This window comes from Macrotis lagotis, chromosome X (assembly GCF_037893015.1).
Source record: "Macrotis lagotis isolate mMagLag1 chromosome X, bilby.v1.9.chrom.fasta, whole genome shotgun sequence".
Taxonomy (NCBI): domain Eukaryota; kingdom Metazoa; phylum Chordata; class Mammalia; order Peramelemorphia; family Peramelidae; genus Macrotis; species Macrotis lagotis.
In genome coordinates this window covers 682,496,312-682,567,595 of record NC_133666.1, presented here as the reverse complement: position 1 = coordinate 682,567,595, position 71,284 = coordinate 682,496,312, and the positions used below count along the sequence as shown (strand labels likewise).

At 46.0% G+C, this 71,284-nt stretch overlaps 2 protein-coding genes across 5 annotated transcripts in view; both read right to left on the bottom strand.

The window, feature by feature from the left end:
* The window catches only part of MLEC (malectin), an 11,552-nt gene extending 3,171 nt beyond the window's left edge, over positions 1-8,381 (bottom strand). The window contains exons 1-4 of one of the 2 annotated variants that reach the window (XM_074206026.1): positions 7,765-8,381; positions 2,247-2,425; positions 1,075-1,251; positions 926-983 (exon numbers count right to left, since the gene is read on the bottom strand). In XM_074206026.1, coding sequence (XP_074062127.1) covers positions 926-983; positions 1,075-1,251; positions 2,247-2,425; positions 7,765-8,287 — 937 coding nt within the window. In that variant the 5' untranslated portion in view covers positions 8,288-8,381. The remainder of the gene's footprint in view (positions 1-925; positions 984-1,074; positions 1,252-2,246; positions 2,426-7,764) is intronic. The other variant, XM_074206027.1, reaches the window with a different exon arrangement.
* A 35,446-nt stretch (positions 8,382-43,827) lies between these two features.
* CABP1 (calcium binding protein 1) lies at positions 43,828-70,831 on the bottom strand. Of its 3 annotated transcripts, XM_074206023.1 has the most exons (7): positions 59,779-60,369; positions 53,665-53,841; positions 47,946-47,976; positions 47,333-47,476; positions 46,265-46,374; positions 45,651-45,798; positions 43,828-44,267 (listed from the first exon to the last, which is right to left on the bottom strand). In XM_074206023.1, the coding sequence occupies exons 1-7, from the start codon at positions 59,821-59,823 to the stop codon at positions 44,242-44,244; spliced, it is 681 nt and encodes a 226-aa protein (XP_074062124.1). In that variant the 5' UTR covers positions 59,824-60,369; the 3' UTR covers positions 43,828-44,241. The 3 variants fall into 3 exon arrangements, with proteins under 3 accessions (XP_074062124.1, XP_074062123.1, XP_074062125.1); XM_074206022.1 differs by lacking the exons at positions 53,665-53,841; positions 59,779-60,369 and adding an exon at positions 70,364-70,831; XM_074206024.1 differs by lacking the exon at positions 53,665-53,841.
* Positions 70,832-71,284: the final 453 nt, after the last annotated feature.

Genomic DNA, 71,284 nt, shown 5'->3' with positions numbered 1-71,284 from the left:
ATTGGTGTATCAAAGTGCAATGGGGTAAGGGGGCAGGGGGAGAATGACTGGCTGGTGCCAGCCCCTGAGACACAAGCTCCTCTGTGAAAGCAGCCTGGGAACCTGGCAGCTGTGATAACCTCCAAGCCCCAAGGGGGGGAAAATAGACCCATGGCCAGGTGCCAAGGACACTGGGAAGGTTTAAAAGGTGCCAGGACCTTCCTTCCCAGCTCAGCAAAGTCAGGTCAACAATTTCTATTTAACAGAAGGTTCTGGTAGATGCGGGTTGGTTAGAAGTTGTTTGAGAGGCCTCCAGAAAAGGCTGATAAATGGGGAAGCACCATGGCGCATGATACCCAGGGGGCAAGATCACGTGACTCCCAGGCAGAGCCCTTTTATGTGCTGGTACCTCGCAGATCAGCAAAGGAAGAAGGTTGGGTATGAGATAGTCAGGAAGGAAGCACTAGAGTTTCCCCAAGAGGAGATTTTCTGGGATCTGACAATGAGCTTAACGCATAGTAAGGGAAGGAAATAACTTTGCCTTCCACTTAGAAGGCCAAACCACTCAAAGGAGAGAAAAGTAAGAGGCCCAGCCCATCCTTTACCACCAACATAATGCACGGGGGCTGGACTGAGACTTTGGGTTTGGTACCATCGAGGAAGGCAGCATGATCTCATGGAATCTGCCACCAATGGCCTGAGTGACTGTGACCACCAGACTCTACATTCTCCCAAAGGGAGCTTGCTCTCCTTAGCTACAAATGGAGGGGCCTGTCCTCAACTCCAAAGTCTCTTCCAATTACAAGGATGGTCCCACTAAGTAGTTATGGTCCTGGTTCTCTGAATTTTGCTTGTGCCAATAACTGGGCTGAGGCTCACCTCTAGCAATCACCAAATGCCAGGACCCTTGCCCACTAGGCCACTAAATAATAAAAATGTTACTCACCATCTATGGTCCCAGCCATGATATATAGTGCACAGACTTTGGGATTGTCATAGTACCCCTACAAGATGGAAAAAAGCCAGTCAAACCCAGCCAGGAAGAAGATAATCCCCCCCCCCCCACTCCATCAGACTATGGAAGGAAGGGGTTACCTTGACAAACTCGATGTGAAGCTTCCCAGTGAAGGTGGACACCTCCCCCTGGACACTCAGCTTTCCCTTTTTGATGCTAATGGGGATGATTTCATCATGAGCTGTGCTGTGACCAACCCGGTCAAAGATGTCCAGGTCCTTCACGACCACGTGACCGTTTAGGCGTACATCAAACACCTTTAGAGTCGGAAAGAGAAAGTAAGTAAGCCCCGGCAGCTTCCCAACATGGACAAGGCCCAATCTTGGGGTTTGGGAAAGGAAACCAAAATACCCTCAAGGACCTGATGCTCTACCAGGGAGAGCCAATGCAAATGCAGATGTCAGAATGAGATAAACAGAGAAGGGGAGCACTCTAGCTGGAAGATCAGGAAGGTCTTCCCGTAAGAGGGAACATCCACACTGAGTTTTAAGGAGGCTCTAGATTCTCAAAGGCAGAAGTTATTGGAGACAAGATCATTTCAGGCATGGGGGACAGTCTGAACAAAGACAAGTAGGGAGGCAAGGGACAGAGGACAGACAGGCACCGGGTGTGTGTGGGGGAGGGGAAGATACACTATATAAAGGTCAGCAGCACCTGCATGGGAACCAAAGGGTAGAAATCCCAGTTCAGGGAAGTCATAGTTTGGAGAGGGCTTCAGTCATAAAATGTGATCATTAGTAAAGAGATTTAAAAAAAAAAAGCTTCCAGATGGCTCCAGCCCATGTGTTAGGGAAATTCAAGGAACCCCCATCAATATGGCATCCCTCCCCCTCCTCACTGCCTATTGGCACAGTCAAGAAGTCCCACCAGCATCCTGGAACAGGCCATTTAAAAGTCCTCACAATATCAGTATCACAGGGAGACAGAGACGAAGAAAACATGAGGCTTAAAAAGATGACCCAAAGGAAGTAAATGACATTTTGCTCTGCCCAGCAGGCCGGCCAAAGTGTTAGCAATCTTGGTCACTCATTCTTCATGGAAGGTCTTACAAGGAAGTAGCCACTCCCTTGTGAAGGGCAACCATCACAGGGCCCAGAGCCATCTCAGGAAGGTGGGGATGAGACTGAACTGCTTCTACCCCATTCATCCGCTTCCCCCTTTCCCCAGGGAATGCTTGCCTTTTCGGCCCGAGGCCCCATGACCCAACAAGGCCAAGTGTGAGGGATGACTCAGAAGCTTGGCTCCATCTCACCTTCTGCTGGGATTGTGCAAAATAGACCTCAGCGAACTTCAGCACCAGCACATAGTCTCCCTCTTCTTTGATGGGCACCTCGTAGCCAAAGGTCTCCTCATTGTAGCGCTCCGTCTGATAGAGGATCTGGTCTTCAGGGTTGGCCCGAAGGATGGGCAGTTTCATCCCATAGTCTGAGGCTAAAGAAGAAAGCATAGTACCACATTAGACCAGGGCCAAACCTAAAAGAGGTTTAGAGAACCACCAGACCAGAATGGGGCTAAGTATCAAAGGAGCCTCATGGTGATGGTGGGAGGGATGGTCACCCCAGTAGCACTGGGTTCAAGCTGAAAAGAAAGCAACTGCTACCTGTTCTCAGTCTGCCAGGAAAACATAACATTCTGGAAATCTGAAACCATCTATCTCACCAAGCCCTACAGCTACACCGGAGTTTGGGAAAAATGCATATATTAAATGAAGGTCCACCAAAGCACCTCATGCCATCGCTTCGGGCTAACAAACAGCAGTTTCTGAACAAACACAATTCATTATTAAAAGAGGGCACTATCCTGCCTGCAGCTGCCCATCTCCCTGGGAGGGCCAGCTTCAGAGAAACCTTGCAAAACAAGGGAGACAGCAGGGAATTCTATAGCAGACAGACAAAAGATGACTGAACTGAGAGAATGTTCTTTAGCATCCAAAAAAGTTCAGTCTAAAACAAACGGGTTGGGAGAGTCAGTCACAATTGCTACAGATACAGATAACACACTTGTCTTTCTCGGTGGGTTTCTTCATTTCCATTAAAAGGCTCCAAAGTGAGTTAGGGTCTTAAGAAATGGTAGACACCCACACCCCCTCCCCCTGATCTACTTTAGATACTTCAATTGATAAACCCCAGACCAGAACAACACTTCCCTTACCCCTCACGGCCTGGAATTCCCAAGGGCAAACAGAGAGGGGCAGTTAGGCAATACACAGAAAAAAAAAACAACACAAATGGTTTCACCAACCAAAAAAGGGGGGAATCACCATGCCAGGGCTCCAGGAGGTGATCTGCCCCATTTCAAAGATGGCGCCTGCCCATCTCATATTTAGCATGGGAGACTCCTCTATATCCACGCATCACAAGCTAGACAACAAGATGTCAACTTTCTTCCAAGATCCCCTTTCCCTACAGGAGGCTTCCTGCTATCTCCTAGAACCCTTCCAAAAGCTCAGTCCAAGGGCCACCGCCTTTCCTGGTGTCTCTGGCTGTTAGAGCACCTAAGTCACTGCTAATTTACTGGTTGGTAAAGATGGACTATTCCCCTACCCCCCACCCCAGGAACATGTCAGCCACAACGTGGCCTAGCCCAAGCCACAGTGGAGGGTGAGTCCTCCCTAGCTGCAGCAGGGCAAGGCATCTAAGAGACGTCTGCTTCTGGGCACCTTCATACTCTGCAGCCCCATAAAAGACCCAAACTCCTAAGGTAGTACGGACTTGTGTGATTTGATGCCTCCACCCCACTTAGTGTACAGAGTTCAGTCTGCCTTCAAAAGCCTCAACAGGAAATACAAGAACAGAATTCAGACCCTCCGAGTTACAGGGCTCCTTGGGACTTTCCTTCCACACCCCTGGGGAGTTAGAAAACCCAAGTGGGGGAATGGCAGCTCTTGAGATGCGGGCATGTCCCTCCTAACGGTTCCTGCCAGTCAGCCCACCCAAAGTCCCAGCCACAGGAAGCTTGGAGCCCTCAGGCAGTTCAGTAAATAGTACCTACTTCACCCCCCCCCCCCAGTTCTCTTCAAACAAAACCAAACCCACCTCCAACAGAAAGCAGAGCTAACTCTCAGATCTTAAGAGTCTGATGGCTAGCCAGCTTCTCTCCAAAGATCAGAGGGGGCCCTGATGCACCAAACTGAAGAAACCAAGGCTCTGCCAGCTATCTTCCAATGTGGCTGCAGCTGCCTCCCTTTAACAGCCCCTCCAAGCTCGGCTGTAGCCAGCTTTCATTTATTAACATGTACAGAACAGGATTGGTCTGCGGAGATCTTTTTCATATTAAGAGTGGAAAAAGAAATGTAATCTGTGGCAAAGCTGCCCAGTGAACAAAGTCAGACTGAGACGCACCCACCCACCCCCACCCCCACCCCCAGTGCTAGAATTGCCTTGTACAACAGTCCCGCCCCCCCCCAAATAACCCAAGTGACTTTCTCAGGAACTGGCCACATGCAAAGCTTAATTTGTAAAACCCCAGAAAAATAGATACAGCGGCATAAGGCACTCCCCACACACACACTTAAGTGCAGTGAGTGGTGTGGTCAGCATCCTGCTGATCTACGCAGAATAGTCTCAACAGCTAAAGGAAAGGGAGGGGGCCAGAAGGAGTCGACTTACCGACACTTCCAGAGTCCCTAGACAAGAGTGAGTGGTCCCTAGGCTTCCTTTTCATTTTAGGGAAAAGTCCCTACAGAAAGGGGGTGCTACATATACCCTCTAGGAATGTACTGTCAAGCCCCAACAGACCAAAAGATGGCGAGGATCAGAGGTGGGACCTTAAAAGCCGGCTATGGTTTCATTTGAGTCAGAAACTGAGATTCCGGTGGGAGGCCTGGCTTGTCCAGCCTCACCCAGCTCATAAGTGGCAGAACTGGACTTCAGATCTGAATTCTCTACCCTGTTTGGTATCCTGGAAACCTTTCTGGGGCTCTCTCTTGTCCACCTCATTTTTCAATGGGCTTCCCTCAGACTCCCCACACTCCTCCTCTCCCTCCATTGAAGGAAGCTTCTGAAGTGCATAAGTTGGAGAACAGGCCTGCCAACCAAAGTTATTTGCTGGGGAATCCCCTCTCACTAGCCCATCTCAATGAGGACAAGCACAAAACACCCGGAACTGAGGTCAAAGTCATCCTGATTTTGCTTCGGGTTGAACCATGGGAAAAAGCTCAGTGGCAAATCTGCTCAGGATGTCAATCCCTCCCTGCAGTGATCCCTCCCTGGATAGTCAGATCAGGGCTTTCCCATCTTTGTGCCACCCTTCTGGGGACTACCCCCATTTTATCCTGTCTTATAGGTTCTTTGCATTAGACCATGAGCTGAATTAAGGGCAGGGTCTCTTTTTGCTTTCTTTGCATCTCCAGTGCTCAGCAGAGGGTCTGGCATGTAGGACCCATTTAGAGACTGTGAGCTGACCAACCCAAGGGGCCAGGGATCTTAGACAGGTCTCGACTGCCAAGTTGCTGTCATCTCCATGGGCATCTGGCACATGTCATCCAAGTTCAAGTTAAAAGGTCACCAGGCAAAGAGAAACATGTTTTCGTCTCTTGGATTGGAGGTGTGGAAGAGGGGAATTCTTGGTAAACTTCACTTTGTAAACTCTCAGAATTTGAATAGTCCAGATATGAACAAAAGGTTCTTTTATAAACTTGGCTAGTCACACACAAACTAGCACTGGGAAAGAGCTAACCATCTACCTGCTGTTATCATGGAGAGCCCAGGACCATTGACTAGCTATGCTCATTAACAAGGTGACCCACTACTGAAGAAGATGCAGGTCTCAGTGATCAAAAGGCATTAATTGTATCAAATATAATGGATGAAACTGAGGTTTGGAGAGGGGAAGGACCTCGTCTGGGGTCATGTTTAGAGCAGTCGCTCTACAAAGACCAAGGTCTTTGACCCTCACCTCAGTCCAAGTAACCAACACTTTCTTAAATCTGGCTTACAGTCAAAGTCTCTGGGCTACAATTTCAAGGGAGACGGCAGAAACCCAGTCAGGTGGGGGTATATGAAGGAGGGGCTGCTAGCAGGAGAGGAAGAGCATTTTTGGCAGGACAACTCCCAGAGCAATGGGGTTTGGAGCCTAGGTAGTCACAGTCACAACCACTTCTGCTTAGAGCATGTTGGGAATGTAAATCCTCCTAGGAGGAACTAGGAGCGCAACGAAACCATCATTAAAGATGTCCACTTGCAAGATCCAACGGTAAATGTAGAAGGATACCTTGGATTTTACTGGGACAGTAGAAAATCAAGAAAGTTCTATTAGTTCCTTGGAACCCTTGGAAGCTGCTTTGGTCTGCTATAGAAAGAAACTCCACCGGGGAGTGCCCCAGCTTGAGGGTCAGAGACCCAGTTTTGAATTCTGAAAATTACTGGCTATGGAAAAGGGAGAGGGGGGGGGGGGGGCATGCCAAATCCCAGTCTCTAATTCTTCATCTCTAAAATGGGGACAATGATAGACACACAATTTAATTTAGCATTGTTGGGGAGAAAGAGATCCTAGCAAAACTTAAGGTGCTGTACAAAGAGGAACTGTTTTCTTCAAGGAGGGTCAGAAACCATACCAAAAAAGAAATAAGTAACAAAGCTTTTTACTCAACAACTTCCACCAAAATTTGAAAAGTGAGAGCTGTATAAGGCAATGGTCTCTAAACCTGAGGTTCAAATCTGACCAATTCCTAGTCCTGCAATCCTGGGCAAATCACCCCACCTCGTTTGCCTCAGTGTCCCCATCTATAAAATGAGAAATGGCAAACTGCTTCAAGTATCTCTTCCAAGGGAAAAAAAACCCCAAAGGGGCTCACCAAGAATTAGACATGACTAAATAACCAGAACATTTTTACAGATGAGGAAACAAGTCATTTCTGAAGCACCTACTATGTGTCTGTGTTAAGGGCTGGGAAAACAAAGTCGGGCATACCTAGTGCCCGCTTCTCCAGAAGCCTATGGTCTAGAGGGAGACAAAAGCCAGGTCACCTGCCCGCGGCCCATTCTTTCTGCTTCGCTCACTTGTTCTCTCCACACCTGGAACTTTCCCTCTACTTCCAAGGGCTGCCAACACATTTGGGAGGGGGAGGGGACTTGGGGAGCCAACAATCGCCCAGCTTCCCAGACCTCAATGAAGAAAGGGACTGGGCATCCTCCTGGGCCTGGACCCACCTCAACTCCAAACCCAGTGGTCAAGGAAAGGATTAAAAATAACGGGGGGAGGGTGTGGATGCTTTCTCCAAAGTCCCGGGGTGAAGATCCTGACCCCCCTGAAGGCTCTACAGCTTCTGGGGGCTGGGACAGTAGCCAGAGGGGGTGGCCCCTCGCCGGGGTGGCCATTCAGTCCCCTCTGAGGGCATCCACAAGCACCAGCTTCCTCCGGGAGCCTTCCACCAAGAGCCCATGGCCGGTGCCCCACTTCCGCTTCCAAGGGCAGTCCTGGCCCCCAAAGCCGAGGGCCGAGCTGGACTGCTCCTCGGGACGGGGTGCCAGGCGGCGCGGCAGCTCCCTGCGGCCGGGCGGGCCACGGGGGCAGGGTGCCCTCGGCGGCTGGCTGCCCTCGGCTCACCACCTGCTCTGGGCCGCTCCCACCCTGGGCACAAAGTCTACCAACGGCTCCGGGCCCCGGGGCCAGGGCCCGGCCGGCCCCCGGGGCGCCCCCAGCCCCCTCGCTCCAACCTCCTCAGCCCCGCGGGGAGCCCGGGAACCCCCCGCCCCACCCCGTCCGGGGAAAGGGCGGCCGCGGGGGAAACTGAGGCCGGGGGCGGGGCGCACGTGGCGGGGCGGCCTCACCTCGGCCCACCCGGCCCTCCAGGGGGTCCTTGCGGAAGTGGATCCCGTGCACGTCCACATGCGCCTCGCCGCCCGCGTTGATGGCCCAGATGACGCTGTCGGGCAGCCCGAGCCCCGCGGCGGCGGCGGCCCCGGGGACGAGGCCCAGCAGCAGCAGCGGCAGCAGGGGCAGCGCGGGCAGCGCCGTCGTCAGCAGCGGCAGCAGCAGCGGCGGCGGCGGCGGCGGCGGCGGGGGCAGCGCGGCCCCGGCCCCGGCCCCGGCCCCGGCGCCCAGCAGCATCGCGGGCAGCCCGGCCCGGCCCGGCCCCGCTCCGCCCGCCGCCAGGGGCTCCTCAGCAGCGCCCGGCTCCGCCCGCCGCCAGGGCCGCGGCCGCCGGGGACATGTCGCGCTGGCCCGCTCCCTCGCTGGCTCCCCCGCTCGCCGTCGCCGCCTCCGTCTCGGTCTCGGCTCCCACCTCCACCTCGGGCACGACCGAACCCGGCCCCGGCCGACGCCGGCGGCCAATGGGCGCCCGACGCTCATTAATTACCCGCGGCCCCCGCCGGGCGCGCCCGCCCCATTGGCCCGGGCGCGGGGAGGGGGCGTGGCCGGCCCTGGGCGCCGGCCCAACCGCGAGGCGCGAGGGGGCAGGCGCGGGGCGGGAGTTCGGTTGGAGCGGTGGGGGGGAGGGATGCGGAAGTGGCGGCCGGGGCGCTCTCGAGGCGAGCCCGCCGCCCAATGGAAAGGAGGGGAGGGCGGGCCGAGCGGTCGGGGGGGGGGGAGCACGCGGACACGTCGCCGGCACTTCCGGCTGCCGTCCCTCCCCCCCCCCGGCCTCCCCGCCTCCAGCGGGACGTGACCGCGGCCCGGCCGGCGCGGGAGTCTCCCGGCGTTCCGCCCCTCGGAGAGGCCGCCCTGACTGGCCAGGACCCCGGCTGGGGAGGGAGGGCGGGGGGAGCCAGGCTTCCCTTCCCCGCCCCCCCCGCCCCCCGCTCGGCGCGTCGCGGGAGCCATTAGGCGCAGGTGGCGGGAATGAATGAAAGGGGGCGGGCACGCGGGCGCTCGGAGCTTCCGGTCCCCGCGAGGGCGGGAGCGTCGATTGGTACGGGCTGACAGCCGCCCAATCGGAGGGGTCCAGCGCGGCGGAAACGCGTGGCCGGGCGGGGGCGGGAGAGCGCGCGAGGCTCCGCCGCCGCGTTGCCCTGGCAACAGGTCCCGCCTCCTCGGGCGGCTCCCCCCCTTTTCCTCCCCAGGGGAGGGGCGGAGTCAGCTCCCCCCCCCCCCCAGGAGGCCCAGGGGGCCCGGGGTTCCGGCTCCCACCCGAGCCTCGCGGGCGCCTTCCTGAGCGGACCCGCCCCGGGGCGGCCGCGTGCCCGGCGGGGCCAAGGTCAGGGCAAGGCCAGGAACCCGCGTGAGGCGCCAACTGTGTACCGGGCCGCGCCCCGAGGCGCCAACTGTGTACCGAGGCGCCAACTGTGTACCGGGCCGCGCCCCGAGGCGCCAACTGTGTACCCGGCCGTGCCCCGAGGCGCCAACTGTGTACCGGGCCGTGCCCCGAGGCGCCAACTGTGTACCCGGCCGTGCCCCAAGGCGCCAACTGTGTACCGGGCCGTGCACCGAGGCGCCAACTGTGTACCAGGCTCCACCCCAAGGCGCCAACTGTGTACCGGGCTCCACCCCAAGGCGCCAGCTGTGTACCGGGCCGTGCCCCGAGGCACCAACTGTGTACCCGGCCATGCCCCGAGGCGCCAACTGTGTACCGGGCCGGGCACCGAGGCGCCAACTGTGTACCCGGCCGTGCCCCGAGGCGCCAACTGTGTACCGGGCCGTGCACTGAGGCGCCAACTGTGTACCGAGACGCCAGCTGTGTACCGGGCTCCACCCCAAGGTGCCAACTGTGTACCGGGCCGTGCACCCAGGCGCCAACTGTGTACCGGGCTCCACCCCAAGGTGCCAACTGTGTACCGGGCCGTGCACCCAGGCGCCAACCGTGTACCGGGCCGTGCACCAAGGCGCCAACCGTGTACCCGGCCGTGCCCCGAGGTGCCAACCATGTACCCGGCCGTGCCCCGAGGCGCCAACCGTGTACCGGGCTGTGCACCGAGGCGCCAACCGTGTACCCGGCCGTGCCCCGAGGCGCCAACTGTGTACCAGGCCGTGCACCCAGGCGCCAACTGTGTACCGGGCTCCACCCCAAGGCGCCAACTGTGTACCGGGCCGTGCACCGAGGCGCCAACCGTGTACCGGGCTGTGCACCGAGGCGCCAACCGTGTACCCGGCCGTGCCCCGAGGCGCCAACCGTGTACCCGGCTGTGCCCCGAGGCGCCAACCGTGTACCGGGCTGTGCACCGAGGCGCCAACCGTGTACCCGGCCGTGCCCCGAGGTGCCAACTGTGTACCGGGCTCCACGCCGTGGGGCCAGAGAAGGCGCCAAGGCCGGCGTGGAGAAAACACGCAGACCCATGCATGGCCCGGAGTAGCCCCCTACCGATGACCTCTGTTCTAAGACCCCCCACTTCTGACCTTCCATGTTCTAATGCCCCCTCACCTCTGACCTCTGCTCTCAAGCCCCCCTCACCTCTGACCTCTTCTAAAGCCCCCCCACTTCTGACCTCTCTTCTAAAGCCCCCTTTCACCTCTGACCTCTGCTCCAAAGCCCCCTCACTTGACACTCCCTGTTCTAAGCCCCCGCCTCTGCCAGCCTCTTCCAGGTTACTTCCTAGCTCAGCCATCCGCATTCTGAGCCCCCTCCCCGCCCTGACCTTCCTCTCACTCCTCTGCTGCTGCCAAACACTGCCAGCCTCCGAGGATGCACCCGATGGGCAGCAGCCACTATGGAATGGGGGCATCCAGGTGGCCCAGTGGGCAGAGGACTGGGCCTGGCTGACCCCCGGCCAAGGCCTCCGTTTCCTCATCTATAAAAGGAGCCAGCAAACCACTCTAGGATCTTTGCTAAGAAAACCCCAAATTGGGTCAGAAAGAGTCAGACACAACTCAAAAACATCCACCCTTCTGGATTGTGTGTTTGGTTTGCAAAGCACTTTGCACTTATCTCATCTGCTCTCACCACAATCCAAAGAGGAAGGAACTATTATTATCCATGTTTTACAAGACAAGGAAACTGGTTAAGTGACTTGCCTAGGGTCCTGAAGCTATTGATCCCATGAAGCAAAAATAGAGCTCAAGTTTTCCTGACCCTGAGTTCCATGATTTATCTCAAGCCTCCTTACCAGAAAGACTGTCCCTAAGGGATACAGTGTGTTCACAGATCAGGAAACACAGGAATATCCAAAATAAGTGCAGTGATTTTTTTTTTGAAGGGGAGGTCACTAGTCCGGGAGGGAGTAGGAAAGGCATCCAGCAGGAGTTGGCATTTGAACTAAGTCTTCAGACAGGCTTCCTAACCTTGTCAGTGTTCTGGGGCTCCCCACCACCACCACCTCTGGCAGTCCAATGAAGTCCATGGACTGACTCCCTCTCAGATGATTTTTTTTTTAATTATTGGGGATTTATTTTTATTTTTTGCCATTCTTTGTATTATTCTAAGGCTGGTACACAGCAGGGGCTTAATATATGCTAGTTGTCTGACTGACAAACTATAGGATTACAAAGGGGGTCAATTTTATTGAAATAATGATCAAAAAATTTTTTAAATGAGCTTTGCTTTGAAGGGAGCTGGGAGAAGGCTTCAACCAGTCAGGGGTAGACAGAAGTTGGCCTTTGTAAAGACCGAGTCCAAGACATGGAGGCCTCCTCGGCTGCAGAGACCCAAACAGGCAGCCTGGGCTGGCTGTCATTGGCCAACAGGGCACTTCTGCAGTCTGGGTTCCAGTGTTCTAGAGGCCCTTCCCACTTTGCTGGAGGATGCACAACGAGCCCAGAACTAAAGGTTTAGAGCTGGCATTAAGAGATATGGAAGCTGAGGCCAAGAGAATTGAAGTGACCTGCCCAAGGTCACACAACAAGACAGTGATGACTGTCCTTCACTCTCAAAGAAGACCACAGCAGTCAGGGAGGTGATGCCAGGACAAGCACATGAACTGGATTTGAGTGAGGGGGCCTGTGCTAAGTCCCCAGCCTCACTTTCTCCTCCAGGGCCATCTGGGGCCAGGGGCCAAATATGGATCAGGACAACTGGAAATGGCTCTGGATGTGAGGCGATCAGATTAAAGCCACTTGCCCAAGTTCACACAGCTAATAAGAGTCAAGCGTCTCAGTTGAAATTTGAACTCGGGTCCTCCTGACTCCAGAGTTGGTGCTCTATCCACTGTGCCACCTAGCTGCTGGAAGTAGTTGGGACTTGAATCCAGTCCTCTAAGTCCAGATTCTGAATTCTTCATTGCTTCCTTCTGCCCTTATTTGATTCTAGTCATATACTTCAGCAGTATTCCATATGCTCTCCCTCTTCACCTCACTTCCCCACCCCTCTCCACTACTTATCCTTCACCCTCAAAATGCACTGGGATAACAACTTTTCACATGTTTGTGGTGCTTTAAGGTTTGTTTGAGGCTACCTATCTTAGTAGTGCAAATTAGATTCCCCAGTGAATAGAGCATCGGACTTGTAATCTGGAAGACCTAAATTCAAATCTGGCCTCAGACACTTACTAGCTTTGTGACCCTGGGAAGTCACTTTAATCTCTGTTTACCTTAATTCAATGGAGAAGGAAACGGCAAACCAGTCCAGTTATCTTTATCAAGAAAAGCTCAGCCTCTGACATGAAGAGTCAGACACAACTGAACAAACAACACTGGACTTGGTGGCTAATGAGCTTGGGGTTAGGAAAAAGAGTTTGAATTCCCCCCACCTCAATACTGTCTATACAGTTCCTACTAGGGTACATATGTCCACAAGCAACTCCTTAGGACTTATAAGCTAAATCATTGACCTGTTGTGGAAAGAAGGAAATCCCTAAGCTAAAGGTGTCACTGATCCCATTAAGTGATTTTAAAAGGTTAAAACTGTATTAAGACTTGTAGATCACCCTGGAGAGACACAGGGAGAAAGAGAGAGAAAGAGAGGAGAGGGACACAAAGAGGAAGGAGGGAAGGAAGGAGGAGAGACACAGATTCACACCCTGTATATCCCTCTATACATAGGCACTCTGTTTATATAGATATATCCTCTGTAACTACAGGAGACAGACACACAGAGAGAGATTTTCACCTATTAGGAGGACAGGAACTGATCTTGCTTTTATATTTGTGTTCCCACTACTTCCACTTAGTACATATCTTTAATTAGCCCTTCATTCATTCATATATGATTTTTGACTAGTCATCCCTTCTGAGACTCAGTTTCCTCTTGTAAATACTTTTGTAATACTCCCTTATAATTGAGAAGAAAGTGTTCTCTAAGCCTTAAAAGGTGACCAGAGAGGGAGCTATCATATTCATCTCCCTCCCTGGGGTGGGGGTATGGGAATAGTACCTCAAAGTGGGGGGCAGTTACCCCAGTGTGGAAAGGGATAACTCAGATGAGGGCTCTTTCCCTCTTCCAGCTGGCTTCCCTCCTTATCTCCCTCCCTTGTTTGCTTCTCCACCCCAGCCTTCTCGCCTGCCAGCTGCCTCAGGAACCTTTTTAGAGTCATAAACTACAGAATGTCAAAACTGGAAAAACCATCAGAGACTCAATCCTCAGAGCAGGAAGGGCCCTTAGAATAGAGAAGGTCAGCCAGGACTTTTTAATCCAAAAAGGAACTCAACCTCGCATTGAAACCCACCCCATCTCCCAAACTTCCTTGTTCCTACTGAGAGCACAGCCATCCTTGTTATCATCCAGGTACATAGCTTTAGAGTCACCCTTGGGGGCTCGGCCCTTCTTCACCTGTCCTGTGCACTCAGTCACCAAGTCTTCTCAACCTCATGTCCTTCACACACCTTAGTTCAGGTCCTCACCACCTCTTACCTGAATGCTTTCCAAACTGGTCTCCCTGCCTCCAGCCTCTTCCCCTCAATTTTCCACACAGCTGCTAAGTCATATTCCTAAAAAAATTCATATTTACATTCCTAAAAAAGGAAAGATAAACAAGTCTTTTGTTCACTCAGGGTATGTTGTTCACCCAGGGGTCTGTTGTACAGGTCTTAAGATCCTTCCTCCCACTTTGATCCCTTGGACTAGAGGTCAATAAATTGAGGCAAGGCTAGGAGATAAAAGCTTTAATTAGCACCAGTAATTACCAGGTGGAGACTAAGGCTTCAAGGAAGTTCCTACACAGAGTTTTATACTGTCTTAGTCCCTACGCAGAGTTTTACACTTAGTCCCTACACAGTTTTATACTTAGTCCCTACACAGAGTTTTATACTGTCTTAGTCCCTACACAGAGTTTTATACTGTCTTAGTCCCTACACAGAGTTTTGTTTTGTTTTGTTTTTTTTGCAAGGCAAATGGGGTTAAGTGGCTTGCCCAGGGCCACACAACTAGGTAATTATTAAGTGTCTGAGACCGGATTTGAACCCAGGTCCTCCTGACTCCAGGGCCGTTGCTTTATCCACTGTGCCACCTAGCTGCCCCTCTACACAGAGTTTTATGCTGGCTTAGGACATTTCTGCAGTCAGGGGGAGGCTGCTCAACCACTTTCTTGATTTGGAAGGACTTCAGGTGTCTTGGGGAAGCTTTGTTATAACCTTGGGCTTGCGGAGTTGCCAAAGATCAAGTCTGTTCCAGTGGGATGTTTTCCTGATGTAGTTATAGGATATACCGGCAGGAAATCTCTTAAGATAGTGGAGGTCTCCTTCTAGATAGAAATCAATGAGGCTCATCCTGTTTCTGCCAGCCTAAGTTCTAGCTCTATTTACACAACCCTTGGAGCTCTCTTTTGACTGCTAAGGTTATTTTTTCTGAGAAGAGAAGATGTTTTCCCCAAACTCACAGCCTATTTCCTCTACATGCTCTACCACGACACTCCTCTGTTCAAAAGTCTGCCTTGTCTCCCTATTACCCATAGGATAAAATACCAACTCCTCCCTTGGCATCTAAAGCCCTTTGCCATCTGACTCCACCTATTTTCCTGGATTTCTAGATTTCATATTACTCCCTTTTTTCCATACCAAATTTCAGGCAAAATGATCACTCGTGTCTTATCCTTCCCCTTCTTCCCCCATGCTTTCTGCCTCTTGGAATTTCTAGCTCTCTTCAGAGCTCAGTTCAGGAATCCTCACAAGGCCATTCCTAATTCTACATTTTTTCCCCATTTATTAGAGCTCTCCTTCAGCCACAAATCAATTTACAGTGTGTATAAGTAAGTATATGTATTTATAATATATACATGTTATATGCATATATATATAAATTTATACATACACATAGATATATAATTTTTACTTCTCTTTACATGTTATTCCCCATAATAAAAAAAAAGTAAACTCTTGAGGACAAACACTATTTCATTTTTGTTTTTAGATTCCTAGGGTCTGAACATTGCTTAACTCATATCAGCCTTGATTAGGAAGGAGAATATGCCATCCTGTTTATAACTAAATAGATAGATAGATAGATAGATAGATAGAGCATAATGAATAATCATTGGCCTGGATTGAATTTAGAAGAATCTTAAAAATCATATTTTACAAATGAAGAAACTGAGATTGAAAAGGAAAAGATATTACCCTGGATATAACTTTTATGTATTGTTTCACTTAGAATGGGAGAGCCTGGTTGGCAAGGATCATGTTCTTTACTTTCCTTGTATCCCTAGTGCTTAGCACAATATCTTGTATAGAGTAGGTGCTTAATAAATGCCCATTGGTTGACTTATACTTTGTTCAATTTTTTTTTTAGGTTTTTGCAAGGCAAACGGGGTTAAGTGGCTTGCCCAAGGCCACACAGCTAGGTAATTATTAAGTGTCTGAGGCCGGATTTGAACCCAGGTACTCCTGACTCCAGGGCCGGTGCTTTATCCACAACACCACCTAGCCACCCCTACTTTGTTCAATTTTGTTAGTCATGTCTGACTCTTCATGACTCCATCTGGGGTTTTCTTGGCAGAGATACTAGAGTGGTTTGCATTTCCTTCTCCAGTTCATTTTACAGATGAAGAAACTGAGTCAATTCAAGTGACTTACTAGTAAGTGTCTAGAAGACCTCAGGTCTTCCTGCCTCTAGGACTAGTGCTTTATCCCCTGAACCATCTAGTTGCCTCCAAGTTCAATTTAACAGTTATATATTGTGTCTGTTATATGTAGGGTCAGGAGGAAGCGAGGCCAGGAATACAGTGGCAATCACTCATTCGGTCAATAGGCATTTTTAGGGCTTACCGTGTTTTCACTGTGCTAGTACTAGAATCACAAAGAAAGGCAAAAATAGGACTCCTGACTTGATGTAGCTCCCATTCTGATAGAAGAGATAGTATGCAAATAACTCTGGACATTGCAGATGTAGACAAAGTCCAGCTCCAATGGAAGAGGGTGTTTACTCATCAGCAGTTCCCCACACCAATGAAGTCATAGGTATGGTTCCCCCCCCCCCCCAGTAAAAATGGACCCCCAGACCATGGCCTGGAAACATTTTCCCACAAAAAGGCAATCTGCTTTCTATTGAGGAAATACCACCCATGCACCCAACACTGAATAAAGGTAATCCTCAATATCTGTGGGAATTGGGGGATGGTTTCTTGAAGGAAACTGAGGCCAAAGAGATACGGGAGAGCATACTTGGCATGGGAAGCAGCCAACTGGGATAAGAACTGGACTAGGTCAACAAGGGCTCCAGATTCCCAATTCAGGACCTTTCTCACATAACCTGAGATCTTCATTGTGTTCCCTTCATTTCCTTTTGAATGAAGATATTGAATTAGGATTAGTCAACTCCAAGGCCTGGTATTTATTTTATCTCCATGTCCATACACAGATTTATATATCTCCATTCCAAATTTCTTATGGTCTATTTGCGCTTGACCTGTTTTAGAACCTTCTGAGCTCATATTAGTCTGATTGATCACAGTGGGACACACTATACCTTGACTCTGACATAGTGATATTGTTTTGGTGGTCTTTGAGCATGAAGGACAGTTTGCAGCACCATTGTTGGGCATGCTTCCTGGTGGCTATCCTAATCCTAGGGAAAAACTAATCAGGAAAAAAGAAAACAAAACAAAAGTTTGTCTCTTCAGGTCAGTGTCAGATAACCAGGAAACCAACTCTACCCATTGAGCCTTTGGCATAGAAGAGTGGGTGGGGATTGGGAATGAATGGTCCTTTGTGTTTTCAAGGGATGGAGATTGGCTGGAAGTCACAAGCTCTAAATGGGGAGGGGGGGTAGATGAGATCATTATTCCTTTACATCCCACAGATTTGTAGAACTACCTCGCCATCTCTTAGTACACACTTTTTTCCCTATTTTGTTGTTATTATGGCCTCCACAAAAAGTGCTGCTATAAATAATTTGGTAATCATGCTGAATAATCACATAGCTTGAGTTGGATCTGAGGACCCATGGAGTCCAAACCTTGGTTTACTAAAGAATGGGATCTTTCTGCCTCTGAATGCCACTGCTGCTTCCAATGAGATGACGACCTCACAGTCTGGGCTACACCCATGTATCTGCACTTGCTCCTTCCTCACTTGCCACAAAACTTTGTTAATAGGTACAATGGTAATGTCTTTTAATTCAAGCACAAATTGGATTTAAGTGAAACAGAATTGCACAAAGCCGTCAACCTCATTCTCTCTTCCAGATTTACCAAAGTCTAGTGGCAAGACAAAAGTCAAGTCAATTGGTGATGACCTAGGATGCAGTAGATGACCTCAGTCTAACAAAGTGCTCCCAATGCCTGCTCCAGGCACCTTCATGGCCATTGGAACAAATTGTTTTCATCTTCCCGTTTGCCAGGGGAAGTTTTCATATGTTTGGAGTAGACACCCCCAATACACCAGTAGGTTTGAGCATCATTGGTTGTCCTCATCCTGGTTTAACCCATCTGCTGAAACTTACATGTGACCCCTGTGCGTGGTCTGGCTCTTTGGAGCCACAGGTGAGAGATAGATCAGGTAGCCACCAAAGGTTGATGAGCAGCTCTGAAAAGGACTCAGCAGTCCTCCCCAATGAGGTCTAGTCCTCCCTAAACACTTGTACACCCCTCTTTTTATAGAGGAGATAAATGAGGCTCGAGGAGCTCTAGTGAGTTACTCAAGATCACACAGTGTCAAAGAATAGACCTGAACCCAGATTCTAGAGTCATCATTCTTTCTCTTCCAAATAAAGGACATTGATATAATGCTTTAAACAATAATAGTATTGATCATAAGAGTCAGTATTTATAGAACACTTTAAGGTTTGCTAAGTACTTTGCATGTCATTTTTCATTTGATCTTCCCCTTAAACCTGGGAAGTAGGTTCTGCTTTTATTTCCATTTTACAGATAAGGAAACTAAGTCTGAGAAAGGTTGAGTGACTTGTCTGGGGTCACACATCTAGTATCTCAGATCTTCTGGACTCCAAGTTCAATAATCTCTTTATTTTGCCTATATAACCTTTTGGAATCTTTGCAATAATGCTTATTGTACGAGCCTTAACCCATACTTTAGTAGATACCCCCATTTTGTAGGTGTAAAATTGAGGTTCAGAGGGGTTGTGACTTGTTCCTACTTATCCAACTAAGAAATATTAGAGCAGGATTTGAATCCAGGGCTAAGTCCAAGGCCAGTATTCTTCCCACTATATCATAGTGTCTATGGTTGCCACCAAAAAACAACAACCCAGCCCCGATCCCTTAGTCACTTTTTGAGGAAGGATGGAAAGGTTGTCAGAGCTTTAGACTTCAAAAAGATTGAGCTTGAAAAACTTCCAGAACAGAGATTGATCTGGAGGTCTATTGCTCCATAAACACACATCCTGTTCTCAGGTCCTCATTGTCTACTCATGACTTTTCTTTGGTCTCCACCCACCTCCAAAGTATGTCTACTCTTTAAGAATATGGGGGATACAGATTCCCCTGGGCCTTGTCATCTGTTCCCACCTTTCATTGAACTGGACTCTCTTTGGCTCCATGACCAACATGAGCAAGATAGCAGCTCCTCTTTGGTACAGGAGACCTTGGAACAGTGCCATATGCATACCCAGGGAACAGCTAAGAGATGGCAATTGATGATGACAAGTTTGGGTTGTAAATAGGAAGCCCTGTGGAGAATTACCTAGAGCCGCCTTTTCTAGCTGGTTTTTAGTGAAAACTGCTGAGCACCCAGGGGAGGGATGAACCAAACAGATTCAGGTTAAAACGTGTTAGATAAATCAGGATGGCATCTTAAGGAAGAATCTGAGGGGTAAGATAATTTCTTTTCCAGCTGAGTTGGAGGATGGAGGAAGGAAGGGGAAAGGAGAAAGGAGGAGAAGAAGGAGAAAGGAGAGAAGAGAATGAAGAAATGAAGTAGGAGGAGGAGGAGAAAAAGAAAAGGAAGAAGAGAAGGAAGAAAAAGGAGAAGGAAGAAGAGGAAGCAGACTGGACCTGATTCTACTGGTATAGGAGCAGTCTGCAACATGATGAACACTGGCCTCCAGGAAAGCTACACCCACTGGAATCAATTCTAAATGCTCATTAAATATCCTTTCAGAGAACTGAGGAGAAAGAGGATAATGTAACCTCTGCAAATGCTTTGATTACCAGTTCCAAATCCTGCCACTCACACTCCAACCATCACTCCCATCTTTTAACCAAAGGAATCTTAGACTACAACCTTGGATCTCTCCTGGACTCTCTAAGATAGTTTTTTGGACTGATCCCCATACTGTGTAACCCCAAGGTCTTTCACCCCGTTTGCCTATCATTAGACCTCTCAAACTATCTTGGTTAGAACCTGATACAGTAACCCAGATGTGGTCTGAATCAGGCTGTATCAAGGCTCTCTCATTCACTTATTTCAGTTTGGGGTTTTCTTGGTAAAGATAGTGGGGAGGTTTGCCATTTTCTTCTCCAGCTCATTTTGCAGATGAGAAAACTGAGGGAAACAGGGTTAAATGACTCGCCCAGTGTCACACAGCTAATGAGTATCTGAGGGCAGATTTAAATTAAGGAAGATGAGTCTTCCTGATTCTAAGTCCAGTCTCTGTCCATCATGCCATCTAGCTGCCCAAGCCCTTCTGGAACCAGCCTAAAATCACATTAGCCTGTCCCACTACAGACAGATAATGAATCTGCAAATTGCTAAAATACTTCAATGTTTGTCAAGCATCTGGTCTAAAGACTTCATATATCAGGGCTGTACTCAGTCTTGTCCTTATGAAGCTAATTTTTGGATTGCAACTGTAAGGTTTTTATCCCTGTTAAATACATGAGTAGGAATTAAAAATCTCTTTATTCCTATTGCTTTTTAAAACATCTTTGTTATGCTGAGTTGACAATCATCAAACTTATATAAAAAGAACAGAAAAAAGAAAATTATACAGAAAACCCCATTTGTTTGGTTTTTGGTTTTTGCAAGGCAATGAAGTTGCAACTTGCCTAAGGTCACACAGTTAGGCAATTATTACCTAAGGTCACATTTGAACTCAGGGCCTTTGGACTCTAGGGCTGGTGCTCTATCCACTGTGCCATCTAGCTGCCCCAAACTCTTGAGTTTTTTAAAGAATATAACAAATTCAACATGTTGGTTTCAAAGCCATCCTGCTTATGCCTCTTGTTCTCTTCAGGGCATCTTTTTAAAATGCTACAAGTACTTTTCTTTTTGTCTTTTATCTGCATATTAGAATGGATTAAGAGAGCTTTGGTGTACAGGTACCAGCTTGGTTCAGGCCCTATCTGAGCTATTGTGTTCATTTCCAACCAAGAGAATTAAAGAGAACATTGATAAGTTGGGGAGGGTACAAAGGTGGGCAAACAGGGGGCAAAAACTTTGAATTATTTGTGATTTATGAGACAGTGTAATATATTTACCAAATCTTCTACCATTACCCCCCAAAACCACCTCCTTTGTAATAAATAAGGATGGTTAAACAAAACAAACCCATACATTGGTCATATCCCAAAATCCTAATCTGCTCCTCTAGTCCCTTCCCTCTCTGGTAGTGTTATTGTCATTTGGTCCTTTTAAATCCTGTCCAACTCTTTGTGATTCCATTTGGGGATTTCTTGGCAGAGATCCTAGAGTGGATTGTCATTCCCTTCTTCAGTTCATTTTAAAGATGAAGAAACTGAGATCCAGGAATAGGAAGGAAGTGACTTTGGGGAGGAGGGGTTTGCAAGGCAATAGGGTTAAATGACTTGCCCAGGGTCACACAGCTAGGTAATTATTAAGTGACTGAGGCTGGATTTGAATTCAAATCTTCCTGATTCCAGAGCCAGTGCTTTATCCACTGTGCCACCTAGCTGTCCAGGAATTGATTTTTTTTTTAAGGCCATACAGTTAGTTTGCTGTTCAGTCATTTTTAGTTATGTCAGACTCTCACATTTGGAGTTTTCTTAGCAGAGATACTGGAGAAGTTTGCCATTTTCTTCTCCAGTTCATTTTATAGATGAGAAAACTGAGGCAAACTGGGGAAAGTCAGATCTGAACTCAAGGAGATAGTTTTGTCAGACCTAGTATTCTATCCACTGTGCCACCTAGCTGCCCTTACTTCTGGTAGTGTATATCTCTATTAAAATACATCTTATTAGATATGAGGAATATCTGGGTGTTTGGGTTCCACAAGAATGTGAAAGGAGGATTGTTAGTTTACATTACAAAGACTGGGGTCTACCTATATTGTTGCCTATGGGCAGGTAGGTACAAAGTTAAGATAAAAGATTTAGCCTCCATTTGATCAAAAACTGCCCCACCTGTTTTTAGGTTAACCTAGTCTTTTTTTGGGGGGGGGGGTTGTTAGGCAGTGGAGTTTAGTGACTTGCCCAAGGTCACACAGTCCAAAGTCACATTTGAACTCAGGTACTCCTGACTTCAGGGCCTGTGCTCCATTCACTGTGCCACCTAGCAACTCCAAGTTAACCTAGTCTTGACCTTCTCCTTTGCACATGCTCAAGGAGATAACTGTTCTTGTGCTTTAGTATAATGAGCAGGGTGGGGGAAATGCATGGGGACCAATGTATCAATTAGACTGTGACCCCAGCCAATGATTGGCATGAAGGGACAGGAACAAAGCCTTTCAAACTGCATGAAAGACCTCCCATTTCTGGGATTCCCCACCCCTCTCTCCCACCTTAAGAAAGGTGTGCCATTTTGTTAAGATATCTTAATAAAAAAAAACATTTTAATCACTCTGGATTATGTATTCACGAGCCATTTATAACATCCATGAAACCCCATCCCTTGAATGAAGCATTCTAGAATTTTGTCAAGAATCAGAGTCAAACTCATTGACCTTTAGTTTTGACTTCTTTTCTCCTTTAAAAAATGGCAATATCATGTGTCCTTCCATGTGATCCCTCTCCTGTCATTGTCCAGGATCTTTGAAAGACCAACAACCACACCTGTCCATTCATCTTTAATTCTAGGATGACATTAATCTAAATTTTTTGCTCTTTTATTTTTCTCCTACTTCTCTTTGGCACCAACTGCCTATGTTTGTTCTGCTTTCTTCAGACCAAAAGAAATAAAAAAGAAGTTGAGCAATCCTGCCTTCTCCCTGTTGTCCATTGTTATTGCTCTCTTCAAGAACAAAGGACAAAGGGCTGCTAGGTGGCTAGTGGGTAAAGCACCGGCCTTGGAGTCAGGAGTACCTGGGTTCAAATCCGGTCTCAGACACTTAATAATGACCTAGCTGTGTGGCCTTGGGCAAGCCACTTAACCCCATTTGCCTTGCAAAAACCTTAAAAATAAAAAAGAACAAAGGATAAATAGCAACACAACTGTTCTGTCCACCCTGAGCAATGGTCCTATCCTTTCTTTGATTTTCTTCTTTTCCCCAATATAACCAAATCACCCCTCTCTGTTGCCCTTAGGCTCATTGGCTCAGTTTATTCTGAGCTTTAGCTTTGAGGGTCATGCCCCATGATTTTGTTCATCTTCTCTTGTTGGCCCTGTGTCTTTTCAAAATCTCAGTTGATCTCTTTAGACAACATCCCCTTCCCCTATTAAAACAGAAACTCTTTAAAAGGGAATAGCTTGTTTTATAACTTCTTTATCCCAAACCCTTGTCATGGTTCCTGGCACATCCATCCAGTTGTCCCATTCTTTGTGACCCTGGGGACCACAGGATTGTCCATGGTATTTGTCTTGGATACTAGAGTGCTTTTCCATTTCCTTCCTCAGTGGATTAAGGCAAACCAAGGTTAAATGACTAATCCAGGGCCACACATCTAGTAAGTTTCTGAAGCTGGATTTGAACTCAGATCTTCCTGACTCCAGGTCCAGCTATCCATAGCAAGCATTTAGTAAATGTCTCCCTAATGGCATGCTGATAACTCACCACTTCCACTGATCCCGGTCTCCACATACCTCAGGTTGCTGGGCCAGGTGATGCTATTAGAATTATCTATTTGACAGGGTGGCAGGCAGGGCAGTGGGGCCAAGACTCAGCATGAACTGGGAAGTGGTAGAAAGTCCATCTTACATCAACTCTTAGAAGAACAACCCTGATCACTCTCTATTCCTTCTCTTCATTCTTTGGGGTGATTTCTCATGAATCTTCCAATGGTCATTCCTGAAGGTCTCCCATCCTTCTTGAGTTTAGCCCAAATCATTCTACTACCCTTTCTCACAATACTGACATTTGTTCTCCCAAATTAAGGGCACATTTCAGCCACTTTTCTCTGTCATTAATTATCTGTGCTGCAGGGTTCAACCTTCCATTGTTTCAGATATGTCTCTCCAAGTACATGGGAAGCTCCTAGAAGGTCTCAGCTATGCCTCCTACTTGTATCTTCCACAGTGTGAGCACACATGAAAGTTAGCAGGACATAACAGAATGAAGAGTGTTGACTTGAAATCTAAGAACATGGGAATTAATCCTTGCTCTGCCTGTAAACAGTTATATTTATTCCTTCTCCAGGTCTACAACAAAGTAAATGGAAGGACCAATAGCAAAAGCAACAACAATTAAAAAATGAGACTGAATTTCTGTAATTTTTACAGTCAATTTTTTAAATGAAATTTCATTTTATTTTTTTATAATTACATGCAAAGGTAGTTTTTCAACCTTTATCCATTTGTAAATGTATGAATTCTACATTTTTCTACTACCCTCCCTTCCTTCCCTCTACCCCATGGAGATAAACAGTCTAGTAAAAGTTATTCATGTACAATTGTGTTTAACACATTTTCATATTAGTTGTATTGAGAAAGAATTAGAACCAAAGGGGGGGGGGGGGGGTTGGTAGGTTGCACAGTGGATAGAGCACCAGCCCTAGAGTCAGGAATACCTGAGTTCAAATGTGGCCTCAGACTGTGTGACCTTGGGCAAGCCACTTAACCCCATTGCCTAGCAAAAAACCTAAAAAAAAAAGAATCAAAGGGAAAGGAAAAAAAACACAAGAAAGGAAGGAAAAACATAAAAGAAGTTTTAAAAAAGTGAACATTAGTATGCTTTGCTCTGTACCCAGAATCCATTGTTTTTCTCTGGATGTGGATAAAAGCCAAGTTTTAAACCAAAGGTCCCTCATCTTGGATTGTTAAGGATTTTCTCTTTAAGTCTGGCTTAGGATCTGCTTTAAATTACAGAATCTGAGACTAGAGAGGAATCTACATGATCATGTGGGCTAACCTCTACAAGAAGGAATGAGACACTTTGATTGGTGGCCATCTAGCCTTTGTTTGAAGAATTTTTTTTTAGGGTTTTTATTTTTTGCAGGGCAAATGGGGTTAAGTGGCTTGCCCAAGGCCACACAGCTAGGTCATTATTAAGTGTCTGAGGTTAGATTTGAACCCAGGTACTCCTGACTCCAGGGCTGGTGCTTTATCCACTACGCCACCTAGCTGCCCTGAAGATTCTAAGGAGAAGGAACACATCACCCCACACCACTCAGGAACTCCATTCCCCTTTGGGACAACTCTAAGGATTGTTAAATTTTTCCTGAAATCAAGTCTCGTTTGTGTCTTTGCAACTTTTACCCATGGCCCTGCACTTTTCCTCTGAATACAAACATAACAAACTCAAATCCCCATTTAATAGCCCTTTAGATATTTGAGGATTGCTATCAAATTTCCTCTGAGTTTTCTCTTTTCTAGACTAATAATGCCCAGTTACTTAAACCCATTCCCATATGATATGAGCAAGTCTTCCTCCATTCATGCCTATTTGTTATGCTTTATCATGGAATGGAAGGGACCCTGGGGCTCTCATTGGCCAGGCCAGCAGACCACAAGCCCTGTCCTATCCTTCAAGTACAGGTCTGGTGATGGATGGCACATCCTTTGCCGAAGAACCGGTCTTGCTGAGTTCGTTGTCTATTGCTGTGGCTACCATTTCTAACATAATATTGAATAGCAGGTTGGTTCTTGTCCTTCGTTATCAGAGAAGACCAAAATGACATCACTAAGTTTGAGACAAATGACAATGTATCTGACTGTGGCTGATCAGCCCAATATAAGCTTGGAATGCTCTACCACAGGTCAAGTACAAATCGTGCATGTGAACAACCGGGGTTTTTCCCTTTGAGCTGTTTCCATTCTGCCTTCCTCATAGAGTGCAGCCCCCTCACTGATGAGAGCACACCATGCTGGGCAGTTCTGCGCCAGGGTCTCCCATGTTGTACAATCAATTCCAAAGTTCTTTAATGAGACCTTCAAGGTGTCTCGGTATCATCTGACCCCCTTATGAGCACTTGCCCTGTGAATTCTCCATAAAAGAGTTTTTTGGGCAAGTAAAGGTTTGGCATTCTAACAATGTGTCCAGCCTATTGTAGTAATAGTGGTGGATATCCTTGCTTTACCCCTTGATCGTATAAGAAAGGCTACTAGATTATCCTCAAAATTTACTATGTTTGAAGAGGCCCCTTCACTAGAGTGATAACAAGGCATTGAGTGGTTCAGTCACAACCTGAAGACCCTCTACCAAGGTGGTCAGACATCAAAGATGACAAAGTAACTCATGCATCATGGGACATCATCAATCATACTGACTCTTGTCCCACCTCTGGACTTCAATGACTTTGGAAGAGAGAATGGCGCTGCTTTGTGCAATTCTGCCTCATTAAAGCCTAATTCACACACAAATCAAGATATCACCCTGTGATGTCCTCTGAAAATGAAGGATAAACGCAATACCAAGCTGTGGAACATTGAAATCTGCATCAGTGGAGGGAGTATCCAAATCAAGAAATCACTGACCCTTAAAATAGTGAATTAATAGTTTCTTGTCTCCCCAATTGGACCATCAATGAGCTCCTGGAAAGCATTGGCTATCTCATTCTTCTCTGTTTCTCTCAGTACCCAGCCCCATGTATTTGAACATTACAGTAAGCACCAAATGGGACTCATTCATTGTTATTTCCTCTAAAATCCATTTGTTCGCTAAACTTTATTTCTTCCAGTCATCCAGGTTCATCACCTCAGAATTGTTCTTGGCTGGCCTTTCCTTCCATCCCAAATCCAATGAATCAAATTAGTCTAAAGACCTCTACAATATTCCTTACTTCTGCCTCTCCTATACTCACAAGGCTATCATTCTAATTGAGCCTCTCGCAACTTTTTACCTGGATTATTAGAGTAGCCTCCTCATTGGTCTTCGTGACTCAAACTTTTCCCCATCTTCCATCTATTAGGCAGCTGCCAAATTGATATTCTTAAAACATAAATCTAACCATGGCAACCCCCAACTCAGAAATCATCCTAGGATGGAAAAGACTCCACAGACCTGCATTTAAAGATTTTTATCAGCTGACTTTCCCCACTTGTCTTTCCAGTATGATTAAATCCCTTCTCACATTCTTTATTCCAGTCAACCAAGTCTGCTATCTCTTTCCCCATGAACATCCTTCTATCTCCAGTTTCCTTGATTTTCTCCAGCAGCTTTATCATGTCTAGAATATTTTTCCTCATCACTCTGGCTTCCTACAAAGCACAGGATAGGAACCACCTCCTCTATGAGACTTTTTGAATCCTCTCAGTTGTAAGCCCCCTTTTTCTTTTGAAAGTATTTTACATAATATTATACATACATATATATCTCATATTTATTTAATTGGAGATAGTGTTGCAATCTGCTCCCAATGGAATATAAGTTGTTTTAGGAATTATTTCATTTTTATCTGTGTCCCTAGTCTTTGAATGTTATAGATGTTCAAGAAATGTGGATTAAGTTCAATGGGATTTGAATTGTAGAGTTGAAAGAGAAGTGACACAAAATAATAATATTAATATAATAATAATAATGATGATGATAGATTTTGTTGTTCAGTTGTATTCAACCCTTCATGACCTCATTTGGGTTTTCTTGGCAGAGAAGTGGTTTGCCACTTTCTCTCCAGCTCAAACAAATAGCAAATATCAAAACTGTGTCAGACAAGTTAAGTGACTTGTGCAGGATCAACTATCTAGGATGTGTCTGAGGCTGGATTTGAATACATAAAGATGAGCTTTAACAGACTTTAGGTCCAGTGTTCTATGCACTGCAGTACCCCCTAGCAGTCCATTCTCCTGAGTTCAAATTTGACCTCAGCCACTACTAGCTGTGTGACCTTGGGCAATCATCATAATAATAACAATAGCTAGTATTTACACGGCAGTTTAAGATTTGCAAAGCACTTTACAAACCTCACAAGTCTTTGAGACAGGTGCTATGAGGAAACTGAGACTGAGAGAGGTTAAGTGACTTTCCCAGGATGAGACAGGATTTGAACTCAAGTCTTCCTGACTCCAAGTCCAACACCCCATAGACTGCATCCCTAGTTATTAGGTTATATGAGGAAAATAAAACGTAAAGCATGGTACCCTCAACCCAAAGGGATGGATTTAGAGTAAGAGGTTTGGGTTTTGAATCTCTGCATTGCATCTTACTCTCGGTGAAACCTTGAGCAAATTGACTAAAATCTCTGAGTCTTAGTTTCTTCTTCTATAAAATAAGTTTAGTTAAGGTGAAGAATTCGTCTTTTTGTGTCATGACCCCTTAGCAGTCTGGTAGAGTCGACAAAGCCCTTGTCAGAGGCATATTTTTCACCGAATAAAACAAAATCTTTAGCTTAGGGATAATGAGGTGTCACAACTGGTTCTGCATTCAGATCCAGCCTCAGACACTTACTACCTGTCTGACAATGGGCAGATCACTTAACCCCAAGTGCCTCCAGAACAAATAAGAAATACTTGGGTTAGAAATGATTATATTGAAATATGTTTATTAAAATACGCATATACTTTCAGAACATGTCTTCAGACCCCTAGTTAAAACCCCCTAGACTTGAAGACCTCTAAGATCCCTTCTGGTTCTAAGTTCTCAATTTCTAGGTGGGACAGTAGACAGAGCACCAGGTCTGGAATCAGAAAGCCTCCTTATCCTGCGTTCAAATTTGACCTCAGCCGCTACTAGCTGTGTGACCTTGGGCAAGTTATTTTGCCCTGTTTGCCTCAGTTTTCTCATCTGTAAATAAACTTGAGAAGGAAAGGGCCAATCACTCCAGTATCTCTGCCAAGAGATACTGCCATGGCCCTAATGGGGTCATGCAAAATCAGAAGCAACTGAACTGGAAGCCCAAAATTCACTGGATTTTGTCTGAGTTGGCAGTGTTCTGATCAGTCACTAGAGGGCAGCCTTCTCGTGCCTTCAGCTCCCTAACAATAGCAGCACTTGGGCTTCAAAATCTATAGTATGAGAAAATGACATCTATGTTATTTTTTACATAGGCCATTTCCAGTAGAGAGAGTTTTTGTTGTTCAGTCGGTTCTAGTCATGTCCAATTCTCCGTGAACTCCTTTGGGGTTTTCTAGGGGAAGATACTGGAGGGTTGGCCATTTTCCTTTCCAGCTCATTTTACTAATGAGGAAACTGAGGCAAACAGTATGCACACACACATACATACCTACCTACATACAAGCACAAAATATAAGTAGTGTATCACACACACACACACACACACACACACACACACACACAGCCATTTTCACAATTTGATCCCCACAGCAACCCTATAAGGTAGGTGTTAGTATTTTATGATCCTCAAAGAATTTTAGAGTTTTTGCTCAAGACCACCCAAGTAGTAGAATCCGAATTTGAACCCAGGTTCTGATTCTAAATCATATACATGCCTGTATGCCACTGTGATTACAAAGCCCCTGCCCACAGAGTCCTCCACCCTGACAAGCACATGTGGGATTGTCAGAAGGCAGAGAGATGTAATCAAGAGAAGAAATGGTGAGACCTGCCCCAGCGGGGTGAGGTGATATAGCAGATGGAGCCCTGTTAGAAGCTAGCTCCCCTATCTAGGCCAAAGAATTTCACCTCTCGAAAACTCGGGTGGTTGGTCAGTCATTGGATCGATAAGCATTTCTTAGGCAATAAGTCTCAGGCACCATGCTTGCCACTGGACGGTGATATTGCTAGACGACCCCTCCCAGGGTTCTTATGGAGTGAAGTGAGATCCTAAATGTGAAGATGACATAGATGCAGCTATGAATTAGATGAGAAATATGTTTTAATATCTTTGTAAAATAGAATTGGAGGGGCGGCTAGGTGGCGTAGTGGATAAAGCACTGGCCTTGGAGTCAGGAGTACCTGGGTTCAAATCCAGTCTCAGACACTTAATAATTACCTAGCTGTGTGGCCTTGGGCAAGTCACTTAGCCCCATTTGCCTTGCAAAAACCTAAAAAAAAAAATAGAATTTGGAAGGAGAAAGAAAATCACCATGTGTGCCCTTGTGTCCTCCCCTCAATATTTTGATACAGATGAGAACAGGTTAAGTTTCATTTTTTTCAATTCTTTTTTAAAAATTTTAGGGGCTGCTAGGTGGCACAATAGATAGAGCATTGGCCCTGGAGTCAGGAGGTCCTGAGTTCAAATCTGGCTTCAGACACTTAATAATTACCTAGTTGTGTGACCTTGGGCAAGCCATTTAACCCCATTTGCCTTGCAAAAACCTAAAAAAAATTATTTATTTTAGGCAATGGGATTAAGTGACTTGTCCAAGGCCACACAGCCAGGCAATTATTAAGTGTCTGAACCAGATTTGAACTCAGGTCCTCCTGACTCCAGGGCCGGTGCTCTATCCACTGCACCATCTAGCTGCTCCAAGTTTCACTTTTTTCAACAAATGTTTATTTAATTAGTCACCATATACATACATATATATATATATACACCTATGCATATTCATACGCATATATACATAGATAGTATATAAATATTTATATATTCACACACAAATATATATATACTCTTTAGTGGGAAGAGCATTGCTTCTGTAGATAGAGAACATAAGAGTTTAGATCCTGCTTTTGACACTTGCTTCCTGTGGTGTGGTCTTAAATAAGTAACCAAACCTTCCTGTACTTCAGTTAACTCATCTTGTAAAATGAGAGCCAGCGGAGCAATTAGGTGGTGCAGTAGATAGAGCACCGGCCCTGGAATCAGGAGGACCTGAGTTCAATTCTGGCCTCAGATATGTAATAATGACCTAGCTGTGTGACCTTGGGCAAGTCACTTAACCTCACTGCCTTGCAAAAAATAAACAAAAAAATGAGAGGCAGCTAGGTGGCTTAGTAGATAGTACACTAGACCTAGAGGCAAGAAGACCTAAGTTCAAATCCAGATTCAATCACTTAGACTTCTGATCCTATGAGCTTCCTAGAGAAAACCAAATCTCCGCTAGGTTCTGGGAAGGAAACAAGGATGAGCAAGATGTTTGTTTGCCTCTCAAGGGCTTACTCGATATACCAGAGGCAGCTTCAGTTCAACACAACCAAAGTGGAACTCATTATGTTTCTCCTTAAACCCACTCTTTCTCCAAACTTTCTTACTTTTTTAAGGGCACTAACATCTTTCCAGTCACCCAGGTTTACATTATGAGTCATTCCTGACTCTTCTCTCTCCCTCATTCTCTCACGCCTCCTTGCCATCCAATCAGATGCCAAATCCTGACAGTTCTATCTTTGCACCATAACTATTTTTATCAGTCCACTTGCAGGGTCACTCCTCCCTTCTTACCCCGACCATTTCCACAGCTTCTTAATTGAACTCCTCCTAGCTTCTGGTCTTTCCCCCTCTCCAATCCATCCTCCAAACCAATGGATTCATTATCTCATCTAAGTGCATTTTCCCTCCCATGCTGCAGACCTTAACCTTTCTTTCCCAGTCTGTCCATTATCTGAAAACCTTTGACCATGCCTTTCTCCTTCCATAAATTTCCATAGATGGACCATCCAATATGTTGGGTACCTTCCCTGCTTTCCCAGCATTGAGAAGATACCAATGGAACCTACTGCCATGTAACCAATGCATTGTGAAGATACCAATGGAACCCACTGCCATGTAACCAATGCATTGTGAAGATACCAATGGAACCCACTGCCATGTAACCAATGCATTGTGAAGATACCAATGGAACCCACTGCCATGTAACCAATGCATCTTTATCAATTTGCTTGAATTACAGACATCCTTTATACATTTTTTTCTCTGTAATTCCTTGTTTCAACTACTTTTCTTGTCCTTGCCTCCCATGTAGTGCTTCAAATGCTTTTAGGGTGATCCTCCAACTCTTTGAGGATAACAGAGACCTCTACAACTTGAAGCCATGTAATATCACTGATATTAAAACACTGATAAGAAAAGTGATGGATATTTGTTTCAAGGAAAGATTTGGGAACATGAAAAGAAAAGCAGCCCAACTTACTGTTCTCCTCTAGTTTAATTCTAGGTCCAACTCATTTGGACTAGATGGCCTCTGCAGTCCCTTCCAGCTCTACATCTTTGATTTCTCTCTCTCTCTCTCTCTCTCTCTCTCTCTCTCTCTCTCTCTCTCTCTCTCTCTTCTCTCTCTCTCTCTCTCTCTCTCTCTCTCTCTCTCTCTCTCTCCTCTCTCAGTGTCTCTCTCTCTCACAAAGCAATAGGGCTAATTGACTTGCCCAAGGTCACACAGCAAGGTAATCATTAAGACTCTGACATCAGATTTGAACTCAGATCCTTCTGACTCCAGGATCAGTGCTATCCATTATGCTACCTAGCTTCTCCCATCTTTCATCTCTTTTAAGAAACTTTTGTCATGTCCTGGAGTTTGACATAATTCACACCATACTATCTATACTCAGGAGCCTCCAATCTCACAGGATCATAGATTTAGAGCTGCAAGGGCCCATGATGGTCATCATTTTAGTGAGCATTAGTTCTCCTCTATGTCAGAGGCAAACACCTTCTACAAGTATACAGCTCCCCAACTAATGCACCTTTGAGCCATAATGAACCAAAGGTTGTTAAATAGAATTATCTCTATCAAAGTTTTCCAATGAATCCTGAATCATTTTTACATTTGAATGGGAAACACTTCGGTAGGGGAAGAAATTTGAGGTATCATTTGATTCTACTCAATCATATTTTTGTTTAAGTTAACAAACAGAAAGCATAATGGAATCTTGCATTGTCTATCCCTTTCAGGTTGTTGTATGAAGGTGAAGGTGTGGGCTACTGTGGAATGTAGCCTGCCAATTCAGCCAGTTGGTCAGTCAAAAAACATGTGTAAGCACCTATAGTTGCCAAACATCATATATATACTAAACACTAGAGATACTAAATAGAAGTCAAAAGGCCTTTCCTACCTTCATAGCTAATATAAACCTTTATAACACACTTATAATTTAATAAGGGAGAAATTACGTAAGAGGAAGCCAAAAAAGAGGATGGAGCTTGAATAGCAATTTGGTGGGCAATAATGAGATGGTTTCTCGGCGGGGGGGGGGGTGTTAGAGGATCTGTCCATTGTCCACCCTCCAGTCTCTACAATCAGAGGGTGAGGGAGGCCCCAAGTTCAAGGGGGATGAGGAAATATAAAAAATATCCTTGATATTTGTGCTGATTATTCTTCTAAAAATTTATGATGTTCAAAAATGGGAACATGGGCCTACAGTTATTCATGTTTCCTCAATCACTTTTATCTGGAATGTAAGGTCTAAGATTTCTTCCAGACCCTTGGTATCTTCCTTTCCTTAAGATACTTTAGAATGGAGCTCTGAGCCCTCAAGATTGTATTGCCTCCAGCATGGAATTTATTTGTGTATACTTGGCTTAATATAGAAACATTTGCTGTGTTTATTTCCTAGTTCCATTTTTGTTTTCTCCAGACCAAGGGTTATTAACCCTCTCTGTGTCATTGACCCCTTGAGCACTCTGGTCAAGCCGAGGGACCTTTTTTCCAAATAACGCATTAAATGCAAAAATTAAAAAATACATAGAGATTATGAAGGAAACTAATTACAATAATGTTGTCACTTTTCCACAAGTTCATGTGCCCCTAAAATTTACTGCTCAGAGTCTGTTGGACCCTGTTAAGAATCTATATTCTATATTCATTCAGTCAATCTGTAAAAAGAAAGAGAATTTATTTTAAACCCTATGTATATCTTTTTGATCTTTCATCTGTTTGTTGTCCTTCCCGTTTCATCTCTTAAATGCTGTTGGAACTACTTTGCTTAGTTGGATCTTTCACCAAGCTCTCCTAAATTTGTTTTTCCTTTCACTGCTTCTTGCTGAGTTTTTAGAAGATTTTGCATAAAATTTTCTACCATCTTTCTCCATATGTTTCTACAAACGAGTCTATAATCTAAATCAGTGTTGTCTTTGACTGTAATCTCTCTACTCAGCAAAGAGATCAAGTTCTTTTTAAAAATTTTTATGTAAGGCAATGGGTTAAGTGACTTGCCCAAGGTCTCATGGCTAGGTAATTATTAAGAGTCTGAGGTCAAATTTGAACTCAGGTCCTCTTGACTCCAAGGCCGGTAATCTATCCAATGCATCACCTAGCTGCCCCCAGATCGGTAATTTTTGACTAAGATTCAGATGCCTACCTTCTGTTCACCTCTTTATGGTAATTTATGTATATCAGTTAAACTTCAGAATAAAATTGTAATAGTCAGTGGGCTTTTCTTCATCCATTTCCCATTTGGGGTTATCAATAGAACGTGGGTGTGCCCCCCAGACTCTGTCCTTGGTTACCATTTCTCTTCTCTCTGAACTTTTTCTTGGTGAACTTATGAGCTCCTGTGTTTTTTTTTCCCTAAGCAGATGACTACCAGGCTTATTTATCTAGCTTTAGTCTCTCTTGAACTCTAGTTTCACATCACCAGTTGCACAAGGGACATTTCAAAGCAGAGGTGGTATAGGCATCTCAAATTCAACATTTCCAAAATAGAACTCACTAGCTTCCCCCCCAAACTCACCCCTTTTCCCAACTTCCTTATTATTGTTGAGATGTTCCTCGCATTCTTCCAGTCACCTGAATTACCATTTGAATCTTGAATCTTCATTCTTTCTCATGCCACAGGTCCAATCAAGTGCTAAGCTCTATTGATTTTACCTTCAAAACATCCATCACATCTGAAGCTAGATGGCACAATGGATGGAATTCTGAATCTTGAGTCAGGAAGACCTAAATTCAAATCCAACCTCATATACCTACTAGTTGTGTGAACTGGTTAAGTCACTTAAATCTATCTGCCTCAGTTTTCTTATTTGTAAAATGGGTATACTAAGAGTACCTTCCTCCCAGGGTGGTTGTGATATTAGAAAGAGGTATGATTTGTAGAGTGCTTTGTAAATCTTAAAGTTCTGTATAAAAGCTAGCCGTTATTATTCCCTTCCCTTTACTCAAACAGCTATCACCTAGTCCAGGCTCTCATCACCTCTGGCCTACATTACTGTTACAGCCTCCTAATTGGTCTCTTTGATTTGAATCTGCACTTAGTGACTTTCTTAAGGACCTGACCAGGTCACTCTTGCTCAATGATCTGTGGTTCTCTAACACCTTTAGTATCAGGTGCAAGTGTCTATACCATTTGCAACCAGGTTCAAATCTGCCTTTCCACCTAAATGCATTATTCTCTTCATACAATCTAAGAGCTTATCAAACTGGCATCCTTGCCATTCCTTGAATGGAACACAGCATCTTCCCAAGCTGCCCCAGATGTCTTCAATGACTGACTCCCTTGCTCATTTCTACTTCCTAGAACTGCCAGTTTCTTTTAAGGTTCACTCAGATTCCACTTTCTAATAAATGGGCTCCCTCCTACTTATTTTGTGTATACTTAATACATATGTGTATATTTTTCTAATAGAAAGTAAGCTGTTTGAGGACAGGAAATGCTCTCATTTTCTTCTATCCCCAGCACCTAGCACCAAGTAGGGACTTCTTAAGGACATGTTGATTAATTGATTGGCCAAATTGGTTAAATCATTTTTTTAATGCAGGTAGCATTTATTTTCTCACTTTTGTTCTTTTCCCTCCTTATTGATTTATCCCTATGTGCTTAACAAGTTAGTGATATGACCAGACACAGACAGTTGATTCAGAAATAATTCCACTCCTGTTGAATCATGCCCTATCTATTAAAATATAATTCATTTCATTTTTTTACAATGTTTTTGGATGCTTTCCCTAACCTCTTCAAATTCTTTTTCTAGACAAAATGTCTGTGATATTAAAGCATGAAGTTTTTGTGTAGTCTTTGAGTCTGACTTTCTACAGATCTCATTTGTGACCGTATTTTCCAACATATTATTCTCCATTCTCACTTATACTCATCTTTGTATTGAGACCACTGGATATCAAAATATAAATTGAGTTAATCTGTTGTATTATTTGGAGTTCTTCAGAGAATTCTCCTTTTTCCTTTTTATTTTTGTTTACCATTTTATTTCAGAATTTTTGTTTTCAACTCAACAAACACTACACCAAAAAGGCTTGCTGAGTCCTTTTCAGGGCTGCTCCTTCACCTTTAGGGACTGTGCCTCCAAAGAACTGTAGCATGAACAGAGGTTAAACCCCAGGAAAACTGTCTCTGCAAATGGACTAACCCATGCTGAGGGTTACCTACAGTCCTTAAACAAGATCGATGAGTTGGGGAGGTAGCTACCCTAAGTATGTGAGGACTTCTCCCAGCAGAATGGGCAGATAAGAATAACTTATTCCAATGGCCATGAAGGAACCTAACTGGGGAGTACTCAGAGTTTGGTCAGACATCTAAGACTCCAAGAGATCCACTGCATCCTGAGCCATCAACTGTTGTTCTGACTTTGGTCCTGTCACCCGACTTTGGTGACTCTGGAAAAGAGAGTGAGGTTCTCTCTTAATTCTGCCTCACTTAAATCCAATTCACACTCATGTCAAGACATCACCCCATGATGTCATTGTTCCTCTTTGAAAATGAAGGATGGGGAGGCCCCGTGGCGCAGTGAATAGAGCACCAGTCCTGAAGTCAGGAGGACCTGAGTTCAAATGCAGCCTCAGACACTTAATAATTACCTAGCTGTGTGGCCTTGGGCAAGTCACTTAACCCCATTTCCTTGCAAAAAAAAAGAAAAGAAAAGAAAACGAAGGATAAACAATAATCTTTATGATTTTGTAGAATTCTCCACATCTTCATTCCTTGTAATAGATGTTGTTAAATGAATGAATAAGCTCTTTGGGTGAAGCACAGTGCTAAGCCCTGGTGGGGTACAAATACAAAAACAAGTAGTCCCTGCCTTCAGAGGACTTACATTCACATAGAGGGAGAAAACATAAAAAAGAGAGAGTGATGGCCAGGGGGTGATGAAGTCACAGAGATGGTCTAGGCACTTTTGCCAGCTGTTGCCCAAGCCCAGAACTCTCCCTTCTCATCTCTATATCCTGGCTTCCTTAAGCTTCCTTTAAGTCTAAGCTAAAGTTTAGTCTTTCATAAGAAACCCTTCTCATTCTCCTCAATCTTTGGGTCTTTCCTCTATTGATTATCTTCAATTTATTCTCTGTGTGTGTATGTATGGGTTTGTGTAGTTTGTACATATATATATATATATATATATATATATATATATATATTTTTTTTTTAATATTATCTCCCCCATCTGACTGTGCTCCTGGACAGCAAGGATTGTCTTTTACCTTTCTTTGTATTTCCAGTGCTTAACATAGGAAATGCTCAATTAATTGAAAATGACATAGAGCAGTCCATTGTCACCCTCTTCCCAGAAGTAATGGTAGCAGTGATTTGATTAGGGTTTGGAAAGCAAGATGTGGAAAGTGAAATGAGGGTTATGTTCGTGACAGCAAAGTCAATGTGAAATAGCAGTACATGGCAGCAAGGCAGCATCAAAATGGTACCCAGATGGACAGCTGAATAGGATGTGAAGCCAGCTGGCACAAAGCTGCAATTATTTTCAAAGGATTCTTTTTGAAAATACTTAAAATTAAATATGAATGATTGAATAAAAGAGTATTTGTCAAGTGATACAATAGAGAAGAGGAAGTGGCAGGTTACGCTGTAGCCTTTAGATGAACAATAAAACCGGCTCTTCCTGTCCAAGAAGACAAAGTGCTGATCTACTCAGTTACTGGTTTTGGTTTTATAGCGAGAATATCAAAACTGCTACAATTTAGTTGTAAGAAAATGGCAAATCACTCCAGTATTTTTTTTTGTAAGGCAAACAGGGTTAAGTGACTTGCCCAAGGCCACACAGCTAGGTTAAGTGTCTGAGGTTGGATTTGAACTCAGGTCCTCCTGACTCCAGGGCAGGTGGTACTCTATCCACTGCGCCACCTAGCTGCCCCCACTCCAGTATTTTTGCCAAGAAAACCCTACAAACAGTCAGACATGAATGCAGCACAAGAGAAATGGAAATATCAAGGGTAGAGAGGTTTGTTGTTGAATTTTTGTTTGTTTTGACGAGGCAATTGGGATTAAATGACTTGCTCAAGGTCACATAGTTATTAAGCGTAGAGTGTCTGAATCCAAATTTGAACTCAGTTCTTTGACTCCAGGACCAGTGTTCTATCCATTGCAGATCATGATATCTTGGGCAAATTGCAAGTAGATCCACTTATTAGTCATGGGACAAAAATTTCCCATAGAATTATAGAATGAGAGACTTGGAAGGACCCTTAGAGTCCAATCCCCCCAACTCCCTGATTTTACAACTAGGGAAACTGAGGCCAAGAAAGCTTAAATGTTTTAATATCATAAATATAGAATTAGAAGGAACTTTAGAGGCCATCTAATTCAACTCCCTCATTTTTTTGATGAGGAAACTAAGGTTCAAGTAAGCCAAATGACTTATCCAAGGTTCCATAGGAGGCTTGGGATTGGATGCTATATCAAAAGGAAGTCTAAAAGAGCAAGACTTGATGCTCTTCTCCTCAAGAGCCTCCAGTGGTTCCCCATTTCTTCTGGGTTTGTCTTTCTTTTTGAAAAAAATGTATTGCTACTTTTTCATTTTTAAAGTATCACTATCAATTCCTTTCACTCTTTTCAAATACAGGATTTATATCAGGAAAAATTTTCCAACAATTAGAGATGGATGATTGGTTGGTTGGTCCATTGGTTCTTGTCTTTCATTATCAAGGAAGACCAAAATGACATCGCCATAGAGACAAATTACAGTGTGTCCAGCTGTGTCTGATCAGACCAATATGAGCTCGGAAAGCTCTGCCACAGGTCAGGCACAAATAGTCCATGTGAACACCTGGGTGCTTACTCTAAACTTAATTATGTATGTCACATTTTCTTAGAGATAGATAGATAAAGACAGCTAACTGGCTGGTTAGGTAGATGACTAGATAAAAGATAGATGAATAGATATACAGAGATGGATGGATAGATAAATAGAAATAGATAGATAGACAGATAGATAGATAATTTGTTAAGGGCTTACATTGTTCCAGGTGAACTTGTAAGCTTGAGAATACATATGCAAACAAAAAGAAAGCTAGTCCTTGCCCTCCAAGAACTTACATTCTAATGGGAGAAGATAATACAAGAAAATTAACTGAAAAGTAAAGGAGGGGGGAGGCTAGGTGACACAGTGGATAGAGCACCAGCCCTGGAATCAGGAGTACCTGAGTTCAAATCCAGTCTCAGACACTTAATAATTACCTAGCTGTGTGGCCTTGGGCAAGCCACTTAACCCCACTGCCTTGCAAAAAAAAAAGTAAAGGAGGTAAGAAAAGATAAAGAAGAAAGGAAGGAGAAGCAGTTCATCAAGTCAATAGCAAAGCCAAGAGAGCCATAGTGGGCTTGGGCCACTTAACCCCATTGCCTTGCAAAAACCTAAAAAAAAAAAAAAAAAAAAAAAAAGAGGGTCCAAGGGAAGAACTCCCCAATCAGTGGAGGCCAGAGAAGGCTTCTCTGGGAAGGTGAAGAAGCCTGAAGTGGTAGAAGGAAACTAAGGAAAAAGTGAGATGTCAGAACTATTCCCAAAGTGGAATGATCTTTCTTAGGATGGAGTGAGTTCCCTCTCACTGAAGGGAAGTCTACAAGTGAGTCTAGGCTGGACTGAATGGCTTCTGGGTCCCCTTTCAGCTCAGATTCTGTCCTTCTGACTACAGATCCAGTACTTGGTCCCTCATCCCATATCGATCTATAATTCTCTAACAAAACCTGTGGGACTCATATTGCCACAGCTGAAAGGGATCTTAGCAATCATTGGGCCCAATTTTTCCTCATTTTTCATATGAAAAAGCTGAGGCACAGAGAGAAGGACAATAATTTCCCCAAAACTTTTCCACTCAGAACTAGACACTGCTTCAAGTCCTCCCCATCCCCCCCGCTTGGCTAACCAAGCCACCTTCTTGAAGTACAGGTTACAGTGAACTCCAACCCTCAGATCAAATACAGACTTCTCTGTTTGTTGTTCCAAGCCCTTCACAATCTATCTCCAATCTGCCTTTCCAGGATTGTTATATATAACTCTCCTTAACAAACCCTGACCATTCACCGTGATTGCTCTCCACTCACAAATTCTATCTCCTATCTCAAGCGCCATCTTTGTGACGTGGCTGAACCTCATGCCTAGAATTAGTCAAACAAATATTACACACCTACTGTGTTTCTGCTTGGGCTACAAAGACAAAATGAAATGATCCCTGTTCTCCAGGTGCTAATGTCCAATGAGAAAATGAATCCTGAATACACAGGGGGTCCCCAAAGTCTTTGTGAAGGCTTAAACTCCAGGATCATTTCATAATATATTACATTGCATTATACTGTTGTGCATAAAATATATTCAATTTATATTTTGGTATGATTGGTATCCTATGTTATGTTATACTTTATTGTCATATTTATTATATCATATTATATTGGTATGTGCAAAGTACACATAATTTATACTATATTATGATATGGTATAATATACCATATATACCATAATAGTATAATATACTATATTACATTGTACTAGTACTGTACTATATTATATAAAATATATACAATTTATATTATATGATGGCATAGTGTGGTATGGGATATTATCTTGTTATATTATATTACATTGTTATATTTTTGTGTTATATCATGTCATGTCATGTTATACAGTATTATAGGAAGTGGCTAGGTGACTCATTAAATAGTATGCTGGACCAGGAGTCAGGAAAAGCTGAGTTCAAATCAAGCCTTAGACCCTTATTAGCTGTATCACCTTGGGCAAGTCACTTCACCTTTGTTTGCCTTAATCCACTGTAGAACGAAATGGCAAACTACACCAGTGTCTTTACCAAGGAAATCACAATATTAGTGTGCTGTGTGTGGTCCATGAGGTCATGACTCAACAATTACAATATTATAATGTACAAAATAGACACAAATTTAAATGGGAAGGGAGGCAGGGAGATAATAGCATCTGGAAAGATCAAGAAAGACTTCATCGGGGTGGCTAGGTGGTACAGTGGATAGAGTACCGGCCCTGGAGTCAGGATGACCTGAGTTCAAATCCGGCCTCAAACACTTAATAATTACCTAGCTGTGGGACCTTGGACAAATCACTTAACCCCATTGCCTTGCAAAAACCGAAAGAAAGAAAGAAAGAAAGAAAGAAAGAAAGAAAGAAAGAAAGAAAGAAAGAAAGAAAGAAAGACTTCATGTACATGAACTAAGCTTTGACAGAAACAAGATTCTAAAAGTTAAGCTTGAAGATGGCTGGTATTCCAGGCTTAGGGGATAGCCAGCCAGGGCAAAGGTAGCAATGTGGGAGATAAAACATTGTGTGTGAGGAACAGCCGGTGGGCAGTTTGGTTGGGTGGTAAAGTGACTAAAAGTTAGAAAACTGGGTTATAGCCACGTTGTGAAGGGTTTTAAATGGCAAACAGGAGGAAAGTCCATCTTTTCGAATCCTTAGTTTCATTCAGAGCAAAGTTTAAATACCATAGGCTTCCCCTACAAGGCCTTTATTTCCCTGATTGTTTATGTCTCCCCACTGGAGTGAACTGTTGTTATTTTGTATATCCTTACACATATGTGTTTTCTTTCCCAATCAAATGTCTGTGTCTTGGAGAAGGGAACGTTTCATTTTTTTCTTTCTGTTCTCAGTGCCCAGCATATTAGAGTCACTTAGTAAAGTCCTATAGATTCAGGGATTGACACCTAGAACTCAATGTTCCCATGGTCCGATCAGCGTTCTGCCGAACTCTATTAAGACCCTCAAAGATCATGATTCAGCTTTATAGAACTGTTTCCTCTACAGAATCAATCCAAAGTAGCCAAGTTCAATGCAGAAAGACAAATCTGCTCTTTCAGAAAGATACGGTTCCCAGTCATTTACACCTTTGTCAATAGGAGTCAATGCTCATTCCTTCCACCAACAGCTGCATTATATGTTCCAGCTCTCCTATGAGGCTCTGGGCTCCCAAAGAGCAGGGATTCTTTTTTTACTATTCTTGTACCCCCAATTTAGCGCATTATAGGTGATTCATAAATCTTAGTTAACTGATGGATAGAAGTACTTGCTGCTAATTTTATAATAAAAGTCATTTGACTGAAGTCATCAATAAATGGATAGTTAGCATGGTAAGCCATGATAGAGACCTGACTTCCATACCAGAGCTGACAGTGGTGCTTTTCTGATTCACACAGATTAGAGTCAATCCCTTTTAATAACCCCTGAGCCCTAGTTTAAACTGTGTTTAAACTGTGATTATCCTGCCACTTAGCGTGGGGGTGGGGGAGGAAGAGAGATGGACAGACAGAGACATAAAGAAATAGAGAGAGACTGAAACAGAGGCTGAGATAGAGACAGATAGAAGCAGAGGCAGAAGAGACTGATAGAGACAGAGACACAGAGAGATTATTTATTAAATACTATCTGTTAGACACTATGCTAAATTCCAGGGATACAAAGAAAGGAAAAATCTTGATCTCTGTCCTCAGACAGCTCACATTCTTATGGGGGAATAAGTTTGTGAAGGAAAGCTGGAAAATGGGTGGGAGTTCATGCAAGGAAGGGTGATGTGATGGTGGGGAAGGAGAGGGGAAGGGGAGACCTGAATCTGGTGATGGCTCCCCTATCAGAGTCTGTGGTGGTTTCAGGGGTAGAGTCTAAGTTTCCAGAGGAAGGAAATGGGGACAAAGGTTTCAGTGGAGTTGTGGCAGGGTCATAGTTTGGAGATGGCTAAGGGGTAAATCCCACCATAGCCATCAATAAGTCCCATCCCCTCTTGTTGCCTCTATTTTGTTAATGTAAGTGAAAAGCAAGATTTGGGGAAGAGATTTGTCAGAAGGAGTGGGAAGAAAAAAAACTGGGCTTTTTTTTTTTCTGAGGGAGTACAGAAAGTTCCATCCAAGTCCAGGGTTCAGATTAAACCTCCCTAGAAGGACAGTTTCTTCAGTTGCCCTGAGTTTAGAGAGTTACCAAGGTTCCAGCCTTCTGACATAATTGGCCCAAGTGCCCGTCTGATGGAGCAATGGAAAGATTTTCTAGGGAGTTTCAAACAGGTGACTTCCCCAGAACCAGGGATGGATTGGGTGATACATACAGTGAATCAGACAACTCTATCCTTTCTTGCCACCCAGTTCTAGGCCACCAAAGCAGGTCTGAGAGATTTACCTACCACAGAATTTCCTAGGCTATGTGGACCCAAGGGCAGAGATCTTCCTGTAACTCCTTGATAAAAATTAGCTTCTTTTAAACAATATAATGATTCCTAAGGTCCATTTGGTTCCTTCATCTCTGACTTTCAGGAATTTATTTTGGATAAAAAATTCTTGGTTAAGTCATAATTATTTTGTCTTCAGTTAAGAAAATTCCTAACAGCTGGGCAAAGGTTGGGCTTTTTTTTTTTAAAGCCTTACTTGTCCTCTCTGTCTCTCTGTCTCTCTTGTCTCTCTCTGTCTCTGTCTCTTTCTCTCTCTCTCTCTCTCTCTCTCTCTCTCTCTCTCTCTCTCTGTCTGTCTGTCTCTCGATGTTGCTTTCTCCCTCTCTATCTTTGCCTTTGTCCCTCTCTTTGGCAGTCTCCTTCTCTCTGTCTCTGTCTCTATGTGTGTCTGTCCCAGCAGAAACTGCATGATCTTTTGTCAGAGAGGTTGGAGGAGGGATTTTGGTTCAGATTGGGTTTGGACAAGCTGATTCCCTTTCAACTCTGAGACCCTGGGCTCCTATGAGGGAGGATCACCTCTCTTCCTAGGCTGCATGGGCTCAGAGACTGAGGACAGAGCTCTTCCAGAACAGGTTGGGTTCAGCTGCCTCTGGGAGAACTGAAGCTGGGTCCACCCCCTGGACACCAGCCCAGGATGGCAGGAAGCCAAGGACTTAACCTTGGAATTGGATTATTCAAGCAAAGATCGTACTCAGAGTCCACTACCCTCAGGGACATGACAAATATGAGGATTACCTCAATCTCTAAGTGGCCCTGGAGAGGGGATAAAAAGAGGAGATAATAGCCCTGTTTTTCAGAGCTTACAAAGTTCTAAGTATTTGTGGTGGGATCTACATCCCTTCTTGGGTCACAGTCAGAGCAGGGGCTTCTGATGGAAACTCAGATGGTACTGTTACCCTTGCTCTACTACCCAGATTCAATGACCATGGCTTGTGAGCAGACCTGCAGCCCCCCTCCCCAACTTTGAGCATCCTGGTCTTTTTTTGGCTCCTTGGAGAATGGCGCATCTCCACTATCACAACTCACCATGGTTACAGGACCCACCAGTTCTCCATATACACTTGTGCCTATGTATTCCATTGGAGATCACCACAGGGATATTGGGCATCCTGCCAGGGCAGATCCAGGGAAGTTGCAGCCCCCACCCACTTACTTCCCAAAATATCAGGGGCACACACCTCCACTGTCTGTCTCTGAAATATTTATTGGTAATAGGGCTAAAGGTAGCTAAGGTAGGGTAAGGAGGATGGGGAGAGGATGGGGAAGGCTCAGGGTGAGACATGCCTTATGGGAGAATCTGCTGGCAGGATTTCCCTTGCCCAACCACCATTAGCCACAATGGGGTGAGGGGCCCCTGGGGCCCTACTTGGCTTTCGCCTGCCTTGGCACTGCCATCTCATCTATGGGCACTGCCGCTTCCAGTTGCAGGAGATTGTGAGTCTTTCACAGTGCAGAAGGATGGGGGGCTCTGGGATGGGGCACCTCTCGTGAACTTGGACAGGCTCTATCTGGACGTCCTGTACATAGGAACGGTGGGGTGAGGTGCTCTCTTCTTTCTCCCTCTGCCATCTTGTCAGCCCTTGCAGGTCCCTGGACCCTCAGCGGGACATCATTCGCACAAATTCTGAGGAGCAAGAACAGATAGAGAAGAGAAGGGTGAGCAGCCCCCAGAGTCTAGATATTCTCACCTCTCCTTGTGGCTGGGTGATGCACTTCCTTCCTGTCCCTGAGAGATTTACACTGAGATAAAATGTGAACTTGGGAACAGAAGCTTTCAGGGAAATGTTGAGTTATCTTATAGTCTGATAGACTTAGATACTTGAGGGTTAATAGAGTATTGGACTTGAAATCAGGAAGACCTGAGTTTAATTCCAGCCTCAAACACTTAGCTGGGTGCCTGGACAAACCACTTAACTACTGTCTGCCTCAATTTCCTCAACTGTAAAATGAGGATAATATTAGCACCTACTTCCCAGAGTTGTGAGAACACAATGAGCTTTGTGATAACAGGAATAAGTAGAGAACTTCCATGTGCTTCAAGATTGGCAAAACACTTTATAAATATTTTCCCGTTTCATTCTCACAACTCTAGGAGGTAGCTGCTATTATTATCCCCATTTCATAGATGAGGAAACTGGGGCAACCAGAGGTAAAGGAGAAGGGAAGGGAATAAGCACTTTAGTGACATTTAGTAGGCATTATGTTAAATGCTTCTCACAACAACCCTGTGAGAGAGGTGCAATTATTACCTCCATTTTACAGTTGGAGAAACTGAGGCAGACAAAGGTTAAATGACTTGCCCAAGATACTTAAGGGCTAATAGGGCACTGGATTTGAAATCAGATAGATCTGAGTTCAAAGCTAGCTGTGTGACCCTGGGCAAGTCACTTCACCTAGTTTGCCTGTAAAATGAACTGGAGGAGGAAATGGTAAATCAGTGCAAGATCTTGGCCAAGAAAACCCCAAATTGGGGCAGATAGGGGGCACAACCCTGGAGTCAGGATGATCTGAGTTCAAATTTGACCTCAGACACTGAATAATTACCCAGCTGTGACCTTGGGCAAGTCATTTAACCCCATTGACTTGCAAAAACCAAAAAAAAAAAAAACCCCAAAAAACAAAACAAAAACCCATTGAGGCCACTAAATAAAAACAACTCAACAACTTCCAGGATCCCCTTCAACAAACTGCCTTCTAGATGGTCTATATTATTTGTATTGGTGCTTCATAAGGATTCTTCTTCATTGGAAAGTCCAGGAGAAAACGAACTGTTACACTATATCTCCATTGTTTCTAATACCACATCCTGAAAATCCCATTTTTGACATTTTACAGTGTGATCTGAGGGACTTTATTTCCCTGTATATCATCTGGAAAATGGGCCTAAAACTGCAAACCTTCAAAAGCCTCAGAAACACTAGTTCTTGTTCCGAAGCTCAGCCAATATTCCACCAATGAATGAACAGAGAGTACCCCATGCCCCTCAGGGAAGCCCTTTGTCACCTACCTTCAAAATCTACACGCCCATCCCCATTAAGATCCACATCCCGGATGATTTCCTCGATGTCTCTGTGACCTACTTGGTGACCCAGTAGCTTCCTCATGGCCTCCCGGAGCTCGTTGGTGCTGATCTCCCCATCACCATTGGTGTCAAACTGAAGAATGGGGAGGGGGGGGGAGTGAGAGGAAGAGGTCCAGGAGGTCACCACCAGCTGCCTTTGGAGGCAGCTTTTTCCCCTCCTACCCAGTCTCTATATTCTGCTGCCTCTTTCATTCCCTGGGATTTTGGCTACATCTGTCCCCAATGGCCTAAGAAGCAACAGCAAGGCTTTTTGCTGATCTAGCCTGGGTTTGGGTGCCTAGAGATATCTTCAGCAATCTAGAATGTAAGCTCTTTGTCAGTAGGGATTGTTTTATTGACTCTTCTCTCCCAGAACCCAGCACGATACTTTACCCATAGTAGGTGCTTAATAAGTTTATTGTTTGATTAGTTGTGTCTCCCAGTTGTACAAAAGTTCCTTGAGGACAAGAATGGTTCTATTTCTTGTCTTTGAATCCCTAGCAGCCAGCATGGTGCCAGGAATGCTATCTGTGCTGTCTGATTGATTGGGCATCACCCACCTCTCGGAAGGCATCTCGAAGTTCCTTTACTCCAATCATATCTGCTGTTTCTGCCAGTAGTTTTGGCCCCATCAACTCTACAAAGTCATCAAAATCCACATGGCCTCCCACTGGGAAGAGAGGTAAAGGTTGGAGTAAAAGACGTCCGTCCCCCACATAGCTCTGCATCACCCCTGAGAATAGCCAACCCAATGATCTCATATTCACATCGGCATATACAATGCCCAAGATTTGAAGAACAAGCGAGAGATTGTCTCTGGCTCATGAGAGAGCTGGATCAAGACAGTCAAATTGATCAAGTTAGATGGATGGGTGAATGGATGGATAGATGAGTGGATGGATAGACAGATGCATGGGTGGATACATGGATGGTTAAAGGAATAGGTGGATGGTTGGATGGATGGATGGACAGATGCATGGGTAGATATATGGATGGTTAAAGGAATAAGTGAATGGTTGGATGGATGGATGGATGGGCAGATGCATGAATGGTTGAATGAATGAGTGGATAATAATGTTTTGTCCATCTTTTTTGAAGAAGTTATGACATCAGGGAGGTGATGCTACGACATGCATGTGAACTGGATTTTAGTGAGAGGGTATTACGCTAAGTCACAGGTCTCACTTTCAGGATGACTAGACAGAGTTGTTTGAGAGGTAATCAGGGTTAAATGTTTTTCCCACAGTCACACAACTGAGGCTGGATTTGAATTCGAATCTTCTTGACTTAAGGGTCATCACTCTACTCATTGAGCCATCTAACTATCCTACCTATGGGTAGATTTGGATGGCTGGATGGACAAATGCATGGCTGGATAGTTGAATGGATGGGAAAGTGGGTTGATGGTGAGTTGGGTGGATGGAGAGATGGATAGATGACTGGTTAGATGTATGGACGGGTGGGTGGGTGGGTGAATGAGTAGTACAAAAGAGTATACGTAAATTGATGAAGACAAGAAAGGAGTTAGAAATTGAAAGACAAAATTGGAATTGAAGGGGAAAGAAACATAAAGAAAGAAAAACTGGAGGAAGAGGATAAGTGGAAGAAAGAGTATTTAGGAGACTCACAGTTCATATTGATTTGCTGAGAGAGTTCTATCAGTTCCATCTCTGTAGGCATGTAGCCCATGGTTCTCATACAGTTGCCCAGGTCCCTGCAGTTGATGTAGCCATCCTTGTCTTTGTCAAATTCTTTGAAGGCTTCTCTTAATTCTAGGAAAGGGAAATCAAGAGGAACACTGCTAGTCATCCTGTCCATCAGTGACTGGGGAAACAACCTCTGGGAAGCAAGAACAGCCCAAGAGCTCAGACCCTCTCCTCCTCATCCTGTTAATTATGATTAAGGATTAAAAAAAGCACTCATTGCCATCTCAGTCAGTTCTCCCACCCTGAAATCCCTCCCCTCCAACCCCTCTTCTGCTAACCCAGTCTGGCCCTGGAACTGTCCAGTCATCCATAAACATTTGGTCCATACCAAGTATGAAATTTCAATGAATTCTGTTCATTCATTCATCCATCAACATTCATTCATTCATTTGACAAATATTGATTAAGCGCCTACTAGGTGCAAGGCAATGTGCTCAGGAGGCTGGAAACATCTCTGCCTCTCCCCACCAGTGTCCCCACCCAGGCAATCCTGGAGGACTTGGCAGCAGTTTTCACCCAAGGGGCCAAGTTTTACCTTCAATCTCCTCTGGTCGAAGCTCTCTGTCCTGCAACAAGAGAACACTCCCTGTTAGCAGTTGCCAGTGGCCTAGAAGAGCCAACAGTAAGGATCCTAGAGTCTCTCAGCTTCCTGGGGCCACAGAGCCCCAGGCCAATGGTAGAAAGCAGAAGAGAGAGAAGTTGGAGAAGGGGGATATCTGAAACCCCCAAACCCTCCCACACGATTTCCTTCTCTGAATCACCCAAGAGTGGAGGGCACATTTCCCAGCCCTTCTCGGGAGGGGTGATGCACAAGACCTCCACCACCATTCCCAGCTCTGCCCAGGCCCTCCTGTCAGGACAGGTAGGCGTGGGTACTGTTGTGACCCTCCTATCCCAGATATTGGGAGGTGGACCTCCGCAGGTTTGCAGGGAACCGAGAGCATCCAGAGGCAAAGCACCTGCAAGGAAAACAGGATGGGGAGAAGAGTCACAACTCGGAGAGAAGAAAGCAGCCCCTCCCCAGGAGAAAAGAGAGAGGTGACACAGGACAAGAGATCCAGAATAAGAAGGAACCTCAGAAGCCAATGAGTCTGATCCCCTTATCTTACCGAGCAAGAAACTACAGCCCAGAAAACTCATAGAAGATTACCATCTTGGGGTCGGAAAAGGATCTTAGAGCCATCTAGTCCAACTTCCCTATTTTGCAAATGAGGGAACTGAGGCCCAGAGAGGCTAAATGATTTGCCCAGATCACATAGGTCGTAGTAAGCTGGGATCTGAACCCAAGTCTTCTGAGTCCAAACCTAGATCTCTTTCCACTATAGCATGCTGCCTCCAATGAAGAGGAAAGAACCCATAATTAGGAGAGAGAAAAGAAAGGGATGATAAGAGGAAAGCAAGATGGGGAATGGGAGATCAAAAGGGTGATAGGATGGTGATGGAAAACAGGGGTCTACAGGAAGGAGGCAGAGATGTGGACAAGCTCAGGGACTGAGGAAATGCACTGTCTCCTGGGGGCAGTGCCATTCATGGCCAGGAAACTTAGAGAGTCAAATCCCTTTTCTCTTGATCTCTTCCCAGAAGACCCCATTTTCCTTCTAGCCCCATCCTCCTGCACAATTTAGAGCACTAGATATCCCCATCCCTCAAGATGACATCAAAGGCAAATGGCCATGTGTCTCCAGTCCCCAATAGCTTGAAGGGTATTCTTCTGATACATATAGAACCTGTATCAGATTGTTTGCTGTCAAGGACTGGGGGAAAGGAAAGAAGGAAGGGAGAAAATATGGCACTCAAAATCTTACCCTAAAAAAATGAATGTTGAAAACAATCCTTTCATGTAGTTGGTATAATAAATAATTTTAAAAAAAGATATTCTCGACTTTTCCCCACCTCATTCCACCCAAGGGAGTTGTGAAAAATATGGGATGGTGGGCAATAGATTCAGCGGAGGAACCCTTCCTCACAAAACACCAAGAAACTGCAGGGTAGGGATCTATTAGTCAACTCCCTATCATCTACCACCGGGGCAGTTAGCACCACCAACTGAGAGAGAAGACATTAATACTCACATCTTAGTTGGGGTGGGGAGTAGCATTAAAAACTCATACCTTTGGGAGAGAGTCCAGGTTTTCATAAAGTACAGGTATGAACATAATGGGGATAGGGTTAAGGGAAGAACGTCGGCCCAGGGCAGGGGACTCCATGGGGAGTATTCAGGCATGTGTAACAGGCATTTTACCAAGATGGCTATTCAAGGAACCCTTTATAATTCACACAGACTTGGGGGGAGGGAGCAACAGGAGTCCAAATCAGATGGGGGATAGCCATAATCCAGGTCTGGGCAAGGCTGACCACTCACCCCAGATGGGCCCCCCAGCATAAAGAGGCATAAGTGCCCAGCCTGGGATATTGGACACCACCTTGGAGGTGATCCATAAGAGGAAATACTGAGCTGTATCTGTAATGGGATTTCAGTCCTCGTAAGACTTCTAGACCCCAAATTATGCACAAGTGAATGAAGATGTGTGCCTTTTTTTGATGTCACCCAACTCATGCTTGGTGGGTCAGCTGAAAACCACCAGTTCTATCTAGTAATGTTCGCTAATGAAGACAATGGACATCTCGGAGTTCACATGTAAATGAGAGATGATTTATATGGACCTTCTTTGAGTAATTGAGTCTGGCAGTGGACACCCGTGGGAAGATGCTGCTTCTATCTCTACTCCATCTTGAGTTCCAGAAAGCAAGGAGTGGCGAATTTCCAAGATTCTACACTGCGAGGGGAGTACCGCTCCATAATGGTCAAGGAGAGTCCCTCCTGGAAGCTCTCTAGACCAATGCCATCACCAGTCCAGACCTTTTCCCGATACTGACATGGACAGGACATCTTCCCCAGTAGAACGTAAGCTTCTTGGGAACCGGAATCATATTTTTTCCTCATGTCCCTTAATGCCAATGCCTTCCCTTTATTCATTAATTCCAATTTAGCCTGTGGAGAGCCTGCTTGTTCATAACAGCGTGCATGTTGTCTCACCCAAGTCCATTCTATTGGATCAAATAAGGATCCAAAAAAATATTTTATCCTCAATCACTAACACAGTGCCTGTCATACACAGTGGTGCCAAACAAATACTTATTCTCTGTTCCTCCCACCCATAAATTGTGAGCTACTTGAGATCAGGGGCTGTCTTCTGCCTTGCTTTGTAACACCAATGCCTGGCATACAGTAGGCGCTTCATCAATGCTTATTCCTTCTCTTCCTTCCATCAATAAGCTGGGAGCTCCTTGAGATCAAGGATTGTCTTCTACTTTCCTTTGTATCTCTAGTTCCTGTTATACTGTAGGTGCTTAATAATTTATTGTTGTGATTATGTATTTATTATAGTGATTATTTATTAGAGTGATAATTGCCATCTCTTCTTCAACAGCATTAAGAAGCTGGGGTAGGGAGGGAGAGCCTGGGTGCATATCACCAGGACCCAGTGATTATATATTCAAAGTTCCATTTCTTCCAATAACATCCTCTCAAGTATCCCTCCCCCTTTTTCCCCCTCCCCCTTCCCTGCCAACACATACACACACACACACACACACACAGATGCCTCCAGTACTAGAAGGAGCTCCTTTCTGCACATAACTGGAGAAGCAGGGGCATGGAGTCCAAGAACAACCATTATTAAGTACCTACTAGATACCAGGCAGTTCACCAATATGATCCCATTTAGAGAGGTGCAGGATGGTGCTGGCACAGCATCCACGGGTTCCTTCCCTCTCAGGTTTCCCCAGAGCTTCTGGGCTAAGCAAGCAGTATGCCTTTCCAACAGCAGGCAGAGGGCAGAGCTGAACTAGCTGGGCAATGATCCCAGCCCTATGCTCTCCCACTGGGCTTTGAAGTTTCTAGATGGAAATGAGTCCATGGGCTGCTCTTGGAGGGAGACCAGCCATATACACAAACACAGGGTGGAAATCCATGTGCTCCCATGTTGTGGGGAAAGGGAAATTGTTTAAATAATTATAGTAACCCATTTCTCATTAAAGTTTACAAAAGCACTTTTTTCCATAACAACCTTGTGAGGGAGCTGATAAAAATAGCACATTTGTATAATGCTGTAAAGGTAGCTAGAGTGTTATTAAGTCTGTATTACAGACAGAGAAACTGAGGTTTAATTTCTCCCTCCACAGAATGTCATTTCTCCCTCCTTTAGGACTAAGACAGGTTCAATGTCTTTGTGTTCACAGTACCAGGAAGATCTGAGTTCAAGTCCTGATTCTGTTACAACTGTGTGACCCTGGACAACGTAACTTCTCAGCCTTCTGGGAAGCTGTCAAGATAAGTTGCAGAGAAGGTCTTTACCTGGATTGAAGGAGAGGAAGTCTCCCCACTTGAGATTTCCCCATGCCAATCAAATCACAGGTCTAGTCTTTATCCCTATTTCATATACATGTTATCACCTCAGTAGAACAGAAATTCTCTGAAAAGAGGGATAGTTTCACTTTTGTCTTTGGATCCCCCTACCCGCCAGAGTGGAGGGAGGGAATAGCTTTTATTAAGCACTTACTACATATGAATACTATGCTAAGTGATTTACAAATAATATCTCTTTGGTTCCTCACAACGACCCCATGAGGTAAGGGCTGCTGACCCTATGTTACAATTGAGGAAACTGAGGCAAATGGCAGTGAAGTGACTTGTTCTTCAAAGTCACACAGCTAAGTCTGAAGTCAGACTTAAAACTCAGGTCTTCTTGACTCTAAGATCAGCACCACCTAGCAGTCTCAGAATTGGGGTTTAGGGTTTAAGCACTAGAATACAGTCAGTGTGCAATAAATATTTGATGACTGACTGACTTGCCCAAAGTCACCCAGCTAGTCAATGTGGGGTTTATATCTCTACCTAGCTACCAAATAGTCAGTGGAGATTTGTAGGCAGATAGCTTTTCTAGGGAGTTACAGCATGGGTGCTTACTGAATATTTATTGGCTGATGGGATGGATAAATGGATTTGCCCAAGGTCCCCCAACTATCAGTATTGTGGTCACTTTCCATCTACACCAATAGTCACTGGAAAAATGTGAGTATGTAGCTTCACTTGACCTACAACACTGGTTGCTCACTAAATATTTGTGGATAGATGGATGGATGGGTGGGTGGATGGATGGGTGGGTGGATGGGTGGGTGGATGGGTGGATGGATTTGCCCAAAATCACCCAACTAGTCAATCATGGTCACTTTTCATCTACCTCAATAGTCATTGGAGAGATGTAAACACCTAGCTTTCCTAGAGCTACAGTACTGGTTGCTTTCTGAATATTTGTGGATGGTTGGATGGATGGACAGATGGATGGATGGACAGATGGATGGATGGATGGATGGATGGATGGATGGATGGATGGATTTACCCAAAGTCACCAACTAGCCAATATCATGGTCACTTTACATATACCTCAATAGTCATTGGAGATATGTAAGCACCTAGCTTTCCTGGGGCTGCAGTACTGGTTGCTTTCTGAATGTTTGGGATGGATGGATGGATGGATGGATGGATGGATGGATGGATGGATGGATGGATGGATTTGCCCAAGATCACCTAATGAGTCAATACTGTGGCTACTTTCCATCTACCCCAAAAATCACTGGAGATATATAAACTCCTAGCTTTATTGGAGCTACAGCACTGGTTGATTACTGAATATTTGTGGATGGATGGATGGATGGATGGATGGATTTGCCCAAAGTCACCAACTAGCCAGTGTCATGGTCACTGTACATCTACCCCAATAGTCATTGGAGATATGTAAGCATCTACCTTTACCAGAGCTATAGCACTGGTTGCTTACTGAATATTTGTGGATGGATGGATAGATGGATGGATGGATGGATGGATGGATGGATGGATGGATGGATAAAAGGATGGGTGGATGGATGGTCTTATCAAAGTTCATCCAGCTACTAAATATCCTCCTCCCAAATACACACTGGAGATTTCCAGTCAAATGTCTTTGCCAGGAAATCGTGTACTGAGAATGGATCTCCATCACCCAGCATCTGTATATCTGTGTAGGAGGAAGTAATTCAGATGTGCCATAAGGATGGAAGGGGGTAAGGTGGGTAGGTAACTTTGCCAAATGGATTCAAGGCACAGCTGTGTGTATGGAATTGCCAGTGGGGTTTAGGGCTCTCCCCTTTTTCCTCTGGAGCCCTGGATGTTGGCCAGGCCTGATCTTGCCCCACCACCAGGATAACTTACGTACAGGTTGCCTGTTTTCAGCGAAACCCTTGCGCAGGAAGATACAAGCAGGGCCCAGCAGATTATGCATGACTGCACAGTTCTGAGCCAGCATCATAAGAGGCCCAGGGAATTCGGCGGCCACCAGCCCTTCCTCACTCGTCTGAACGGCTGTGTAGCATGTCTTCTCCTCCTGGTGGATCTTCAGCCAGCATCAAGCAAATAACACAAGAGAGGAAATTATCTCCCCGGCTGATGGGAGTCCTTCCTGAGGCAGCTCCAATAAGGAGACAGATTGGAGTATGGACAGGCAGGCCCTTCACAGCTGAGGGAAAGCAGCCCAGGCCCATTATCTAGAACTTAGAGGAGCAGTTTTCAAGGGGACCTCTATCTAGCCCAAGGGGAGAAGAAAGCCTCCACCCCTTTCCCAAGATAAAGCCAGATACAACTAGAGAAAATTTATACACACACATACTACACATACATTCATGTGCATGTACAGACAGAGAGGAGTGATTCTGTTGCAAGCATTGAGGGTTTTTCACTGAGGGATGATGATAGTGACCAGACCTATGATTTCATTGATGTAAGAAACTCCCAGGTGAGGACATTCCCTCTACCAATGCAGGTTGGCACCTTCTCTATCACTTCCATTTTTGAGGTTAAATGACTTGCCTGGATCCATATAGGCATGTTTGAAAGGTATATACATATATGTGTCCAAACATATACATGTCCATGGACAGACAGTATCAACCTTTCAGTGAGGATAAGCACTGGACATGGGATTTCACTGGTATAAGGCACTCCCTCTTTATGCAGGTTGGCAGCTTCTCATTTTAGAAGGAAATGAGAGGGTTTGGAGGCTTGGCAGGGTTACACAGCCAATACAGGGCAGAAGTAGAATCTGAATCCAGATCTTCCTAGTTTCAAAACCAGTTCTCTGTTCAGTCTCTTTTCATTGAGAAATTGAGTAATATCTTTCCTGGGTTGGGACTCTGTAATCTCAACATCACAGTAACTGAGGCTGGAGAGTAACTTCCAAAGTCAAGAAGCTTTGTCCCCCACTTCCTTAGTTACCAAGTGACCTCACTACTCATGCTAAGGCCCTTGATCTGACCCCTAAGATTACCCAGTCCCACTTGGCAAGCTCTGCCCATGACCCTCACACAACAGGGGAGGCTAAGAAAACTGTCACAAATGAACTTGAACCTTTCCTGACCTTATTTCTAGATGTTCTCATTTGCCTACCCCCCCCTGTTGGTTTCCTCCTCACTCAGACCACTTCAACCTAAGTCAGTAGGCTGGACCTCAAGGGGCTGTGAGGCTGGAGCTTCCAGCTGGCAAAAGAGCTTGTACTTGCCATATATAGCTGTGCTTCAGGGCCTGGGATGACTCCTTCTCTCCTATCGTTCCCATGCAGCTATAAAAAGTCAGAACTGCCCACTGGGCCTTCCCCCTCAGCACAGCAACATCTAAACACCACGTTCCAGCCATCCCCAGAATGCTGAGCATCCTCCCAGAAGTCAGATGGGAGAGACTAGAAACTGACCTCAACATCCTATAACATTAAATCTCCTTGCTCCGCCTCTGCTGTTGGTGTTCATTGGTTCTATTCAGGTGTTGAGGATATGTCCTCTTAGTAGTACCCCAGAAATATACTTCTGAAAATACCCTGTTCTCCCGCACACCCTTTGGGGGCTTCTAGCTCTTTAGTTGGGTACCAGTGTGTCCACTATAGTGGTATCCACTCCAGTGTATTCACTGAGGCAGATCAGCTCCCGTAGTTAGGGAATGGAATGACTCTTCCTCAGTTCCTCTCCCTGCCAAACTCCAGTGCTGTGAGACCAAAAGGGGTCCCCAGGCTTAGTTCTGCAAATACTCGTGAAGAATGAGTCATACTACCTGTGGAGGGAGGTCAGTTGCCTTTCCTTTCCTTTGTACCCCCAGCTCTGGAAGAGAGTGAGTGCTTAATAGATAATCTATTTATTTATTATCTGTTTCCAAAGTTCTCAAAAATTATATTTTAAAGGAATCTGTGAAATTATGCTTTTAAAAATTTGCTAACTATATTTCAAAATAGTTGTTTCCTTTGTAATCCCATGCATTTTATTTGAGGAATGTAAAAACATTATTCTGAATCCATGGGTTTCACTAAGTTGCCCCCCAAAAAAGTGCTCTCTCTCTCTCCCTTCCTACCCGTCTGCCTCTGTCTTTCTCTCTATGTACGTATGGATGTACATGAAGAGAGACACAAGAGGCACCTTGGTAGGGATTTAAATCCTACTTCTGGCAATTACTACTTGTGGGACTTTGGGCAAGTCACATAACTTCTCTGGCCTCAGTTTCCTCTTGTGTAAAATAAAGGTGTCCCTTTATTAAAATAAAGGGGTCCCTCCTAGATCTAAAGCATTCTCTCACAATTCCTGATCCTGACAGTCTCAGAAAGAAAAGGATTCTGGTCAAGTTACCTCTCAGATTAGATGACTAGAGTAAGGGGCAGTAATATAGCCAATCTGAATAACCAGGTGCTCAGAGAATTCCATTATAGTTGGCAAGTGTACCCAGGTTAAAGGGCAAGGCTTGAAGCAGATTTCTCAAGGGTATTCTCCAAAAAAATCAGAAACTCACACACACACACACACACACACACACACACATTCTCTCTCTTGCTGTCTCTGCCTCTTTCTGTCTCTCTGTCTCTGTCTGTCTGTCTGTCTGTCTGTCTGTCTGTCTCTCTCTCTCTCTCCTTTGAGTTCAGCAACTAAAGTTAAGGAAGGATAGAGAGGATACTCTATGAAGACAAGGACTGTGCTCACCTTTGACCTATGTATGTCTACATTCAGGATTTGTTTTGGAAGGATGGGAGTTGATTCCCAGATCAATGTAGAAATAAGCAAAGTTCTCATAGCAGGGAGGACACATTTTGACCTAAGAAATAAACAGTGGGTACAAGTGGCTATCGTCCATAGTAATGCTCCCTAAATCTAAAGGGGGGAGAGCCCTTAGACATCATTTAAATTAAACCACTCTCTAGTTTACAGATGAAGAAACTGAGGCACAGAGTGATGAGATTATTTGCCCAAAGTAACAGAGCTAGAATGCAATCCCAATTCCTCCAAATCTAAACCCAGGGGCTTCTACAATTCTCTGGCCAAAAATAACACCTAACAGAGCCTAAACTGCCCAACTCAGCCAACACTGGTTCAGTGCCCCTCATCCAAGGCCAGATCTCTCCCTACCCCATCCCCGGCCTCCACTCCAGAGACCCAAGCACAGTTTCCCACAGACTAACTCAGTCTCTGGCAGTAAAGAAGGTTCCATCATAGGCTTGCAATGAGAATGTCTCTCCAGGAAGTGACCTTATGGCCCAATGCTATGGAATATCACTCACACTCAAATTCTCATCTTCAACGAAACTAATGCTTTGGGTGCACAGCCCTGCCCCCCAACCCACTCCTTTGTGCTCCCTTTTGGGGCAGATGGAAGGAGGGGGAAACCATCAGTACTCGAGATAGGAGGGAAGCCAAGAGAGGATCATAGATCCCTAGAGATGGAAGACACTAAGGAAGGCCATGGAGTCCGAACCCTTCCTTTTATACAGAGGAGAAAACTGAGACTCAAAGTAATTTGCTCAAGATTGCAAAGATAGTAAACAGCAATACCAAACTCTGCAATTATCTCCATTTTTTTTCCTGTCTAAATCTTATTTGTTCCTAGTTGCCTACATGTTGTCTCCCCCATCACACTGGAAACTCCTTGAGGGAAGAAACTGTCTTTTGCCTTTGTTTGTATTCCCAGTATACTGCTTGGTACACAGTAGATATTTAATAAATGCTCACTGATTGCCAACAGAGCTAAGATTCAACTGGTATCAACTCCATCCAGATATAATGTTCTTTCCCTGAAAATATTTCGGGGCGTTCTTCCCCCGCCTTCATCGTAGGCGATGCAAGCCTCCCCACAGAAATCCTCTTGGATTTTCCACCCTATTTCCCTTCTAATCTTCCCATTGGGTGGCACAGTGGATAGGGCACAAGAAGACCAGAATTCAAATTCTGCCTCAGACACTAATGAGCTTTGAGACCCTGGGCAAGTCACTTAACTTCTGCTGTCTGTTTCTTCACTCATAAAATGAAGAAGTTGGGCCACATGGATTCTAAAGTATCTTCCAAACCGATCTGATGAATTTTCTCCTTTCTTCATCTTATACCCTCTTTCCCCCTTCTCCAAAGCTCAAAATGAGAGATGGAAGGATGGAGAGGGGCAAGCAGGGAAGGGTAGAGAGAAATCATTGGTACAGGAGAACCACAAGAGGTTCTGATTTTCTCATCCAGGGCCCAGGATGAATCTGTCCTATTGTGTTTTCATTTCAAATCAGATTGACTGCAAGCCTTGGGGCAATGGACTGGCTCTTTCATGGGCTAGGACACAGCTTCTGATTCTGAGCACCGAGAAGCTAAGCTCCGAGAAGATGATGACAGGCTAAGGACACAAGTGGGGGAGGGAAGAGGAGCTTAAGGAAAACAATCAGTCCGCCAAGAGAGCCGGAGGAAGAGGAAAGATTAAGAGGGGTTTGATATGAGCTGCTTAGCTAAATAAGGAACACGAGGGACAGAGATACTTGCAAATGTGAGTCTGAAAAAAAGAGCCCATCGAACTGGTTGTGCTAAAGAGAAAAAAGATGAGGGCAGGAAATATAGGGGGAGCTGGGGATGTGCTCCTTGAAATGAGCCCAGGAGATGAAAACCCCAGTTTTTACACAGAATAATCCAGCCATAGTTATTTACTTTATAAAAGGATTCAGGATAAAATACCTTGTTAGAGTGAACTTCCCTAAAACATTTAAACTAAGTCAATTTATGGAAACTGATTTTATCTCTACTTTTAAAGTGCCTCTCTATGTTTGGGGATCATAAGATGGAAGGGTATTTATTTATTCATTCATTTATTTATTTATTTTTAGGTTTTTGCAAGGCAATGGGGTTAAGTGGCTTGCCCAAGGCCACACAGTTAGGCAATTATTAAGTGTCTGAGACTGGATTTGAACTCAGGTCCTCCTGACTCCAGGGCTGGTGCTCTATCCACTGTGCCACCTAGCTGCCCCAATGGAAGGGTATTTAGATACCATCCAGTCCAATCCCTTCTCTTTATTAAGGGGGGAACTGAGACCCACAGAGGGGAAGTGACTTGCCCAAGTAAGTTACTGAGATCCTGGGACTGCAGTCCAGAGTTCCTTTGAGTCCACCAAACTGTACGGGCCCTGGCCTGGCCTCAGAGGGACCTGGCTTGAAGCCTGATTATCTGAGAGTTCCAGGGCTGGCTTGAGCCCATGCTTGAGATTGTCAGTTCACGTCCAACTGCTTTAGGTGGCCATATGAGTTACTTCAAAGAACCAAAAGAGTAAGAGCTGAGACCCAAGAAGGAAAATACAACCAGTAGTCCCTCCAGGCTGGCATGACCCATCCAGTTCCTCTCTATGGATCTGACAGAAAGACTGAGACCACCATAATCAGAGATCCACAGCTGGAAGGGACCTTAGGGGATCGAGTCCAACCCTTCATTTTATAGATTAAGAAGCTGAGGCAATGCCCAAAATGCAAGTGTTATTAATAAAAGATTAACTGCCCAGAAATGATGTCTCTTAAGCTTTTTAAAGGGTTCTCTCCAAACCCTGTACCTTCTCCAAAAACAATTCCCTTACTCAACACAACACCTATGAAGCCATCCGTGCTTTAGAACCCAAGCAGGGCCAGGAAAAATACGTATAGACCATCTCATCCCCCAGGGTGCACACCCGTGCCAAAGCAGGTTTTGACATCTGCCTGCTAGAACATGGACGACAAAGACATTATCCAGAAATCCAAACAAGGAGGTATGTTCAGACCCGAGCAGCCAGCTCTCTCCTCTATGTCTACATGCACAGAATCATGACCGCAGACACACTCTTTTCTAAGGCTGAAGTTCTCTAACTGAGCAGACCCCGAAGAGACAAAAAGACTTCAAAAGGAAGTTGGGGGGAGTTGTAAAACAGGGGCTTAGCAAGACTCAGATCCTCCTCCCTCCACATTCCATCTTTCCTTAGCCTGTGACGTGGCCAGTCATGGAACCCCCTGGCTCGCCTCAACTCCACACCTACCTTTCTGGAGAGGTTTCTCAGTGGAGACTTCACACAGTTGCCCATAATATGCTGAGAATGTCTCCCCAGGGCACTTGATCACAAGGGACTGAAGGTACCAGAATCCATGAAGGAGATTCTTTGAGGGGGTGGGGGGCCAAGTGGCCACAGCCAACCCTTCTAACCTCCTGCTCCAACTTGGCTTAGCCTCCTGTCACTGGGCTCACTAGTGTACTCTCCTGCGTCTGCTCCTTCTCCCACTCTCCTCTCTCTCTCTCTCTCTCTCTCTCTCTCTCTCTCTCTCTCTCTCTCTCTCTCTCTCTCTCTCTCTCTCTCTCCCCCCTCCCTTTTTCTCTCACTGTCTGTTTCTCTCCCTCCTCTTTCCTATCTCTATCCCTGTATCTTTTCCTTCTTTCTCTTTTTTCTCTCTTCCTCTTTTCTCTCTTCTATCCCTTCATCTTCTCCTTTCTCTTTCCACCTCTCCCTTCTCTCTTCCTCTTTTTCTCTTCCCCTTTGCTCTCTCTGTCTCTTTCCCTGTCACTCTCCTTTCTTTCTTTGATTCTGTAGCTTCTCTTTTCTCTCTCTCTTTCTGTCCCACCCCTCTGTTTTCCTCCCTTTTATCTCTTCCTCTCTCTCTCTCTCTCTCTCTCTCTCTCTCTCTCTCTCTCTGTCTCTCTCTTTCTGTCCCTGTCCCTCTCCTTTCTCTCTTCTATCCCCTATCTCCTCTCTCTCCCTCCCTCTTCGTCTCTCCTTTTTCTCTCTCCCTCTTTGTCCTTTCTCTCTTCTTTCTCATTCTCTCTCCCATCCCCCACCTCCCTCTCCCCCTTTCCCCCCCTGTTGCTGCTCTCTGATTTGTGCTGCTCTGAAGGCTGAGTGGTTTTTTGGTTTGGTTGCTTTTGTGTTTTACTTTCTGTACTCTTTCTTGATGAGATTGAAGGGGAGGAGGGAGGGGTTAGTTGAAAAAATCACTGAGTGAGAGTAGCAAAAGCTGGAGAAGGTGGATGGGTATTAATGCTTCATCCCCCCCCCCCAAATCTGCAGGGAGATTGTTTCGGCGGTAGGGATCTGGAATGGCAGCTGCAGATGGGAATTAGGACAACAGCGCTAGTGGGAGCCTCGGGAATCTGGCTAGTTTCGGTCCCTGCTTGCCCCAAAGCCAACACATCACCCAGTTTCTGAGCTTGTACATTCACGCACAACAACACGAGCATCCAAGCACACAGAAGAAAATGAGAAACTCTGCAATGAGCCCTGAGCTCATTAAGAGCAAACGCTGAGGACTCTTCCTGATAACCCCTTCATGGGAACTTCCAAGTCCTGCTTCTCGAAACCCAATTTGCTTCCTTCCTTCCTGTTGGTATTCATTTGCTTTTGATTTACCAGAAGGTAAAGCCTGGGATCAAATCATTCATGTGTCTTGGTGACCCCCAAGGGGAACTTAGGGATGTTTCCAGGGTGTTTGTTGCTGGCAAAGAGCCTGAAGCCGGGTCCATCAACATCCAAGGATTGGGGGACACTCCTCTCTGAGAATCCTGAGGAGCTGCTGCTGGACCCCAATTGGTCTTCTTAGATGGCTCACGTCTAGCCCTGAGCTGTTGACCTTGATGGAGATGGGAGTGTTTGGATTGGTAAGCTACCTATCCCCACTCTCTTCAGTTTCCTGCTTTGGTTTAAGATGATTTCAAGTAGGTTGACCCCAGAAGTCGAGTCAAAGCACATGCTAGGTTCCATAATGCCACAGGGCCAGGCCAAGGTTAGAAGCTTTCCTTAGCAAGAAGCTCCCAGCTCCTATGCTAGACCGTAATAGTTGGTCATAAGGTTTCTTAGTTATTCTTCAAGGAATTTGCACCTCAAGATGAACGAGATTGATTGGTCGGAATACCATCTGCAGACTCAGAGACCAGAAAGAGGAGACGAGAATTTCCTCTTGGACCCCAGAACCGTAAAGGCCTGGGAGGGTGAAGACCAACTATCATCAGTTTTTAGGGGTGTCAGATGGTAAGGGCATCCTTAGTGGTTCCTCAGAGGCCTTGCTGCCATGGAAGCTGGTCCAGAAAGAAGATGCCCCCCCCCCTTCCACCGCCTCTCCTGGATCCACTGGCAGCTGAGTGGGAAGTGAGGAGGCAGCTCTGAGGAGGGAGCTCTGTCCCTGTCACAGCAGAGACGTTCATCAAGGGAGTCATTCGGCATTAGTGTTTCAGCCAGTCCCTGAGAGGGAGATGTTGCCCTAACAGAAAAAGAGGAACCTGGTTGACTTAGAGGCCAAAAGGCCCAGAAGGAGAGGAAAGCTTCCCTAGAAGCTGGAAGTCCTGAGGATGACAAGGGAGCAGAGCCGGTGATCCAGATGGGTTGGTTGTCCTCCCTTTCCTTCACTCCCTCAGAGAGAAGATGGAGCCAAGCAGAGGAAGCACCAGTCAGGAGAGACAGACTGGGGAGGAGCAGAAGATCCCCAAAGCTGACGCTTTTGTAGGATTTAGGACCGAAGGGATCTTGGAGGCCCATCATCTTGCATTTGAGATCACCAACCTTGATTCGTTTTGCTCTATTAGAACATTAACTAATTGTAAATTAATTGCAAAGTGTAACAAGCCAGGATAGTTGTATAATTATTCTTCTGGAGAGACCTGACCAAGGTCTCCCAGGCAGCAGGGGCCAGAGCCAGAATCTGAGACTGGGGCCTCTCTCCCAAATCCCAGTCCTTTCTCTGCTTTTCACTGCGTCTGCCATATAATCGACCCTTAGTCGATGTTTATTTGTTGGTTGCCAAGTTGTAACTTCTGGGTTTTATTTAGTCTAAACTAGAATAAAGCCTTGAACTCAGTAAATTCCTTATTTTTTTTAGGTTTTTGCAAGGCAAATGGGGTTAAGTGACTTGCCCAGGGCCACACAGCCAGGTCATTATTAAGTGTCTGAGGCCAGATTCGAACTCAAGTCCTCCTGACTCCAGGGCCGGTGCTCTATCCACTGTGCCACCTAGTCGCCCCTTCACTAAGTTCTTAACTGTCATTGATGAGTTGAGACAGAGTCATTCATAATTAGAGAAAGTTGGGTCCCAGAGAAGTCTCAAGGTCATCTCACTGTACTTACATCAATGAATCCAGGGTCTGTCATCTTGTCCCTGTATTCATAGGAGTTTTAAAGAGAGGACTGGATGTGATGAGACTTCAGAGGCCATTAGTCTTACCCTCTCATTTTACAGAGGGCGAAACAGACCCAGAGACATCACAGAGACAGCGCTAGAAGGGACCTCAGAAGTCATCTACTATGACTGCTTCATTTTACAGAGGAGGAAGCTGGGGCCCAAAGAAATTAAGCAGTTTGCTCAATGTCACAAAGCTAATAAGAGAATATTAATTCAGATCCAAGCTCTTCAAGGCTGTGCCAGTAGAGCAAACGCTAGGGTAGATTCTCCCTACTTGTGGTCCTGGCAATGTCAGACTGTGGGCGCTGATTGAGAATCAACCTGGGAAAGCACTTAGGAAGCATAAATTCTTGGACCATGGACTCCCATGAAACAAAAAAAATACTTAAATGACTCTCTTGCTGCTTAGCTTCTGCAAAGGAATGACAGAAAATGCATTTGGACCCAAAGAGCTGGGTTCAACTCTAACTCTGTCACTCACTGACACTACTGTCACTAATTTACTCTGTCACTTATGGTGGACATATCACTTAAATCCTTTGGCAGTGGGGGGCAGCTAGAAGCACAGTGGATAGGGCACCGGTCCTGGAGTCAGGAGGGCCTGAGTTCAAATTTGACCTCAGACATTTAATAACTGCCTAGCTGTGTGACCTTGGGCAAGTCATTTAATACCATTGCCTTAAATAAATAGAATTCAAAAAAATTCTTTGGGCAGAGAGAGTTTGACACAGCGGGAGGAAAGTCAGTCTAACCCAACTCAGACGGAAAATGGTTCTGTGGTTCTGGGCTAATCAAGTAAGCTCTCAGTGCCCCAGGTAATTCTGGTTTGTTTGTTTTGTTTATTTGTTAGTTTTGATTTTTGCCAAGGCAATAGGGTGAAGTGACTTGCCCAAGGTCATACAGCTAAATATTAAGTAAATATTAAGTTTCTGAGCTCACATTTGAACTCAGGTTCTCCCGACTCTGAGACTGGTGCTCTATCCACTGCGCCACCTAGCTTCCCCGCCCAGGTAATTCTAACACTATAAATTGCAGAACAGGTAGTGAGGTCTTTTAGTGGAAGAAGGGGTTTGAAGTTTCCTTGAGAATGAAATCACAGGTGAGTCTTTTTTTCCCCTTCAGTTGTGTCTGATTTTTCTTGACCCCATTGGGGTTTTCTTGGCAAAGATGCTGGAGTAGTTTACCATTTCTTTTTCCTGCTCATTTTACAGATAGGGACAATGAGGTAAACAGGGTTAAATGACTTGCTCAGGGTCACACAACTAGCAAGTGTCTGAAGCCAGATTTGAACTCAGAAGGTGAGTCTTTCAGACTCCAGGCCTGGCTCTCTATGCTGACACTTAGCTCCTCTAAAATCATTGATACGGTTTCCAAAAGGTGGGCTGATGACCCTGAGAATTGTCATTTTTAGACAGTCTCTGGGTACTAGAGCAAAAGAATGACATTTTCATTATATTGTGGGGGTTTTTTAACCCTAAGGTATGTTTTGTAGAGGGGGGAAAAGCCGTTTAGACTAGCTTTCTTAAGAGTGAATATGGGGACAGCTCGGTGGTGCAATGGATAGAACACCAGCCCTGGAGTCAGGAGGACCTGAGTTCAAAGCTGGACTTAGACACTTAATAATTGCGAAGCTGTATGACCTTGGGCAAGCCACTTAACCCCATTGCCTTGCAAAAAAAAATAAAACCTAAAAAAAAAGAGCGACTATGTTGCCTCTTCTGTTCCTAAGCTCTGCTCTGATCCCAAAGGTTAGTTCCAGTGTGAACATGAGGTCCTCCTGAAAGCCCAAGGCTCACCTCACTTAGAATCATCAGAATCATCCTCGTCCCTTCCAGGCTAGCTACATTGCGGTAGCTCCTGCCCCCTGGAGGCCAGACCTGAGCCACACAGCAGCTCATTGACCTTGGGAGAAGTACCTCTGTCCTTGGGGGAAAGAGGGGCCAGTGCCAACTGACTCAGTCACAAATTGGCCAATCATGAGCTTTGGAGGCTGCCTTAGAGAGAGAGAAAACCCCTAAAGAACAGCAGAACCTCCTCAGTAAAGGATGGGTGATAACCTGGATGAAGCTGAGAAAGACTCAGGTGACCTCATGATTCCCAGAGCTGGCGTGTGTGTGTGTGTGTGTGTGTGTGTGTGTGTGTGTGTGTGTGTGTGTGTGTGTGTGTGTGTGTGTGTGTGTGTGTGTGAAAGAGAGAGACAGAGACAGAGACGCACAGAGACAGAGACAAAGACAGAGAGAGGGAGACAGAAAGAGAAAGAGAGAGAGAGAGAGAGAGAGAGAGAGAGAGAGAGAGAGAGAGAGAGAGAACACCTTAGAAGACAAGACGATACTTATAGCATGATACAGAGCTGAAAGGGACCTTCATCTCATGTTTTTTCTTATTCTATAGATAAGAAACCCATCCTTTACTTTATTCTATAGATGAAAAAAAAGAAAGGTAGATGATTTCCCCAAGGTCACACAGTTATCTTGTGGGGCTCCTGACCCCAAAGTCTACTGTACTTCCTACCTAATGGTATTCATATCAGAGAATTATGGTTTTAAAGCTTGAAAAGACCTTAGTGGCACATGCTTAGAATTCCTTATTGTACAGATGAAGAAACTAAGGCAAAAGGTTAAATCATCATCATCATCATCATCATCATAACTATTTAAATAAAACTATAAAGTTAAAGCAGACTTTACATAAGTTATCTTATTGGATTTTTACAAATACCCTGTGAAACAGGCGCTCTCATCATACCCATTTTACAAATGAGGAAACGGAGGTTGAGAGATAGTAGCTACCATTTAAATAACACTTTAAGGTTTGTGAAGCAAACTTTACATAAGTTATTTTACCAGATTCTCACAAATGTCCTGTAAGACATGTGCTCTCATCATACACACTTTACAGATAAGAAAACTGAGTTGAGGTTACGTAGTGATAATAGTTACCATTTAGACAACTGTTTTAGGTTTGCAAAGTGAGTGTTTACATTAATTATATTTTTGGATTTTCACACTAACTCTGAGGTAGAGGTGCTCTGAAAATAACTACTTTACAGATGAGGAAACAGCTCAAGAGAGGTTAAATGATTCGCCCCAGATTGCACAGCTAATAAGTATTTGAGTCAGGATTTGAACTCAGGTCTTTCTGATTCCAGATTCAGATTTCTATGCATTTTACTAATGTGTCTTGAATAAAATTGAATTGAATTTACTCAGAATTGATGAGAGGAAAGGGTGGATTTTTAGCTGAGGGGGCCAATTATGGGAATAAATGGCCATTAGGTTTAAGGAACATTGGAAATAAATAATTGGATCAGAGAGCTTAGAAGGATAAACCCCCTGCTGATTAGGAAGGAGATTGCTATCAGTGTCCCTGCTAAGGCCAGCCCTCTTGGAGGAGGTCAGGGGGAGGAAGGGAATACGTGTTTATTATGTAACAGACTCTGGGCAAGTGTTGAACAGATGTGCTCTCATTTGATCCTCACAACACCCTCTGAGGTAGGTGCTGTTATGACCCCATTGTACAGCTGAGTAAACTGAAGTGAAGTTTCAATCTGCCCAGCTAGTAATGATCTGATGCAGAATTTGAACTCGGGGGCTTCTTAAGTCCAGGCTCAGCCCCCTAGTTGCCTCTGCCTCACTCCCAAGGAAGGGTAGAATAGAAACAGCATGGGCTGTTGTTTACAAAGATGATTGAAGTAGATGTATTTGTTCCTGCATTGCCATGAATTTGGCTGCAATGGGATGCATATCCCAGTGTAATTAGGGCCCTGATTCCACTGGGGGCAAGTTGGCATAGTCAAACTGAAATCTGAAAGGAACCTCAGAGACAAACCCTGGGTCTGAGTCCAGATTTGAATGTGAGTCTTCCCACTTATAAGCACTCTAGTCACCTTACCATGTTGCCTTTCATTCCTATTGGAGAGTAGAGACAGAGATAAAGCCATGATTTCACTGGGGGCAAGTGTTCACAGCCACAGACTGATCTGGAAGGGACCTCAGAGGCAGACCCAATGAGTCAAAATCTGAACATGGGTCCTCCTGACTCCAATTCCAGAACTCCAATCATCCCACCAAAATTGGGTTTTATTCCCACTGGAGGGTAGAGATAGAGATAGAGTCATGATTTCTCTGGGGTGGGGAGCTCCCAAGAAGAGGCCTTCTCTGACTCACAACAAGGGGTTTCCATGATTCTGCACCCCTGTAGGGCCATGTCTCCACATCTTGACCCTAAGGTAAGTGTAAGTGTGCATAATGTGCACATTCTCCTTCTCCTCATGCAATAACATATATATATATACGTATATATACATATATGTATATATACATATATATAATATATTTTTATTTATTTTGTTAAATGTTTCCCAATTACATTTAAGCTAGTTCAGGCCCCCACCCTAGCACTGTGAGCCATATGCCATCAGCAGGTCAGGTACCTTGATATCTCTGGTAAAAGACAAAAAGGGTAAATGATTTCACCCAGGGTAACATAATCAATATTTGTTAGATGCAGCTCTTGGATCAGGTTTTCTTAAGACTCCATTACACCGTACTCCATTTCCATTTTACAAATGGACAAACTGAGACCCAAAAAATGTAAACAGATAGCTAGGAGTTGCAGGTGTCCCCAGGAGGACCTGAGTTCAAATCTAACCTCAGACAGTTACTAGCTCTGACTCTGAGGAATTCACTTAACCTATATCTGCTTTTGTTTCCTCAGTTGTAAAATGGGAATAATAATGGCACCTACCTCCCAGGGCTGTTGTGAGGTTAAAATGAAATATTATTTGCAAAGCATATTGCAGACCTAAGGGCTAGCTAGATATTATCATCCCCATCATTATTAACAATAATAAAGTGATATCATATAGTTCTTACATGCCCGAGCAGATCAGTGCTCTTTCTATGATATCAAGTCACCTCTCCAAAGGTATACAGAAATGGGTCCTTGGCCCGGCACTCACCCTTTCCTGAAGCACTTCCATTGTCAGTCCTCCATTTCAACCTCTGACTGTGATTATGAATAAGCAGAAGGAGGGGCTGGTGTTAAAAGCCTCCACCAGTATCCCACCTCCCAACTGGCAGCCATAGTTAGACTTGATAGAGCATTTTCTACCTACTTTATTCACTATGGCACAATTTCATTTAAATCAGAATTTACTGGGCCTGTGATCCATCTATGGGGATTGAGAAATTCCTAGGGCAAATAGAGGTTAGGAAAGAATAATTGCTCTCTTTATGACAGGGTCTGGCACAAACAACCCACTTTTTTCTATACAGAGGAGTCTTTGCTTTCTCCCTAGGGTGTAAACCCTAAATTAACTGGACTTTGAAGACAAAATTCACAGTCCCTTTAGCCAGAGAAGCTCCCAGAGGGAGGTATTAAATATTTGATGGGATACTCTTGCTTCATTGATTCCAGTGACCCCAGTGGCATTTCAGAAAGGTCATCAGGGTACTGGGTTGGATTCATCTCCTCATTTACGGGCGAAGAAAGTAGACCATGAACACACAGCTGAGCTTCTCTGAATAGCCCCTGTAGCATCTCCTGCCGATAAACGTGGTAGGACTGAAAACAAGTGTCAATGCTGATCAGTAAAGAACCGGACAAAGGGGTTGCTTCTGCGATGCTGCATCCTTACATTCTGCCTCTGAGATCCTGACATCCCCATACAGTGGTCTCACAGTGTGCACCCTAACCCACCCTGTATTACCATCACACATGGTGACACATTAATGAATCGCAGCAAGGTTCTCCCTGGAGCCGGCCCATCGCCACATAGCTTTCGTAGCCTGGCCTCAAGATCGCCCTCCCAGAGAGCCATCTGTAGCCCTGTGACCCAGAGAACCCCCTGCAAGAACAGATCACCTCACCACTGGCCTGCCAAGCCAAGTGATGGGCCATTGCTGCAATCTGGGGGGGATGTTACTGCATTAATGACAGACCTCTGCAATAATCAGCTACTTCATAGTAACATTTGGGAAAGGGTTGGCACAAAGCACAGCCCACTGCCCCAGTGCTGCTCCCATATGTCCAAGAACCCAAACCCAGGGAGCTGAAACTAACCCATTTGGTTGAGCTGAAATGAAACTCTGAGGACACGACTCTCAGACCATTCTGTATCGTTTAGGCAAGCCCCAGTGAATACACTCCCAGGCAGGATGCTGCCATCAAATGACTGCATTGCATCCTTCCCCTGACTGAAGCAGCATCCAGTCTCACTACTGCACCAGGGAGAGTTTTGTCTGAGTCAAACTCAGAAGATTAAAAGAAAACCTCCCCCCCCCAATTTTGTTTGAAAAAGAAAGCCAAGCAGTTCGGGGGAGTTCAGCTGCTCATTCCACCTCGGCCCCCCATTTCATGCTCTTGTCCTCCACTGCACCCCGGTCTGGTTTCAGAAGATAGAGCCCTTTCTGCCCCCTCGTCCTGATCAGGACAGTGACTGAGGCGACCTCTCGAGGGTCCTTTGAACCCCAGGATTCAGACTTCATCCCAACTGCAGATGGGACCTGACTCAGGGTGGTCCCAAAGCACCTCAAGACCAAGGCCCCGGGACAGCCGGCATGCAGACTGCTTCCCGGGCAGTTTCTGCCTTCCCCTCGCGTTCCCCACTGAGGGCTGCCTCCGGCCCACTCCGGCGCCCGCTTGTCGCCCCCTCCTCTCCTAGCCCGCCTTCCCGGCTACTCCTGAAGACCTGTCCACTCCCCTGCTCTCTTCCTGGTGCATCCCGGAGTCCGGGGCGACGAATCCTAACTCGGTCTAAGTTGCTCGTCCTTGCCCCCTCCCCTGACCGCCCCCCCCCTTAGTCCCCAGGCTCATCCGGACTCTCGGTTCTTCGGGCTCGCACTAGCCGGGGGGGCAGAGGCACCGGAGCCCCTTCCTGCAGCGACCCGGACCGCGCCCGGGACCCCGGTCCTAGCCTCCGAGGCCGGCTGCGCTTTGTCCCGGCTTCGGCGGGCACGCTCGGGGCCCTGGAGCCCCGCGCCCCGGGCGGCCGCGCCGGGCGTCCCGGGCCAGTCGAGGGCCACCGGAGCCCTGGGAGCCGCGGCCGGAGCGGCCGTGGACAGCGCCGGGTGCTGAAGCTGCGGGGAGCCACGGCGGAGGGGAGGGGGCCCCGGGGACCCCGGGGGTGGGCAGAGAGGCCCCCGCCCCCGAGAGGCCAGCCCTCCCCGCCGACCCCCGGGGGCCCGGGCACAGGTGGAGGGAAGGGGCCCCCAGAGGCCAGCCCTCCCCGCGGACCCCCGGGGGCCCGGGCACAGGTGGAGGGAGGGGGCCCCCAGGGGCCAGCCCTCCCCGCCGACCCCCGGGGGCCCGGGCACAGGTGGGGGGAGGGGGCCCCCAGGGGCCAGCCCTCCCCGCGGACCCCCGGGGGCCCGGGCACAGGTGGGGGAGGGGGCCCCCAGGGGCCAGCCCTCCCCGCGGGCGGGGGGGCGGGGTGGGGGCTCGGGCTGGGGGCGCGGCCCTTACCTGGCCGAAGGCGGAACTGAGCATGGGGCGCAGCTGGTGGAGGAAGGGGTCTGCCTCGGGCAGCGCGGCCCGGGCCCGGGCTCCGGCCGCCCGCAGGGACCCCCGGGAGCGCGTCCGGAGGCCGAGCGCCGGGGACAGCCCCCGTTCCTCCCCAGCCCCCCCGAGCGGCGGCGGCGGCGGCGGCGGCGGCGGGGGGGACTCCGGGGGGCGCCGCCGGTCGCCCCGAGCCCCGTCCTCCCGCGGCCCCGGCCGGCACAGCGGCCTCCGCGAGCTGGGATCCCCCGGCGGCGGCGGCGGCGGCGGCGGCGTCCCGGGGCGGCCGGGCTGGGGGCGCGGGGGGCGGCGGCCGGGGGGCCCCGCCGCCCAGCGCCGGGGGGCCCGGCCGCCCCCGCCCGCCGCCGCCGCCGCCGCCGCGGCCGCCTTCAGCAGCGACGTCTTGGACTCGCTCTTGGCGATGGACGAGCTCATCGCGGCGGCGGCGCCCGCGCTGGCATGGCCCGGCGGCTGCGGGGGCGGCGGGCACGGACCCCCCACGGGCGGAGCCCCGGGCGCCCGGCGGGTGCCCGGCCAGAGGACGCGCTGGAGGCGGGCGCCGGCCCCCCGCCGCTTAAATGCGGCCCCGCCGCCGCCGCCGCCCATGTGACGGCGCAGCCTCGGCGCCCCGGCCCGGGCTCCCAGCTGGCCCAGCCAGCCCAGCCCGGGGCGGCCGAGGGGGCCCGCCTCGGAGGCGGCTCCTCCGCCCCGCCCCGCCCCGCCCCGCCCCGCCCCCGGCCCTGCCCCCGGCCCCGACTCGGGGCAGCGGGCCTCCCCCGGGCAGCCCCCCGTCCCTCCTCTCCTCCATCCGCTGCCGGGACCCACCCTTAGAGCCCAGCGGCGGCGCGGGCTGAGACCGGAGTCCGAAACCTGCCCCCAGCCTCCGCC

Excerpts from the sequence above, each read along its gene's own strand:
- CABP1 (XM_074206022.1), bottom strand. The coding sequence starts at position 70,831 with ATGAGCTCGTCCATCGCCAAGAGCGAGTCCAAGACGTCGCTGCTGAAG. Across the intron at positions 46,375-47,332 it reads TCAGCAAATCAATATGAACT|TGGGAGGCCATGTGGATTTT; the intron begins GTGAGTCTCCTA and ends CTCTCTTCCCAG. Across the intron at positions 44,268-45,650 it reads TGGGCGTGTAGATTTTGAAG|AATTTGTGCGAATGATGTCC; the intron begins GTAGGTGACAAA and ends CTTGCTCCTCAG.